This window comes from Adiantum capillus-veneris, chromosome 13 (genome assembly GCF_014529385.1).
Source record: "Adiantum capillus-veneris isolate H3 chromosome 13, ASM1452938v2, whole genome shotgun sequence".
NCBI lineage: Eukaryota > Viridiplantae > Streptophyta > Polypodiopsida > Polypodiales > Pteridaceae > Adiantum > Adiantum capillus-veneris.
Genome location: NC_140943.1, coordinates 143128064 through 143200152, shown reverse-complemented (window position 1 = coordinate 143200152; position 72089 = coordinate 143128064).

The window sequence follows — 72089 nt, the reverse complement described above, 5'->3', positions numbered from 1 at the left end:
TCAAGCGTATCTTCCGGAGAATCATGTGTTACGCGACGGCTTTTTGGGAAGAGAGCCACCAAGGATGTCTGCACAAGCATGGTTAGAGCAGAAGGAGATGTGCGATGACGGATTGCCTCCAGGGATGAAGAGACTATCTCTATGGTACGAGTTACCATACTGGCCTCGACTCGTGATCAATCACTTGCTCGATCCAATGCACATATTCAAGAATGTGGGTAATCTACTATGGGACCATTTGACCGGCAAGAAAGATACTTTGGGAGCCAGAGTTGACCTTAGAAATGTGGATCGTATGGAGCAATATTGGCCGCAAACAGCGTCTGATGGATCGATAAAACTTCCTAAAGCACCATGGATTTTCACAGGAGCCCAAGAACGCAAAGTAAAAGAGGCCATTCGATCTTTGCGGACCCCCACTGGCGTAATGCACTCGCTCCGAACGTGTTTTACTAAAGAAGGAAAGCTTACCGGTTTGAAGTCACACGATTGGCATAAAATGTGTCAGGTACGTTCATAGTGGACTTTAATATCATTGCATAAAATGTGGACTTTAATATCATTGCTGCACATACTTTACAGTTTATTTTACCGGTTGCCATTGAGGGATGTTTGTCTCTCGACATCCGTAACACAATCTACAAACTTGCAAAGCTGGTGCAATGGATCTCACAAAAGGAGATCGACGTAGACTCCATACCATTCGCCAAACTAAATGCTGCGGAGCTTGTGTGCATGTTTGAGAAACATTTTCCTACTACAATGCTAACCATTCAGGTGCATCTTCTTATTCACATAGTTGATGAGGTGGAAATAGCTGGCACAGTTCATTCCAGATGGATGTTCTTCTTAGAGCGTTTCATGAAAACGCTTAAGGGATATGTGCGTCAAAAGGCACGTCCGGAGGGTAGCATGGCAGAAGGTTGGTTGGTATCAGAGTCCCTAGTGTACATTGGAGAGTGGCTAGACGGATTTGATAAATCCCGGGACACGCTATGGCGAACCATAGATGATGAGCGCATATCTGGGATTGTCATGTGCAATCTCGGTGTTGAGAAGAAGATGACGGAAGATCTAGAGGCTAAAATCAACCGATTTTGCATGCTTCACAATCCAGTGATGCAAAAGTGGATTTCACAATATGAGGATGCAAAGCAAGAGCGACAAAGGGCACGAATCGAGTGGAGACGGGGAAGACGACCACCGATGCACTATCCAGCGGTTCTGGAGAGCCTACCAACCTTCATGAGCTTAAGATGGTTGCACAACCAATTGAAAAGCGCACAACAATGCGGTGACGAAGTGACTGAAGAAGAGTGGGAGTACTCTCGGGGTTGCGCGACCAAGGTAAGTTTGCAATGTACGACTAACAAGTGACTTTATTTATAAACGTTTGAACGGCCACTCATAATCTTTGTTCGTTGTAGTATAAGTCATACACAGCAGCATGGTGTAAAGGTCGACATTTTAGGGTGGAACGAATCGACAAAAAGCGTTTTACTCAAGATTGTGGAATCATGGCAAAATTTGAACAGTCTAGTCGACGACGTTCCTCTGATGCAGATCCCGTGGTGGCGGAACTCACTTACTTCGGCACGCTGCAAGAGATTTTGAGGATCGATTACAGAGGATTTTTTGTCGACTTGTTCGACGTGCAATGGTTCAAGATAATCATGGAGGGTCGAAACGCTACTGTGCGTAGAGGAGAGTCTGGTTTTCTTGAGGTGGATTCTACTAAGAAATGGACTGACCTAAGAGACACTTTCGTACTACCCGAGCATTGTGAACAAGTAAGTATATAAATAGTTAACATCCCCCTTTTACAAGTTATGTGCTTGAAAGCTCTCATGTAAGTTATGTGGCTTTGGCAGGTAGTATTTCATCCTACAAAGTCTACATCAAACTGGTGGTACGTCATAGAGTTAGCCCCTCGTAGTGCAAGGACGTATGAAGGCTACCATGTGCCAATCACAACGACATCAATGGAGGAGATCAGAGAAGATGCTCAATCAGAAGCCGCTGCGGTGGTGCCAGACGAGCATCAAGATGCTACTGCTCTATATGGGGTGCATGCAGAGGAGCTACAAAATGAAACAGAGGATATGTGTTTAAACGGAGAGCTCTATATAGATATAGGAAGTTATGCTGAGTTATGCGAGGATGAGAGAGAGATCTCTTAAAGCCACAAATATTGTATTTGAACAATTTTGCTCCATGCTGTAAAAGCTCTAGCTCTCTAAGTAGCTTCCATGGTGTGTAACGCTCTTTTCTACTCGCGCTCACATCTTTTGATTGAAAATTCTGAGTTTTCGACTTGCCTCTTCTACCACTCGATTCATTGCGTCATTGTATTTATATGCGTCATTACGTCATTGTATTTAATGGTCTTTGCGTCATTGTCTACTCTATTCATTCAATATTAAGTTTAAATATTCGTGTGTTTAATGCAGGTATGGATGATGAGGAGTTTCTTTCTTCTTTGTCACCGCAGCAGAGACAGTGGTACGTGGAGCGTCATCGCTCTGGCGCATCATCGCGCGTTCCTACACCATCCGCATCTCCCTCTCTTTCGGAGCATTCGGCGCGCTCCGAAGCTTCGGCGTCGACGAGACGAGCGTCACACTCTTCTAGACACCGGCGCTCTAGTGGTGGCGGTGGCGGTTGTTGTGGGGATTCCGCCACCGATGCCTCCACACCGCCTCGTGTTCGACGAGGCTCTTTACCCTCCCCTTCTTTGCCCGCCCCCACACCAGCCACAGCATCGCCGTCTACGCCAGGTTTTGCACGGCTGACTGTTCCTAGAAGCTACACACCTCTACCTACTCCGCCAGGAGCCACCCCACTCGACACTCCTCGCTTCGGGGCCCAGACGCCGGTGGAGACACCTGACGTCCGTACCCCCATCGACACGCCGCTAGAGACCCCTGCCGGGACACCCAGGTTCACGCGTCACCGGCCAGAGGGCTTGCCTTACTCCGTCGACATCAGCGGCGGCATCATCATGGATGATGACGGCAAGAAGGTGATCTCGCGCATGCGTGGTCTTTGCTCTCAGCTGTTTAGACACTATATACTAAACAAATGGAGTGAAGTACCAAGTGATTTAAAAAACAGAGTCATCAGCATACTTCATGATGAGTTTCCCGTTCCAACACGGGATCAGCGCTTCAATGAAGACCTGATGAAGATTCGAATGCGCGAATACTGCAAACACAAGCGTTCCGAAGTGCAAAAAGCAATCAAGAATGGGTGGAATAGGCCAGATTGGCTGGCCAAAGAAGATTGGAAGAATGCGAAGAAAGCAGCGCGCGAGAATCCCGACAAGTGGAAGCAACAAAAGGATGCAGCCAGAGCGCGAGTAGAGGCAGGGAGCTCGCACCACTTGGGGAGCGGTGGATGGGCATCATTTGAAGCCGATTTTGTAAGTCTTTTCACATTGCTCTTTATGCATGTTCGATAGTTTAGGGTTTATGAGTTTTTTAGTTCTAACATAATGAAATCTTTGTATGTTTTGACAGTGGTCGATGACAGGACGTGATCCCACACCGTACGAGCGCGAGCACGCAGGCAGGAAGGGCTTAAACGCCCTGATGGACATTCTCAGTTCTCGCAGCGGCATGGTTAGTATTAGGGTTTACTCTTTTTTATTTTTTGTATTGTTTTATAAATGTCGTTATATGTTTATACTTACTGAAAACTGTCTTATTGTCTTTTTTTGCAGAATCCGACAGATACGCCGCTTGGACGCGATGAGACGTCTGATTAAACGACGTCAGTTTAGCCGTATCTAGATAGCATTAGTTTAGGGTTTCTCATAGCTTATGTATCATGAGACGGATTTTATACGTCTTTTTGAACCATGTATATTATTACATTTGTCACCGCAATTCCTTTTGCCAATCAATTCTTTATGCCTATGATATTGTACAATTGTCATTATTACATTTGCCAATCAATTCAGTTTGTCTATGATGTGTACAATTGTCAATTTTGCAAACAATGCGTCTTGTGGGTGACTATTTTGGGTCTATTATTTACCTTTGCACTTTTTTTAAAAAGTGAATCAAGTACAATATGGTTGATGGGTGGCAGGCATTCAATGCCCTGCCACCAAAAAAATATTCTCTCAGGCGTCGCTATATGCGTCGCTATTTATGGCTCTGTAGCGTCGCTATATGCGTCGCTATACTCTTCTGTGAGAGCGTCGCTACAAGCGTCGCTATAGGCGTCGCTATGAGCGTCGCTATATAGCGACGCTCATAGCGACGCCTATAGCGACTCTTATAGCGACGCATATAGCGACGCTCTCGTAGCGACGCTTTTAGCGACGCTTATAGCGACGCCGGGGGTTATAAAAACCCAGTGTATTTCCGTCGCTAAGAGCGTCACAAGAGTACATAACCTCTTGTAGTGTATTGAGGCCCCTCCAGCTTCTGGTGAGCACGGTGGTCCTTGCCCCATATGTAGATCATTCTTTCATGAGTGGTGTGGTCACTTCAGCTTGCCATGCGGACATATGTATCATATATCATGCTTGGTGCAAAGCATGATGAATAACTTTCATTGTGCTATATGTGAGTTTGAGATATCCAAAAAGCTATATGCAATGTTCAAAATGTCTGAAGACTATAATAAGCTTAAAGGTCAGCATGAACAGGAGAATGAAGATATTCTCACAAATATTTCACTATCACTTGGATAGTTTTTGTAACATTTGAAAACATTTACTCGTTGTCTTGCGAGAATTTATTAGTGAATTGTGAATTGTCTTCACTTCAACTTCAATTATGATATGTAATAATGCAAAGATTTGTTAGGGCTTTGTATATTATGAAGCTTTAATAGTGATTTGTGGCCTTGTAAAGGTTTTTAAGGGCTTCGTTTATTATTAAGCAAATGTCTAAACCTTAAGCTAAATATTAAAAAAAGCTTATAAGATAAACACGTTCTGAACTTAAACAGAATTCACTCAGTGGATTCGATAATCTATTAATTAAACCACCGTCGCTTGCTGCGACGGGTCAAAGTTGGTTCAATTTCCAAATTCTCTTCAATCTCTTCTAAAGTACATGTAGTTTCTACTTAATGAGATTCCCCTTGCATCTCACTGTCTTCGTCCACCTCATCATTGGTTACATCATAAGTCCAGCGCGGCATCTCCTCTTTGTAGTTCTCAGCTTGCACTCTTGCCAATAGCCGATGGTTGCAGTACATATACACCAATTTTTCAGCTCTTGAATTTAGAAGGCGGTTTCTGATGTGAACTCCAGTTTCTCTCAGAACTTGAATTGGATGCACATTGGGCTAGGATTCTAACAGCTAGGCGTTTAAGGGTGGGTGCACTACCACCATTCATCATCCACCACTTCCACGCTGGTTGCTCCGTGGCAAGTTTCTGCACAAATTCTGTACCAAACTTACCCTCTTTGAGTTTAAACTTCGTAAGATCAGTAACAACTGATGCATGCTCATCAGGATCATCATAAAATCTGCCTATCACATCATAAAATTCTTCCAACACCTCCTCATCAAGTTTGTCTATTTCCATTTCCCAATACTCTGAATCCAATAAGAAAGCTACGTTGTGTAGTGGACTATGTGCTCCAACCCATCGACCATGTACATACTTTCTCAAAATTTCTCTCCTCTTTTGAGTGAATGGTGTCTTCCAAGGCTTCACAATTGGCTCCTGGGGCTCCTCTGGATTTGCAAGGATTTCTTGAACAGTCCACCAAGCCATCCACACCTTACCTATGCTAGGCAAGGCAGAATCCAGTTGGCGTAATGCGAGCATAATTGGCATCATGACATTGTGCACATCCACCACATCATCGCAAAAGTGGCGATCAGCTAGTAGATCTCTGATCCCCCCTATTTTTCTTTTTATCTTCTCCCTTTGACCAGCCTCCCATTCTGAAAAAGTGGCACAAACAAATGTCTCCATCACAGCATTCTTATTTTTTATTAGTGATTCTACCGTATAGTAGTTGGTGCAAAATCTAGTTTCGCACGGCAGTTTTAACGTAGTAGACATCCTCTGACGGTACATGTCAAGAACCCTCTGACGCTTCAAAACAAACTTGACTATTAAGCGAGCATTGTCTACTATCCATTTGAACCACTCTGTGTCCTACCTCTTGTACCAATCTTGCAATACGAAGTTCAAGCTGTGTGTACTGCAACCAGCACTATATAGGTGAGAGAAGCGACTTTCAAGTATCCTACCTGCAGCCCTGTAATTTTTGGCATTGTCCATGATTACTTGGACAACATTTTCTTTTCCAAGTTCCTCAACTGCGTCGCCAATGATGTCAGCTATAAAACTGCCAGACTTTATTTGACCCAAGCTATCCACAGCTTTGATAAAACATTCACCACGAGGACATACAAGCATGATGTTGATCAATGGCCTCCTTCGAACGTTGGACCAACCATCACTAACTATGGTGTATCCAGATTGTTTTGTTGCATTTAATATTACCCTTTGAATATCCTGTTGTGTGCTTGTGTAACATTTATCCAACAATTGGTTTCTCATATGGTGATATGTTGGAGGGGTAAATCCAGCACCATACTTCCCAATGCATTTCCAAGCTGACTTCCATGCATCACGGGTGACAATGGCCAATGATTTCCTAGTGAAATAGATGGCTTTAGGTAGTGCAAGTTGTGCTTCTTCTAAGGCAAGTGTTTTGAAGATCGTCTGTAAGCTAACCTGTCTACTTTTTGACGATCCTACCTGAAAGTCAGGAGATCCATGGTTTGGAGGTGTAGTTCCATCGATATGAGAAGTTGGTTCCCTGCTTTGAGTGCTTCCATTGGTGGGTGTTACACCCAATGATCCCTCATATTGGTTTGATCTTATCGATACCGGGGTGTGATGGTCGAAAGTAGAGAGTTTTGATCTTTTGCTCGTGGAAATTAGCTTACCAATTAAAGCTTTTAAGCGCATAGATGCTTCTTATGCACCTAAGCCCTTGCACTTTCCTCCTTGGATTTTGGTATTGCCACCTAGCAAATGATCGCTTATTCTTGGCGCTCCTCTAGATTTCTCTTCGCCACAAAAGTTACATTTCCAATCTTGATACTTATTTAAATTTGTGACAAAATTCCACTCGGGTCCTGGACTTTTTCCACCTGTCTTTCGCTTGCCCTGCGAAGCAGGACTTGGCGTCGAGGTAGGAGGTCTCCTCAAGGAAGCCAGGCTTGAGACACCAACATCACCGCTCACATTCCCGGTGGAATACATACTTATTGGATTCCTGCAATACCAATAAACATAGCTCAGTATGCTATCTCTTCTTTCAAGTATTATTCAAACCAAACATTAGTGTTATAATCAATATCACACACAAGCGTAGTAGTGAAGCCTGAAGGAAATAAACCTCAATCTACTCAAACATGAGCAAGCAAATACAACGGTGAATCAAATATGTGATCAGTCCATCCCAAAAGTAGAGATATCGACCCAAAGATTCACCTTCCTACCCTTTTCATGAATCAATCCAGTCCAAAAAAGAACTAATGACCCATGATTGGAGCTCTAATCGAAATAGCAAGCAAATACAGCGCTGAATCAAACATGTGATCAGTCCATCCCAAAAGTAGAGATATCGACCCAAAGATTCACCTTCCTACCTCCTTTCATGAATCAGTCCAGTCCAAAAAAGAACTAATGACCCATGATTGGATCTCTAATCGAATAGCAAGCAAATACAGCGGTGAATCAAATATGTGATCAGTCCATCCCAAAAGTAGAGATATCGACCCAAAGATTCACCTTCCTACCATTAGGAGATTTCGGAGGTCTTTTGGAGGGCCTTTTGGAAGAGAGAGGAAAATAAGCTCCTCCAATGAGAGAAGAGCCTACGTTACGTAGAAAAATAGATTGATATTAACAAAAATATAAAAGGTGTCCCTCTCCTCATTTAATAATCTAGTGGTCCTTGAAGACGATCACTCTCTTTCATTTAATGCGAGCACCTTTTTCAGAAGGTAGATGCGGTGCATTTGATATGGCTTACGTCATCACTAGAACTCAAAAAGTTACAAAACTATCAAGTGGTGGAAGATTTTGAAACTTTTGATACTGTCAATGCATCCAGAACGCGCAAATATCCTAGAAATGAATGTCCAATTGCCCGGCTCCGGCATCCAAAGAGGCAAAGAATGTCAAAAACCCCTAAAAGAACATTTTACTAACGGCGCGAGAGGGGGCATTCCAAAATTTTGGAATGCCTCATCGCGCGTCGTTAGCAAAAAGCCCCTTTTTTCCTCTTTTAAGGATCTTTTTGAGAGGAAAATGTCAAAAAATCTCTAAAAAGGCCTCCATCTATCACATAGGTTTTTTCTTCATCATCTTAGCCTTAGAGATCATAATTTCGGGTCTATAAGAGTAAGCACGCACACCCATTTTTACAATTCTACAAAGTGCATTTTGATTACACACACACACACACACACACACACTCACAAACACACAGACACAAAAATATAACATACACACACACACAGCCCCTCTCTCTCTCTCTCTCTCTCCTCTCTCTCTCTCTCTCTCTCTCTCTCTCTCTCTCTCTCTCTATACGAAAGGCGCGCGTAGAGAGGCACAACCGGTGTGCATGTCTCTATGCGCGCCTTTAGTACTATGCATCCACCAGTGTATGTGTTTATGTGTGTATGTGTGAGTGTTATAGAGAGAGGAAGTAAGGCGGGGAAAAGAGAGAGAGAGAGAGTCTTTCTGTTACCTTATACTAACGGCGCGACAAGGTGTTTTTTGAGGTCAAAACATGCTCCACGCGCGCTATTAGTAATGGGAGTCTCTCACTCTCTCTCTCTTTAAATATGCTAAGCTATAGAAAGAAGAGAGAGAGAGAGAGAGAGAGAGAGAGAGAGAGAGAGAGAGAGCATGGTGCAAAAGTGCAATAGAGAAACATGGATAGGATTTCTTGAAAGATAATTGTCCAAAAACCACTAAAAGGAGCTTTGTACTAACGGCGCGCAGAGGGGCATTCTAGCATTTTAGAATGCCTCCTCGCGCGCCTTAAGTAAAAAGCCCATTTTTTGGGGTTTTTTGACATTTTTTGCCCCTCCGGATGTCGGAATGAGACAAGTAGACATTCGTTTTTAGGGTATTTTGGCATTCCGGACGGATTGGTGGTGTCAAAAGCCTCAAAATCTATCACTATTTGATAGTTTGTGACTTTTTAACTTTCAGTGATGACGTAAGCTGCCTTGAATGCGCCGCACCTGCCTCCTAAAAAAGACGCTCACATTAAATAAAAAAGTGACCGTTTTCAAGGACGATTGGGAATATAAATCTACTTTTTAAAGTGTCTGGTTGTCCTTTGCACGTACTCACAAGGTGCAAGTGCATTTTAAAAAAAAGTTTCTAGAGAGAGAAATACAATTTCTTACAAGGCCCTCCAAATGACCTCCGAAATTTTCTAATGCTCCTTTCATAAATTAGTCCAGTCCAAAAAAGAACTAATGACCCATGATTGGAGCTCTAATCAGAATAGCAAGCAAATACAACGGTGAATCAAACATGTGATCAGTCCATCCCAAAAGTAGAGATATCGACCCAAAGATTCACCTTTCTATCTCTTTTCAAGAATCAGTTCAGTCCAAAAAAGAACTAATGACCCATGATAGAAGTTCTAATCAATATAGCAATCAATTTAGCAAATATAACGGTGAACCAAACATGAGATTAGTCCATCCCAAATGTAGAGATACCGACCCAAAGATTCACCTTTCTACCTCCTTTCAAGAATCAGTTCAGTCCAAAAAAGAACTAATGATCCATGATCAGAGTTTCATTAAGTTTTAATTTTTTTTGAAGACTATTCATTTTTTTACCTTTAGTTTTTCTTCTAAATTTTAAAGGATGACCAAATTTAGAGGAAGCGGTGATGTGATGTGATGTCTACTACAGGGTTATATAGAGCCTCCAAATATGGAAGGGGTACATGACGGGGCCGGCGGGATTCTTGCTTTGCCCGCCGGGCCTGCCGGGTTTCATAATAAGCTCGCCGGGCCTGCCGGGGTTTGTTGGTTGCCCCATCGGTTCTACATTTTCTACCGGTTTTCGTAGGTCATGACATTAGATATGTTATTAACATGAAAAAAATAGTGATAATAACAACAATAATTAACATTTAACAAAATGCGTCATCGCCTAATTAAAATCCATGTCCAAGTGTAATGGATTTTCCATTATCATGAGATTCTAAATACATCTACTACCTCCTGACCCAAAATTTTCCAACCCTAGTCCTTGATGCTCGCCACACTTCATCCCGTGATGGACCTTGTAAGGATCTCCAGCGTTCTGAGGAAAGAACATGGGCCAGTCGACGGGCTTCTTTTTCCAAGTGCGATGACCTTGCATGTTCAATCGACACTTTGCGTGTCCAAAGGTGGTGCAATAAAACCAGTTGAACTTTTTATGAAGATAGCATGAGCGCACTAACCCCCCTCCATGTCTTGTATTCTTGAAGTAGACACCCCTGGCATGATAGTGTGACTTCTCCATACCTTGTATACTCCAAAGATCCAATGAACCATACATTCTCATAAAGTATGCACCACGGGCATAGAGGATGTGCTGCCCATAAATCCACAACACATCAATGATCAAAACTAAAGCATAGTAAAGACCAAGTCAAAATAGCAAGCACTCACCATATAGTGTGTAATGTTCAATTCACCGCATGCAGTGACAACTACCTTTGTTAACTCCACCACCAAATGTCGATATTCTAGCTTGTCGTTAAAAGCATGAAGTATGCAAAAATACACATTTTTGAGAGGGAAGTTAATTATAGGCTTCCATTCACTGTCTTTTGTGGCACGATTGGGCTCCTCTAGCATAAGACATCGTAGAACCGAATGCTCCCACACACATGTAATTTGTGAATTGTCATCCTTCTCTGTTTTGTCGACCATTGCAATCTTGCATGAAATCTCCTCATAGCCCTTAATGAAAAATGGAAAAGGATACAGAGCTCATGCCCCTTGTTTGCACCTTAGAATGCACTTGATTGTTTTCAAATCGCCACCTAACTACCAGTTAACTTCAAACTCCCCTATGCCATCTACTTGGAGTTTTTCCCCAGCTACCTATGCTGTAATGACATGTGTTATCCACAGAATGAGTTCAAAACTCCAAGCAAGCACTCCATGGGTGTCCTTGGGAACCTCAATAGCATGAAGCCACCAAATTTCTTTCTTTGATTGCACACTGAAAGATGGTGCACAATCCTTGTTCATAGCTGTATGTCTTGCATGAAATAAGGCCTTGTTCATGAGAGTAATACTTATCCTTTCTAATCTTTGTTTCTTCACAATCTGACACTCGTCTAGCTTGAGCACAAACACCAACTTTGAACCTAGCACTGCAAAGTGTCCAAAATAACATAAGGAAAACCATAATTTGAAAAAAAAAGACTGCATTACTATAGCCTCACCATTATATGGTACACCATAAAAATGTATCATTGCCATTTGAATCCTTCTCAAATCAACAAAAATATTATTTGACATTGATTAAGGAAATCCCTTGTCCACCGTGTTTGCACCTACGCTTGCATTGGCACGTTTCTTAGCTCCTTTGGACCACTTGGTAAAGATAGATGAAGGCATTATCTCCGCTATGTGTAAATAGCCTCCTATTCAAAAGTACACGTCTTCTTTTGAGGCCTTCTTAGCAAGATTGACCTTTAGTGGTACAGGAAAAATATTCTCAATAATTCCTCTTTCCCTTAAAGCATCCTTAAGGAGACCATATAAGGAAATGTATCCCTTAGTACTAAATCCAACTTCATCACAAGGCTTCTGTAAATCAACATTGCTCACAAGATTTGAAAACTTTTGCATCACCTCCTTTGTGACAGTATTGTTTAAATGTTCTGCATTTGGTGCTCGTAAAAGGGCTATGACAGTCGATTTCTTGAGGCACAAACTTAAGAAATGGATGCGATCCTCCTAGCTGTGGCCACCGGACAACTCTAGAATAAAATTCCTACAAGAATAAACAAAAACATTACCACAGAATTCCTATAGTAATGGACAAAAACATCACCATAGAAGCACACATTGGAGCGTAGGAAAATGTACCTTGTATTCGTAACCCTTCTTTTTCTAGCACCACCTTCGAGGGCTAAAGTCTTTATTAAGTTGAAGCTCCTCTTACGTTCCCTTGCACCTAAGGGCGTGTTTTTAAGATGCAAGATCTTATCTTCAAGATTCACAATCTTAGCATCCTTCTCTTCCACCTGTAGCTTAAGAGTTTCCACTAACTCCTCTGCATGAAAGATCCTTTCGTGCATTCTGCTAGTGGTATGGGAAAGAAGTTGACATGGATGCAAAGACCATTCTGCGCTATCAGCTCCAATAGTAAGCAATTTCTTGTAGTATCCAAGAAGATCTTGCTTCCCTCTACCTACATATTTTAAGAATGAAGCAAGGCTATTGAATGTTGGATACACATTGATGGCTCCACCATGGAGTTGTTGTGTAGCTTGCAAGTTATGACGCTTTGAGGGTGGGAAGTCCTTTGGCAACCAAACATGTAGAGAAACCGTTTTCAAACTTGACAATCTTACTGTGGATGGGAGATTTGTAATGTCCCCTAGCTTCATGGCAAGGGGAATAAAGCTGGTCTCAAGCAAGAGTGGAGAGTTGTAGCAGTAGAGGCACAACGTGGAGAGGTGAGATATGGAATGAAGACTTTCAGGAGAGCTATGGAGTGTAGAGATGCAGGAAAGCTACAGAGTGGAGAGGAGGGCTATGGGGGGGGGGAGAGTTGTAGAAAATCTATGGAGTGGACCTGCAACAAAGAGAGGGAAGGAGGAAGATTGTGCTGAAAAGTAGGAGAGAGAAGAGAGAGGGAGGAGTGAGAGAGAGGGGATTGATTTTGGAGGGAAATAAAATAGGTGGGAAGTTTTGAATTAGGAAGATCTTCCTACTTCCTAATTCATGGATCTTCCTACCTTTTTGAGCTGCAAAAGAGTTTGAGGGTTTAGAATTGAGACTTTGAAGTAGGAAGATCCATGAATTGAAAGATCTTAAAAAGTAGGTTCTAAATCCTCAAACTCTATCAAATTTGGAGTTGATTTGCAAAATTTATGGCCTCCCACTGAAGCTAAAATGGGGGGAGAGAATCCATTTATAAAGACGGAGTTTTCACATAAAAAAATTAGAATCTTTTAGAATATAAGGAATCTAATGGCATGCTATAAATCAATGAATAGATCTTGATGAGTACATCCTAAATCCAAAAGGTCCAACAAGTTTTGATTTCATTTGTAAAAATTTTACCATGCACCCATTTTGGACAAGAGAGAGCAGTTCAAAGTCCTGATATGACAAAAATTGTCTCTTCCACTTTATCTTTGCCTTTTTCTCTAGTTTTTCTTTCCAGAGGAGTTTCCTCCTCCTCCTCCTCATCTTCTTTCTAGAGGAGTTTTCTCCTCCTCATCTTCTTTGTCGCTTTTTGTTGCCTTTGTTGCGACCGCAACTGCTATTGTTGCTTCTTGTTCCAATGCATTGACTAGTCTTGTTCGGAACCTTGTGGCTACTGGTGGTGCTTTGGTCTTCACTTCTTCTTCTTCTTCTCTTTTGCCTGCTAGCCATAGATTTTGTTTTGGTGCTGGCAATAGATGCTCCACATGGCCAATTGCATGATAAGTTGTTCTTGTAAGAAATTCCAGAGATCCCAAAAAGGTAATGTTCTCTAGCTTCTTTACAAGTGTGAGGGTGGTATGGATGTAGTCAACACAGTTTACTGCAATGGCTCCCTCTTTCTTGGATGCTTTATTAAATGTAGATGCCACTACATGGTTTGGAACAATGTATCTTGGTGGCATCTTTGCAGTGAAGTGAAAGTTGTATGGACGTAGTCAACACGCTCTACTACGATGGCTCTCTCTTTCTTGGATGCTTGTTTAAACGTAGAATCCACTGCATGGTTTGGAACAGTGTATCTTGGTGGCATCTTTGTAGTGAAGTAAAAGTGTTGGTGATAGAGTGGAAGTGCCCACTCTATCTCCTTCTTCTTGATAACCGAGAAGGAAGTGGATCTGCTAGTAAATATGTCTGAGCTAGCGGTCTCTCATCGGCTTTTCCCCCTTTGGAAATCTTAGAGCATTTGCTACCTAATCTTTTGTGATGTTGACCTAAGTCGGGGTGTCATTTAAGTCATAAATGGTGGCCCTACCTTCTTTAGTGATGATGTGTAGTAGTTTATAGGCTATCTTGTAACATTTAATGGCCTAGTAACTTGTGTGTAGCAGAAAATAGCATAGACATAGTGAGCATTTCATTAGAATAGATTCCTAATGAGCATCTCAAGAGTGCTTGGGTGGAGAGAACAACAAAAATCATAACACCTAGTTAGTTAGGCATGAACAATACTTCAAAAGAGAGAGAAATTAAGCTATTGAAAATATTTGAGGACCGGATTTTCATGGAGACGGTTGCCCCTCCAAAAGGCTGTCTATTATAGGCTCGCCCCATCAAGGGAGACATTTTACAATACAGCTCTTTGTGTTCCTTCAATAACTAGCTAGTGCATGAAGATGGAAGCTTCAAGCACTAAGAAAACACTTATAAAACACAACATCAATTCCCTCACGGTCTCAGACCCAAGACCTCTCACACCTTCGAAGATGGTGAGAGCTAGCGGGGTATGAGAGTAGATTGAGAGGAAGAAGGAGTAGTCTTACGAGAAAGATGTAAATCTCCTGACATAATCACTCATATTAGCATATCATAGCTTAGTAATTAGCATGGTAGAGGAGATGAGCATGCATTGAATCTTGGCTCTTGGTTGGAATTTCATCACAAAGCCAAGAGTTGTTGGTATGGTCCTCCCTTCTCACAAGCTTGGCATAGATGATGAGCTTTCCATTAAAGCTTGAGAAGGAGAGAGAGAGTCTTCTTGCTTAATGCATGAGCTTGTGTGAGTGTGTAAGTGGTAATTCCTTGACAAATTCAGCCCTCTGTCTCTCTTGGTCGACCCCTCTTCCATTTTACTCATGCAAGCACCCCATTGGCCCATGCTAGGCTTAGCCAGTAGGTATTAAGTAGCATAAGTGATAGCCTTCTGACATGTGTCCCCATTTCCCCTTCTGTGAGAGATTTAGGTAATTAAATAATGCAACGAAACTCTCATTGGACCCCTTTGTCTTCTGGCCAATAGGAATCAGGTAAGCCATGGGGCTGTTGAATTCTCATTGGACCCCTTGGGAGACTGTCCAATAGTCTTCTAGAGAGCCTAATTCTTATTGTTTACTTTATCAAGTGTTTTAAAATGAATTAAACTAAATTTTCTCTAGCCTAATTCTCATTGGTCCACCTCTATATCCATCCAGAGTGCACCTTGTGGGCAATTGGCCTAGGGAGCTGACATGTGTCACTCATTCCCTTTGTATAAAGGGAGCCTGTGTGTGTGTGCGTTTCTCTCTCATCCCCTATTTACAGGGCTCACCCCCTCCTATGTAGGAGCCTTGAAGACTTTTTAGCACACTCACTAAGCATCCAATTTTTATCAAGCTTGACCATTGGACACAACCTTTGTTTTTTGGAACCTTAGAATTTTGGAAGTCTTAATGGGCTGAACCTTAGGGTCTTTAAAGCCCATTGTTGCACATTTCTCTTTTGCAGATGGCCACCCCTTTGGATCCCTATTTCCCTTCCTTTGGATCCCTATTGTGGCCGGTCTGCCAGCTTAACCAATATTCTAGCTTTTTCTCCCCTTGCACCCCCCCATATTAAATGATCAGTTTAACATGAGAAAATCATTCAGGAGAATTAGATATTAGTTATTATGACATCTCTTGTAATCCACACCACATGGTTCCAGCTAAATGTAATCTTTTAGGCCAGTTTAACATGAGAAAATCATTCAGGAGAATTAGATATTAGTTATTATGACATCTCTTGTAATCCACACCACATGGTTCCAGCTAAATGTAATCTTTTAGGCCAGTTTTTTTCCCATAGTGGCCTGATTGCATCTTCCTTTGCCAGATCCTGAGCTTTTTTGGGCAGCATTTGCACTTCGACCCAAGATCCTTGTGAAATTTTGAATGTGCCATGGTACATTGTGACATGTTGGATTTCTAATTGCTCTGGTATGAGGGAAGTTCTGCTAGTTTTTCTTTCATTGTCTTCTTTTTTGGAGCTCCCAAAGTGGATGAGAGATAAACTTATAGAATTTATCAAGTTTTGTTGTCAGACCAGTTTCAAAAATTCCCAATAAGTAGCAAAGCTAACAAAGCAAATAAGAAGCACTAGAATCACAATTTCTAGCAATCTCTATCTTAGGGGCACTTAAGATACAAATGTTTGCATATGAATGCAAATTTTTACTAGAGTGGATGCACATGGAGTGTATGTGTTTTAGGTGACATGCATGAAGCGTGATGACTTTCTAACACCTGTGGTGAGAGTTATGGGCAGCTTTAGGTCCACCTTTTCTACTTCCAGAGCTTGTGACGATTGATGGATTTGTGCTTTTGCAAACTTGATGAAAATGGTCACGGTGCTTTGGATGAGCCATGTAAACATTTTTGTGCTGAATTTTGATGAGTCAGACCCCTCTAATTATAGTTCTATCTTAGGCATGCCGAAGATAGAATTGTCTTGTTTTTTGCCATTCTAGGCTCTTGTCAACTTGATTGGCTTCATAGAGTGGATACTTGGTGCTTGGTGAATTTTGGACTCAATTGACAAGTTGAAAGTCATTTATGTCCACTTTTAGTGTATTTTGGGTGGTAAAGTGACCATGGGATAATCTGTGCATAAGAAAAGTGTATCAGAGTGATGTAGGTTATGTCTCAGGTAAGGGGATCATGCTCATGTGAAAAAAAGTGCAAAAAATGCTTAAAATATGGCAGATAATCTTCCACATGCTTAAGATTAAAATTACATTTTATTGCTATTTATTCCCCTAACTTGCCTTTTCTAGCTTCTACTATGTTAGTTATGGTGAGTGGTGGCCTTGGTTGTGAATGTTGTAGTTGTTGTTGCCCCTGATGAAGTTGATGGTCCTCTTTGAGTTAAGCTTGATTTGAAGTCACTAGCCAATACTTGTGTGCCACTGAAGGTTAGTAAGGGTCAAGTGTAATGTATAGAGTGCCCCCCTTGAGTTTAAGGTCAAACGGATCAATATTTTGCACAAAAGTGTAAACTATTGCATTACGGTGGAGATTCTCCACAATTCCCCAACATGATGGTATCTGTGCATGGGTCAAATTTAGTCTAGAACTGAGCTCTTCATCTTCGACGCGCGGAAGATACATGTCAATTATTCTTACATTTTTTGCACTTTGGAACCTACTGATGTGTTCCCCCACTTGAGATGAATCTATGGTTCAAGTTTGGTATGATTTGGATATTTGGTGTGGCCGGTGTATTTATCTTTGTTCCCAAAAGTTTCCAGATTGCCCTGTGTTATCGTGCTCCCTACAGCGCTTGTGGTAAAACAAAGTGATAACCAAAATGCTTCTTGGTATAGTTAGGAGCTTACCCCTCATGGATGGAGCGAGTAAGAATCGACAGACCGTGCGTAGGAGTGCGTAGAAGGTCACCAAAATCCACTAGCTAGAGCTCTCTCTCAAAGGACTAGAATAAAAATGAGAGAAAAAATGGCGTAAAGGACTATACATACCTGGACTTTCCTGACACCCCCCATCCTATACCTACCTATTAAGCCTACTAGAATTCCCCATGTACTCTCAAATTGAAAATTTCTAAAAATCAACGTCCGAGGACCTTTCTATAGCAATTTGTCCCAGATGGTTAGTGAGTCAGAGTCGCCGTCGAAATTTATGATCGGAATTGCCCCAAAAAAAATTGGCCTTTCCATTGAGCTTCAAGATTTTGCATTTGAAAGCTAAATCCAATTATGGAATTCTTGCTTATTTATTTATTTGGATTTTTATTAGCTTTTATTAGTACAAATTGAAAGAATTTAACCAACCTACTCCAAAAAATCCATTCCACACTCAAAAATATTAAAACACTTCCAATGTTATTATTTGCCCATATTTTTGTGGATTGCTCCATTTTGATCATGATTTTGGCTTGAAAACACACAACACGAGTAAAACTTTCACTAAGAAGAAAATCAAAATATAGGTACAAAGAATCCATGAGGAGATAAGAACCTTCAAGTGTTGATTTGGGGCAAGAATGATTAACTTATGACCAAATTGAGATAAGTTACGGAGATCATTTTTTAAGCTGAAAAGGATTGGTTTGGTAAAATGGATGGATCTTGGTATGGTGCATTTGTACATTTGTGAGTGAGAGAAAGAGAGAGAGCTAGGTTTTGCATGAGCTTTGAGCATGCCCTATGACCTTCACAACTTGCTTCTCATCACCAGACATGAGAGTTGAGATCTACACACCTTAGAATTCCTTTTCCATTTTGGTGCATGTTAGAATGAGTGCATAATCATGATAGTAAAACCTTAACCCCACAAGATAAGCATGCCCAAAAGACTACACACTCATCACCATCTGAGGAAAAAAACATGTTTGTTTTCTATAGAGTCTAACCAAGAGCCAAACTTGGTTTTCACCTTGAAAAACATGTTTAGTGACTTGTAGACCAATTTTTTGAGGTCAAAGCCCCAAGTAGCCCCAGCTTATGGGAAAGAAGCTTAAAGTTCCTTTAGTCAAGATTGAAATCTTGGTCTCTAGCCAAACCACTTCTCCCCTTCTAACCAAAGTCTGTTCTCATCACACATATCAAGCCCTTGAAGTCCCAGTCCATTTTATTCTGCTTTCCATCACTACTAGAAAGAAGACCTATTTATTTTCTTACCTTCCATGAAAGGAATGATTTTTTTAGTTTTTGAAAACTTTGCACGATTCATATAAGTGTTCTAATCAAGTCTAACAATTTCTTGGGATCAAGGAAATGTCAAATTGATCTCTGACACAACTGACAAGTCCAACAAATTCCTAGGATCAAGGAAATACCAAATTGAGCTCTCGCAATTCTTTGAATTGCAGTAAAATGTTTACAAGATCTATGAATCCTGAAGCCAAGGGAAATCTAAAGAAGTAGAGCCACAAAAAGAACTTGGAGAAGATTCCAAAATTCAAAATTCTTAAAGACTCCCTTTGCAAAGCATCAACACATACCGAGAAGGAGAGATTGATGAGAGACTTGGAGAGAGATATCCGTGTACAAAAATGCATGCAACAAGATGCCACAACAATAGCACTAACTTGCAAAGATGATCTCCAAAACGAGAATGAAGATTTTTTTTAAAATGCCGATATGCAAGATTTGTTTGATGCATTACAAGCAAAGATAAACTTCAAGCAACTAGATTTCACTCAAACACATGATCATGTGGATCATGGTGACTATGAAGATACACAGATAGAATCTAAAAGACAATGAGAAGAGCCATAATGCGATATAACAATATCATCATTCAAAGTGACCTACACATCAAAGCCACAAGAAAGCCAAGCCACAATTAATCAGCAAATTTCCATAAAAACGACTCAAGAAGCACTGAAGACAAGTATTTCCCTAGGGACCAAAACAAGAAACACAAGAGAGTCTACAATGCTAGAGACTATTGCTGAAAAGACACACAAATTAATAAATATAGAAATTAATGAAATGAATGAAATAATTACAACATAAGGACACTTGAAGAGAGTGATGGAGTGATAATTTAAAAATTACATTTGGTTAATTTATAACTACTCATACCTACTAGGATCAACAAAGATGGGTATACCCGAGCCCCTCACTTCCATTGATCCGGTATGAATGTGAACTGCCAAAATGTCTCTATCAAATAATAAATGTTTGAAGCTCAATCCATTGAGTGGATGACAACCAAAGTGGAGGAAGGAATGGCTCAAGAAACATCCCAAATGGAGGACTCACATGATGCAAACACCCACTCCACTTGAGCAAGCATGAAATAGTGCAAAAGAGACACTGCAACAACTAGCCCTAATTTTGCCAAGCCCCAAAATCAATGAAAGGTTAGATGAGAAATACATGCTATGATCCCTCACCATAATGGTAAAGTAGTATGGAGGTCTACCAGATCTTTCATTTCAAATGCTCAGAAAGATATGCAGATTGATAGCTAGGTGCATCACCATGTATCATAAACCATGGCTTTTCAAAACACCATGGATATCTTTCTTGGAGGGAAAGAAGGGCTTAGTTTATGATCTTAGCAACAAACAACTAAATGAGCATATTCTACATGGATTCTTTGCACGATTGATGTTCATGCCCTCATACATCATGAGCACATTTAAGGAGACATTCTATACAAGGTTTTTCACAATGGATACAACCATTTTTAGACCAAAAGGCAACAATATTGAGGCAAGGTTTGTGAGTTACCATGCCATGGAACTCCATCAGATTGACACCATTATGCCATTTTCCCTTGAAGATGCCTAGTTAGCACTCAAAATATAGAGAAGGTCTTTGATGGACAAAAATTACTACATGCAATGTCAATCGACAGTTCAAATACCAACACGAATTGACTCATGTCCAAGAGGACATGAAAAAGGAGGAGGGGAGTGTTGGAAAGTTCCAACAACAATGAAGACCAACTATGTAAAGAAGTGGTGGAGAAGGCTTTTTTTCCTTGTAATGAATATTGGTTGTAGTATTTTTCCCAAAATCCTTATCCATATGATCATATTGTAACATGAAGAAGTTCAGATTATGAGCTCCAAGTTGTAATTCCTGCTATTATTAAAGCAAATTCAACCTTTGCACATGAAACTCGGAGCCTAGGTATAAAAGGCAACACTGTATAATTTTAAACAAAGAATTGTTATTAATAAAATGAGCACATAAGGTTTTGTTCTATATGGCATGTGCTTCTCTCTTTCTACTATGATCTTATCTCCTTATAGTGCATTGCATGGTTGTAACATCAAAACTCAAAGGGAACCATTATGTTAGTCACCTTGATCTCTGCGGGTGGATATCTACATTGTAGGAGCTTTGTGAGATATGAGCATCAACTTCCTTAACTTTCCAAGTGACTTCTTTCACCATCTGAGTATTTTATTGATATTCTATCAAATATATGAGATCCCAATTCTTATGAGTACTTAGTAGTCGTGTTTGATACTTGATTTGATGATTTGCGAGTAAACCAAACTCCAAATGCAGCGAAACTTAATGCCTAGCATGAGCAGAGTATCCACACTCTCATGTGCTCAAAAGTCATTTCAGACACTCGAACAAAATCGCGCATAAGATGAACATCCTATTTTAGGTCAATTTGTTTTGGCCTCCAAAGAATTGTGTGGCTTCCTCTAGACGCGCTCTATCTATTCCTAAGGTCAAGAACTAGTTTTGGTGTGTATATTGTGCATAGGAAGCAAAAATAGCTCATAGATGGGCTCGACTAAAAACACATTTTCATCTCAAGAAACTTTCATTAAATGGAAGAGCTTTCACTTGCAAATATGTGAGGTCCCCACCCGTCATCTCAAATGTTGGTTCTGATGCTAAACATGGTGGCGACTAGATCTATAGCGGAAGAAAACAAAGTGGTTTAAGGGATCAACTAGCGGACGAGCTCTCATCACCAAGTGAATTGAGTCGAGCCTACTAGCAACGAGATCTAGTTCCACCCCGCAGGGGAAAGCGTGTCTAACCAATTATCGGTCCTAAGACTCACCTTCCAGAAGGAGAGAAGTCTCGAGTGCCTTTTTCCCCATTCCTTTCAGAGGCACGTACACTTGGGACTTCACTGCTTTTGGTGCAATAAGCAATTCTAGCGTCATTTACCGTACTATGGGGACAGAGAGTTCCCGACCAATCGGGACCACCCTTCTCATGCGCATTGGCAACCCGAGCCAAGCCCCCACTTTCCACCCCCACACTCACACTTCTTTGTGTGTCCTAATTACTACCACAATGGTTGTTCAACATATAAGTTCATTGATTAAGTTTTGATTCACAAGATTCATTAGGACAGCCCTTCAGACAGTATTACAAGCGGCACCAAAACAATCTTTTCTAGTAAAAATTCACTCAAAACTCATTTCATTAAAAATTCCAATGTTCTAGAGGCATGAAATCCCCCAGCGAGTGTTAACTCCACCCGTTGTCACCTAGTTGCCCATACAACTAGACTTGTCCACCGCATAAAGGCCATGACATGGACATCCCACCGCAAAGAACGCAAGTCGTGGGTATCCACCGCAAAGAACACAAGTCGTGGATAGAGGCCCTAGGCTAGTAACTCTAGCTCTACTGCGAAATCTTCGTGAGCCGCCCCCTTTGAGATCAAGAGGGGGATCAGGACTAAATCAACATTGGAATTGAAAATGAACTGGCCGAGCTAAATTTTCCCTAGAAAACAATCTTTCCTACTTCAGACAGTATATTCCAAAATCATTCTTTCCTACTTGAATAAAAATACACTTAATTTAAATGCCGTGGTCTCCGTTGGATTTCCAACATGTTTGGGGATATGTTTTCTTCCTACCTTATCAAATGCAATGTTAATTAAACGATACTTGAATTGAATTTTGACCTACCTCAACAATCTCCTCGTCGTTACATCGTGAGATGGCCGATGCTTGCTCGACCATGGGAGCTTTCCCCTTCCCGTTAGAGTTGCTCGTGCCAGCCTCACGGTCGTGAGATCCACCGAAACGAGTCCTCTTTGTTGGGGCCATTTTATACTCACTACTTTAAATTGAGCAGTCCTTGGGGTCCGGAAATGCATATTTTCAAATTCGGGGTACGGGTGCAGTTTGTCGAGACAGTAAAAAAAAGACGGGTCGGGTGACCAAAAACTTACTATTTTAAGAAATTTTTCACAAAAATTGTTTTTATCATCTTTGAAAGCTCTATAACATTCTAAACATCTTGGCACCGACAGATTTAGAAAAACTATCAAAATTAGTAAATTTTTGCAGTATGATTATTTTGTAGTACAGGGTGCTCTTTAGCTCGGGGTCAGAGATCTTACAACCTCCCCAACGTGAAAAATTTGAGATGTACTCATCTCAAGAATTTATTAGGATAATCCTTTATGAGCGTTGGTTTGTCCTCCCAAGTAGCGTCTTCTTCAGGATAATTTGTCCACTTCACAAGGTGCTCGGTAATTGTCCTGTTTCGTAGCTTTCTTCTCTTGATTCAAGGACGTAATTAGGTTTGCTACAACCGGAGGCGTGGAGTTCCCAAAAAAATACCCAAAATAGCATACTACAAACCATAAAACAGACTAATCGACATACCTGGCAACCACATAGACGCATAATCGCGAGATACATGAACAGAGAGGGACAGAGAGCGAGATAGAGCGAGAGAGAACGTGTAGGCGCACCTCCTAGAGCGGAGTGCTACGCCGGCACGGCGAGAGAGAGAAGGGAGGACAGGAGAATAACATAGACACAAGGTGCAATCTCCCCCCGTGCAAGAGTGACCATTTCCCTCTTGCACGTATTTGTTATATAGATTTCTTGAATGGTCAAATTGGTTACAAACTGGCCGGTCGGACATAATTGGCCAAAGCTCATAAAGAGCACTTGAATAATCAAATATACATAAAATGTAACATCCTTTTGCATATTCCATTATCTGGTGATTCTTTTGCCACCTGTTAGTTGCAATAGATAATAAAATATTAATTCTATAACAAGGTTGAAGTTCGAGAACTTCTTGTGCTGGCATAACTATCTGATCTAACTCCAAGAGTTGATCGGGGTTAGGAATGTAGGGTTTGAGTAGGCTGACGTGAAATACATCATGAACCTAAGTTACGTTTGCGGGTAACTTGATCTTGTTGGCCTGGTCACTCACAACCTTAGTGATTTCAAAGGGTCCACAATATCTCGTGCTTAGTTTCTTGTACCTTCCTAATGATAAGTTGCTTTTCTTTGGTCAGACTCGTAGAAAAACTTTTTCTCCTTCCTTGAAGGTCCGTTCTGATCGATTCTTATCTGCGTAATGCTTTTTTCTATCTTTAGCGTCTTGGATATCTTGGCGAATGGATTTAGTCTGAGCTTCCATGTCTTCTAGCATCTTCTTAGAGGCTTCTACCCTGATGGTTGGGTATGAAAAGCTAAGCAGTGCTCAAAAATCTTGTCCATAAAGAGCTTTGAAGGGTGACATTCCAATGCTTCTGTGTTCGGAAGAATTGTAAGCATATTCTACCAAAGGAAGATATTGTAACCACTTCTTTGGATCTTGCGAACAATAGGCCCTGAGAATGTCCTCAATGACTTGATTTACTCTTTCAGTCTGCCCATCTGTCTGCAGATGATACGATGTGCTGAAGGTTAATTTTGATCCAATAGATTGGAAAAGAGAAGTCCAAAACTTTGATGTAAACTTGGCATCTCTATCACTGACGATACGCTTGGGTAAACCATGTAACCTAAAAATTTCCTTGATGAATACTCGGCTAATATCCAAAGCAGTAAAGGTTGTCTTTACGGGTATTAGATGAGCCACTTTTGTGAGCATATCAACAACCACAAATACATAGTCATAACCTCCTGTAGAAGGCAACCATGTAACAAATTCCATATTGATGCATTCCCATTTCATATGGGGTATGTCAAGAGGTTGAAGTTGCCCTGGTAACTTGATTCTTTCAGCTTTTATCTGCTGACAAGAAAGACACTGCCTCACATAGCGAAGTATGTCTCCATTCATTCCGGACCAAAAATAACTCCTCCTGATAGCATGAAGAGTTTTAGCATAAACTGGATGTCCTAATGTAGGGATATCATGTGCTTCATACAGAATAGTCTTCTTTAAAGCTGGGTCTCTTGGAACACAGAGTCTATGTCTGAAGTAAAGACATCCTCCCATAAGAGAGTAATCTTTAGCTTCAGGAATCTTATTGTACTGGACTAATGATAATATACGTTGGTATTCTGGATCTACCAAAGATGCTTCTTTAATTCTATCCCAGATAGGGTTATTTGGAATAGAGATAGCTTCGAGAAAATATTTTTGGCTAAGTCCATCTGCAATGGCATTTTCCTTCCCTGGTCTATAGTTTATGTCAAGATCATATTCTTGTAAGAGTTCCATCCATCACCGTTGTCGCATATTGAGAATAGGTTGAGTAAAAATCCATTTTAAGCTCTTGTGGTCTGTAACTAGCTGAAACTTGCGTCCGAGATGATAATGTCTCCATAACTTCAGCGCATGTATAACCGCTAAAAGTTCCAAATCGTGAGTAGGATAATTCTTCTCATGATCCCTCAGCTTTCGTGAAGTATACGCCACCGGTCTTCCTTCTTGAGTAAGAACTCCGCCTAAAGCAAATTTGCTAGCATCGGTTGCTACTTCAAATTCCTTACTGAAATCTGGAAGCTTTAAGATAGGAGCTAAGACCAAGAATTCTTTTAGCTTAGCAAAACTAGACTCGTGCTCGGTCTTCCATTCGATCCTCATTCCTTTCTTCAGGAGCTTCGTCAAAGGTGCAGCAATACGTGCATAGTCATTGACAAAAATCTTATACCATCTTGTTATCCCAAGAAATCCTCTCACTTCACTGACGATGGATGGTTGAGGCCAATCAACAATATCCTTGACTTTATCTGGGTCCATTGAAATCCCTTCGGCTGATATGATAAATCCAAGATAATTGACCTTTGGTGAGCAAAAGGTACACTTGCTCGCTTTAGCGTAAAGTTGGTGTTCTCGAAGAAGATCAAGTACTTTGCAAACATGTTCTTCATGATCTGCCTCGTTCTTAGAATAGATCAGAATGTAGTCAAAGAAAACTAGGACAAAATTGTCAAGATAAGGTCTGAAATATCCTGCATAAGTCCATTGAAGCTCGCAGGAGCATTTGTTAGACCAAAGGACATTACTTTGAATTCGTAGTGTCCATACCTAGTGTTGAAAGCTGTCTTGGAATGTCTGATTCCTTGATCCTGATTTGGTTATATCCTGACCTTAGATCAATCTTTGTAAACATTTTGGCACCATGGAGTCTGTCCAAGAGGTCATCAATCCTTGGAATCGGATACTTGTTTTTGACAGTTACCTGGTTCAGTCCACGGTAATCTATGCATAGCCTTAAGGTCCCATCCTTATTCTTCTGAAAAAGAACTGGTGCACCCCAAGGAGAAGTACTGGGTCGAATGAATCCTTGCTCAATGAGTTTCCTAAGTTGTTCCTTGAGTTCTATGGCCTCTAGAAGTGACATTTTATAAGGTCGCTTTGAGATAGGTTCACATCCAGGGATAGTCTCAGTCTCATGATCTACCTCTCTATGTGGTGGAAGATTCATAACGTCTTCAGGGAATACATCATCATACTCCTTCAACCAGTTTGGTCGAAGTTTTGTGTTATATTGGTCCACCTTGTTGAGCTTTACCGCATAAATTTGTTGCCCCTTTCTCCGTCCCTTCAAAAGTTTGTTGGCCTTAACTAGAGTAGACCTAGGTCTCCCATTTTCCCCCTGGATTACGACTTCATTACCCAAGTTATTGTAAACGTAAAGTTCCCTTGTGCACAATGGATGTGGGCCTGATTTTGCTTTAGCTATTCCATCCCTAGTATCCCATCAAAGAATCCTAAAGGTAGGGTTCGAAATTGGGTGTCCCCCTAGATCAAAGTCGATTATACCTGCAGAGTGTTGAGATACTACTTCCTTGCCGTTTGCTAACTCTACAACTAGTTTGCTTGTTGGATACTTATCTAGCTTTAACTTCCTCATGCATCTTGGTGAAAGAAATGAAAGAGTACTACCACAATCTATAAGGAAGTTAACTTGTTCACCTCTGAGAGATCCTGGCACATGAATGACTGCGTATTTCTCGCAGCCATTGGGGTTGTCAATTGCAGCATGCAAGGTTTCTCTCTCCTCTGCTTCATCTCCCACAGTTCGTTGTACCACTGCGACATTCACTCTGGTGGTAGCTCCACGCCCTCGCCCTCTGTTTACCCTTCAACGTCCTCCTCTTCCATTAGGTTGACCTCGCCCATAGACATTTAGAGGTATGGCATTGGCGCTGGTTGCTTGAGTCTTCTTGGGGCATTTAGATCGGTAATGCATGAATTCGTTGCACTCATAACAACGTACATTTGGAAATTCCATAACTACGGTAGTGGCTAGTATTGGGTGATGTTCGTATGCTTGGTTGGTTGGTCTATTATTCCAAAAATTTGTCCTTTCCCATTTTGCCAAATGATTCCTCCTATTCTGATTGACCTTCTGAATTTCCATAGCTAAGGGTTTAGCTCTTAGCAAGGCATCTTGAAGAGTTGTTGGCCTGAGAGATTCTAGCCGATTGTTCAAGGGGTCAATGAGCCCTTGTCAGAACTATGCTACTTGCTGATCCAAGGTCAATCTAGGAGCATATCTTTGAAGAGTAACAAACTTTGAGTAATACTCCTCGATCGAAGAAGTCAACTAACGAAGGGAAAAGAACTCGTTCATCTTCAAGGTTTTGTAAGCGGGTGGTAAGTAACGCCCCATCAATGCACCTTTGATGTCTTCCCACGACTGGGAAGATCCCTTGATGTTCAGATCTCTACAATGCTGTTTCCACCAAATCTTGGCATCACTAGAGAGGCAGAACATTGCAAGCATGGTCTGGTTCTCGGGTTGAGTCCCTGCATCCTCGAAATAGTCATCCATCGCTTCCATCCACACTTCCTCATCTCTCTCCACATTAGCTCCCTCGCCCTTAAAAGTCAGAGGTTGGGCTTGTTTAAGGAGGAGCTTCTTTTCTTGTGCTGTCGAATAGAGAGTGACAGGTGGTGCCTACATGGTTTACACTGAATTTGATACAATTGCTAGAGTTCAAGATTTAAATAAACACGGGACTTTAATAAAATCCAAGTTTCAAATCACCGAGAGACAAAAAACTCAGAGACAAAAACTCCTCTATTATTGATGGAAATTTTATTACAATTGTAACCTTTTGAGGCTTAGGATAACTTTTGATCAATTTATTACATAGCATTCTGGGATATCTATATGATATGTCTGGCAGGCTGTCCTGGGATATAATGATACAAACGATGTTTATGTGTTGTCACATTCTCACAATCCTCTATTTTGCTTAAAAAATAGTCCCTATACTTAAACTTAAGCGGGTAGTAATTATGGTGTTCACACTCTTGGATAAGTGTCTTGGAGCACCAAAATTTCTAACTCTATTTGCTAGAATTTCATCAGTGACCTTGTCCCAAAGCCACTCATTGAGAGTTTGCTCGGTGCCGCCAGAAGTAGCAACAATGATGCTGAATGTGTAGGCAACAAGTAGTATAACTGCACTACTCTCAATTCTTCTCCCCAACGGATTTTCTTTAAGTCGGTAGCCAGGCATGTTAACTTCCGAGTCTTGATGTAGTAAATCTCGCCTTCAGGGGTCCAGTCGATCTCCCATCCTTAATCAATGCGAGTGGAGTGCAGTGTATTGACCTTTAGCAACATCTCCATCACGTCTCGCCAAAAACAATAATTTGGGGAACGACGTGCTTGCTCATAAATAATCTTAAAGACTTGAAACTTTTGGTATTCAAGTGTGGGATCTTCCTGCAACACCAATGCAAGGAGTTCAGATTAGCTACCTACATTTCCTTAGTTCTAAAATTTTCAAGTAGTACGAATCTTAGTTCCGAGTCTATCCTAACCTAGCTTTGATACCAGGTGTGAGGTCCCCACCCCGTCCTCTCAAACGACGGTTCTGATGGTAAACTTGGTGGCCACTAGATCTATAGCGGAAGCAAACAAAGTGGTTTAAGGGATCAACTAGAGGACGAGCTCTCATCACCAAGTGAATTGAGTCGAGCCTACTAGCAACGAGATCTAGTTCCACCCCGCAGGGGAAAGCGTGTCTAACCAATTATCGGTCCTAAGACTCACCTTCCAGAAGGAGAGAAGTCTCGAGTGCCTTTTTCCCCATTTCTTTCAGAGGCACGTACACTTGGGACATCACTGCTTTTGGTGCAATAAGAAATTCTAGCGTAATTTACCGTACTATGGGGACAAAGATTTCCCATAGTACACTTGGGACATCACTGCTTTTGGTGCAATAAGCAATTCTAGCGTCATTTACCGTACTATGGGGACAGAGAGTTCCTGACCAATCGGGACCACCCTTCTCATAGGCATTGGCAACCCGAGCCAAGCCCCCACTTTCCACCCCCACACTCACACTTTTTTGTGTGTCCTAATTACTGCCACAATGGTTGTTCAACATATAAGTTCATTGATTAAGTTCCAATTTACAAGATTCATTAGGACAGCCCTTCAGACAGTATTACAAGCGGCACCAAAACAATCTTTTCTAGTAAAAATTCACCCAAAACTCATTTCATTAAAAATTCCAATGTTCTAGAGGCATGAAATCCCCCAACGAGTGTTAACTCCACCCGTTGTCACCTAGTTGCCCATACAACTAGACTTGTCCACCACATAAAAAGCACAACATGGAAATCCCACCGCAAAGAACGCAAGTAGTGGGTATCCACCGCAAAGAACGCAAGTCGTGGATAGAGGCCCTAAGCTAGTAACTCTAGCTACTGCGAAATCTTCGCGAGCCGCCCCCTGTGATCAAGAGGGGATCAGGACTAAATCAACATTGGAATTGAAAATGAACTGGCCGAGCTAAATTTTCCCTAGCAAACAATCTTTCCTATTTCAGACAGTATATTCCAAAATCATTCTTTCCTACTTGAATAAAAATACACTTAATTCAAATACCGTGGTCTCCGTTGGATTTCCAACATGTTTGGGGATATGTTTTCTTCCTACCTTATCGAATGCAATGTTAATTAAACAATAATTGAATTGAATTTTGACCTACCTCAACAATCTCCTCGTCGTTACATCATGAGATGGCCAATGCTTGCTCGACCATGGGAGCTTACCCCTTCCCGTTAGAGTTGCTCGTGCCAGCCTCACGGTCGTGAGATCCACCGAAACGAGTCCTCTTTGTTGGGGCCATTTTATACTCACTACTTTAAATTGATAAATTTGGCCGATGCTTGCTCGACCATGGGAGCTTTCCCCTTCCCGTTAGTGTTGATCGTACCAGCCTCACGGTTGTGAGATCCACTGAAACGATTCCTCTTTGTTTGGTCCATTTTATACTCACTACTTTAAATTGATAAATTCGGGAACAAAAGAACTAGTGTTCGAGAATATCATGACAACCAAAATGACAAGATTAGTCTCAACGAGCAATTCCTCTTATGTGAGAGGATTAGATTTACTTCAAGACATGGTAATTGTTCATAGCTACATCAATTTAGGATAGCATCTCACTTGTTCTTATGGGAATTGACCCTAGAGTTAATTACTCGGCCTAGATAATTAGTTCTTGCTTCATTAGAGTACTAGAGATGAATTAGGTATAATAATTGCTTCACTAATGCAATGCAGAATTACCATGTGCATAGGTGAGAGAGTTTCCTTTCTAGAGATAAGCATAGGGAATTAATTTTACTAATTACACCTTAATCATATGCAATTTGAATTTTTAACTTAGCTAATTGATCATTGTGAAATGATAGATTGAATTTGATCATTTAACCACATTGCTAGAGGTTGGTTTAATTCTATCATTCATTCTCTATGATGGCTAGCGGTTAATTCCTTCTTGCTAATCATGCATCAATTTATTATTAGGAGAGTTTAATTACTTGCATAATTGACAATTGAGATTAAGATTATGCAATAGGCTAATCATATAGTGAATTAGAGAGTAGATTAGTTAGGATTATGCTTAATACAAGAGACATTAAGAGAATGATAGAGAGAATTGTAGCATAAGCATGAAAATTAACTTTGATTACTGTAGGTTGGGCTGAATTCGACTTGATTTGCTAATTCCATGGAGTTCTTGTGGCGAGATTTGGGCAACACTTCCTTCCTTTGACCCTTCTCTAGAAGTTGTGTGTGTCGGCAGCACCTCTCCAATGTGTGTGTGTGTGTGTGTGTGTGTGTGTGTGTGTGTACTGAGTATGTGTTAAGTATGGAGCCTGATTTACCCTTGTAATTTTCTGTGGTAAAATCGCACATTTGTAAGGCCCCCATTATGAGGAGAATCCATCGTGCGTGAAGGAAAATCACTCACCGGAAACCAAAATTTTCACGGACAAGAATCAGGGGCAATTTTAGAGGCCTCGGGGGCGGAGGCCCCCGAGACTTTTTATCGCCGGAATATTCCTTTTCGCCGGAATATTATGGCCGGACGGCGGCCGGAAAGTGGTCGGAAAACAGCCGGTTGGTTGGCCGGTGGCCGGTAGTCAATGGCCGATGGCCGGTGGTCGGAAGTCAATGGCCGGTGGCCGAATTCAAAAGCGGACTTGTCTTCTCAAGGGCGGCCACACATGGGCAGATTGGAGGGTCCGATTTGGACTTATTCGCACAAGGGCGGCTACACATGGTTGTCTCTCATTAGAGAAGGCAGCCCTTTTGGCCTATAAAAGGAGGCCATTTCTACACACATTTCATAGTGTGAAGTTGATGCAACAGGGTGAGTGTGAGGTGGTGAGAGTGAAGCAAGGCGGGAGCTCCATTAAGGGTATAATCCCTTTGTAAACTACTTCTTGTTTTGAAGTACTAAAGCCATTGAGTGGCTGCTTTCCCGTGGACGTAGCCCACATTGGGTGAACCACGTATATCGTGTATACTCTCTCTCTCTCTCTACTCTATAATCTCGTGTATATAAATCTGTCTCTCTCCATTAAGTAATCTACTCAATTATCTATTTAGCTACGTCTTATTTTCTAACAACTGGTATCAGAGCAAGGTTTGCTCGTAGCTAAATTATCTCAAGGAAAGGATTCCTTGAATTGAGTGGGAGTTATGGCGGAGGAAGGGAAGCTCAAGATTGAGAAGTTCAACGGAAAACACTACCAACATTGGAAGATGCAGATTAAAGAGTATCTCTACCAGAAGGACCTCTATTTGCCACTAGGCGGTCTTGCAAAGAAGCCCGCAACGATGGCAGATGAAGCATGGATTGTCCTTGATCTAAAGGCCCTGGGAACAATCCGGTTAAGCTTGGCGTCAACGGTGGCCTTCAATGTTTCGGAGATGAAGACCACGGAGGACTTGATGAAGTCACTTGACGACTTCTACGAGAAACCATCGGCATCCAATAAGATATTTCTTATGAAGCGCTTGTTCAATCTAAAGATGGCAGAGAATGGTTCAGTTGCAGAACACCTAGATGACTTTAACACAAACATAAGTCAACTTCGATCAGAGAAAATCAATTTCGATGACGAAGTGCGAGCTCTCCTTATACTATCATCTCTACCGGATAGTTGGGACAGCCTTGTGATGGCTGTAAGTAATTCTATCTCTGGTACAAATACTCTTAAGTTTGATGATGTTGTGGGTGTTCTCCTAAGCGAGGAAATGCGAAGGAGAAGCACTGGATAATCATCAAGTGCTGCACTATCAGTGGAAACAAGAGGAAGGCCTAAGGAGAGGTTCAAAAACCAAAAGGGTCGTGATCGCTCAAGGCGGAGCAAGTCACGCACAAAGTCAGTTCTTGAATGTTGGAACTGCGGCAAGAAGGGCCACGTCAAGAAGGATTGCTGGTCCAAGAAGAAGAAGAAGACAGAGTCTCAAGACAACAAGCCAACATCGGAGGCCAATGTGGCAGGTAAAGTAGAGCAAGATGCTCTATTTCTCTCATTAGACAATGTGTCTAATTCTTGGATAGTAGATTCCGGGGCTTCATTCCATGCGACACCACACAAGCAAAATTTCCAAGACTACACCAAAGGTAATTTTGGGTATGTATACTTGGGAGATGATGAAGCTTGTGAGATTGTTGGCAAAGGTACAGTTTCTGTCAAAACTGCTAATGGAAATGAATGGAAGCTTAAAGATGTTAGGCATGTTTCTTCTCTTCGCAAAAATTTGATCTCTACAGGACAATTGGACGATGAAGGTCACAACATTGCATTCAGAAACAAACGGTGGAAGATCTCAAAGGGATCTTTGGTGGTTGCCAAGGGAGAAAAAGTCGGTACACTTTACTTGTGTACTGTTAGCACGCAACCTTCAGCTTGTGCAGCAACTACAGAAGTTGAGAGTGCGGTGTGGCACTACCGACTTGGGCATATAAGTGCCAAAGGAATACAAATCCTTCAAACAAAGAAGCTTCTACCACGTTTGAAAGAAGTGGACTTAGAGTTCTGTGAAGATTGTGTTTATGGTAAACAAAAGAGTTTAAAATTTCAAAAATCAGGAAATGAAAGAAAAAATAAAAAACTTGAGTTGGTTCATTCTGATGTTTGGGGTCCTGCAAGTACACCATCACTTGGTGGCTCATTGTACTATGTAACATTCATAGACGATGCGACTAGAAAAACATGGGTTTATGTCATGAAGAATAAATCCGATGTATTTTCCATATTTCAAAGGTGGAAAGCCTTTGTGGAGAATGAAACAGGTACCAAGGTTAAATGCCTCAGATCCGACAATGGAGGCGAATATTGCAGCCAAGCTTTTGAAAGCTTTTGTGCTAGCAATGGCATTCGGAGGCAAAGGACAACCCCAAGGACACCTCAACAAAATGGGATTTCGGAAAGGATGAACAGGACAATCATGGAACGAGCACGAAGCATGCGGCTACATGCAGGCCTACCGCTTAAGCTTTGGGCGGAAGCTGTAAGTACGTCTGTGTACTTAATCAATCGGTCACCCTCAACGGCATTGGATGGGGGAGTTCCAGAAGAGGCATGGACAGGTAAACCGATGAATTATGAATTTCTCAAAGTGTTTGGGTGTGAGGCTTTCATGCACATAGATAGAAGCCTAAGATCAAAGCTAGATGCAAAGTCCAAAAAGTGTTTCTTCATTGGCTATGGAGAAGGAGACTTTGGGTATCGCCTATGGAATCCTGAAGATGGTACATGGAGTACATGGAGCTTGAGGACGGTGAAGACTCAAGGACTGCAAACGGTTACAATGTGCAACAACGTCAACCAAATGAGGAGCCTCAACCTATTCCTCGAAGATCTACAAGAGCAAGTAGACCTCCAGAAAGGTTTGTTCCTTCCTTCGACCATCTCTTGATCTCAGATTCTGGAGAGCCAGAATCATACAAAGAAGCTATGCAACATGAATCCAAAGAAGAATGGACGAAGAGCATGCAAGTGGAGATGGACTCACTACATCGCAACCAAACATGGGAGTTGGTTGAGTTGCCTAAAGGTAAGCGGGCACTTCAAAACAAATGGGTGTACAAGCTGAAGGAAGAAGAAGGTGGGAAGAAAAGGTACAAGTCTAGGCTTGTGGTAAAAGGGTTTTCTCAAAAGAAAGGTATTGACTTCAATGAAATATTTTCTCCTGTTGTAAAAATGAACTCAATTAGGCTTGTCTTAAGCCTTGTGGATGCTCATGATCTAAATCTCGAGCAAATGGATGTAAATACGGCATTCCCTCACGGTGACTTAGAGGAGGAAATCTACATGCTTCAACCAAAGGGGTATGAAGTAAAAGGTAAGGAGAAAATGGTTTGCAGATTAAAGAAGAGCTTGTATGGTTTAAAGCAAGCATCAAGACAATGGTACTTGAAGTTTGATCGATGGATGTTGGATCATGGATTCACAAGATGCAACTCAGATCACTGCGTCTACACGAAGAATTTGGGAGATGGGAAATTCATCATCCTAATGTTGTATGTTGATGACATGTTGATTGCAAGTGCTAACATGCAGGACATCAAAGACATAAAAGAGGAGCTATCCAAATCTTTTTCAATGAAAGATTTAGGTGCTACAAAGAGGATACTTGGTATGAAAATATCAAGGGACAGGACGAAGAAGACAATAAAGCTATCTCAAGAAGATTACATCAAGAAGGTACTAGAAAGGTTTGCAATGCAAAATGCAAAACCAGTTTCTACACCTTTGGCTGGTCATTTTAAACTAACGAAGGATATGTGTCCGAAGACACAAGAAGAGATAGCCTATATGTCTAAAGTTCCATATGCTGCAGTGGTAGGTTCTCTAATGTATGCTATGGTCTGGACAAGGCCAGACATTGCACATGCAGTGGGAGTTGTGAGTAGGTTCATGGAAAACCCAAGTAAAGAGCATTGGCAAGCTGTGAAGTGGATACTTAGGTATCTAAAAGGGACAACAACAAATGCTTTGTATTTTGGAGGAACTGATATTTTTCTAGAAGGGTATGCTGATGTAGATATGGCAGGTGACAAAGATACTCGAAGGAGCACTACTAGCTATGTGTTCACGGTTGGAGGCACAACAATAAGCTGGGCTTCAAAGCTACAGAAAGTGGTTTCACTTTCTACCACGGAAGCAGAGTATGTAGCAATGACGGAGGCAAGCAAAGAAATTCTGTGGCTTCACAGATTCTTAGAAGAGCTTGGATTCAAACAAGACAATTGTGTCTTGTACAGTGATAGCCAAAGCGCTATCCATCTTGCGAAGAACTCAGCCTTTCATTCAAGGACAAAGCACATTGAGGTGAGATATCACTTCATACGCACTCTTTTGGAAGAGGGACAGCTCAAGCTAGGAAAGGTGCATACAAGTGAAAATCCTGCAGACATGTTTACAAAGGTGGTCAACAAGGAGAAGTTGAGCTTTTGCTCATCTTCAATCGGCATTCAAGGGTAAGAAGCCAGAATGGAAAGCAGTCACAGGTTTGGTTTGGAGATCAGTCTCCAAGTGGGAGATTGTTAAGTATGGATCCTGATTTACCCTTGTAATTTTCTGTGGTAAAAGCGCACATTTGTAAGGCCCCCATTATGAGGAGAAGCCATCGTGCGTGAAGGAAAATCACTCACCGGAAACCAAAATTTTCACGGACAAGAATCAGGGGCAACTTTAGAGGCCTCGGGGGTGGAGGCCCCCGAGACTTTTTTTCACCGGAATATTCCTTTTCGCCGGAATATTATGGCCGGACGGCGGCCGGAAAGTGGTCGGAAAACAACCGGTCGGTTGGCCGGTGGCCGATAGTCAATGGCCGATGGCCGGTGGTCGGAAGTCAATGGCCGGTGGCCTGTGGTCGGAAGTCAATGGCCGGTGGCCGATGGCCGAATTCAAAAGCGGACTTGTCTTCTCAAGGGCGGCCACACATGGGCGGATTGGAGGGTCCGATTTGGACTTATTCGCACAAGGGCGGCTACACATGGCTGTCTCTCATTAGAGAGGGCAGCCCTTTTGGTCTATAAAAGGAGGCCATTTCTACACACATTTCATAGTGTGAAGTTGATGCAACAAGGTGAGTGTGAGGTGGTGAGAGTGAAGCAAGGCGGGAGCTCCATTAAGGGTATAATCCCTTTGTAAACTACTTCTTGTTTTGAAGTACTAAAGCCATTGAGTGGCTGCTTTCCCATGGACGTAGCCCACATTGGGTGAACCACGTATATCGTGTGTACTCTCTCTCTCTCTCTCTCTCTCTCTACTCTATAATCTCGTGTATATAAATCTGTCTCTCTCCATTAAGTAATCTACTCAATTATCTATTTAGCTACGTCTTATTTTCTAACAGTATGTGTGTGTGAGCATATATGTGTTTTTGTGTGTGTAAGCATGCCCTTAAATAGTTTTCTCAAGCTAGAGAGGTCGACCTCTGCTGCTAAATGCATCTGGAGGAGCACTAAGTTCATGCAAGGCATTTCTAGTTACATTGCTAGCAAGTGTCCAAACTGCTTTTCTAACTCACTCACTCACTCTCTCGGATGCTGGGAAAGTATCCCACGAGCCTCATCTATGTGTGAGTGCGCCCACTCCTGCTATCTCAAGCCTGCAGTGGCCTGGGGCTTGTTCCGACCCAGTCCCCGAGCCCTGGTGCTCCCCGCACAAACCTTCGGAAAATTAATTTTAACCTAAGATGGGCAATTCAAATCAGATTTTAATCCTGAAACTTGTTGTACTAAGCTGGAGCTAAGGTGCATAATCCCGAGTACCTGCCATATTTAGCACCCCCGGTGTTCGAAAATGCATATTTTCAAATTCGGGGTACGGGTGTAGTTTGTCGAGACGGTCAAAACTAGATAGGTCAGGTGACCAAAAACTTACTATTTTAGGAAATTTTGCACAAAAATTGTTTTTATTCATCTTTGAAATCTCTATAACATTCTAAACATCTTGGCACCAACAAATTTAGAAAAACTGCCAAAATTAGTAACTTTTTGCAGTATGATTATTTTATAGTACAGGGTGCTCTTTAGCTCGGGGTCAGAGATCTTACAAAATATGCTGGTATGCTTGAAATAGAAATGCAACATTGTACAATAGAGACATGAAGGGCTAAAGAAAATAGTAGACTCGAGGTAAGCTTCTACAGCATACACTCCCTTTTATTATCCAAAAACTTAGGTCAATAGTTACAAGAATTGGCTTTTATACCTTATCCAAGGTTCAAGAATGGATCCCTAGCTAATTGGGCTCAATAGAAGGCTTAAGAACTGCATAAAGTTACAAATTTGGCAGCCCTTGGACCCTTTACACTCATTGGGAATCAATATTATTACAATGTCTTTAGATTTATGGGATTTATCATTAATACAAAGGGGTTTAATACAATCAATTGAGATAAAAAATAAGAGTGGTTTCCCTTTGCTTCTCTTTTTTTGGCTTTGTTAGTTGAGTAGCTAACATTCCCCCCCTCCTTGCATGTGTTGTCTGCGACACAACTGCTTAGGGTGCTAAGGCTTTGTCAATTCAGTCCTCCTGGCCTGCTACTTGAGAGCTTGTTGGTACTTGAGACGAAGCTCTTTTTCATTTGTTGACATAAACTGCATGGATATTCTGTTCCTTTGCTCGCCTACTAAGTGGCTAGCAAACCTGGCTCTTAAATTGGTGATGACGGGGCTAAAGATTTTGGATCTATAAGTGAAGAAGCCCTATGGAATTCCTCTTCAAAGGTTTTCATGAAATATGATGGCAAAAACATGACTCGAGCATAAAATCCCTGGAGCAATTCCTCCAAAGATTGGCCTGATAGATCATAGCACAATCCCTTATTACCTTCAAGGAAGGACATCCACGCTACATGCATTTGCTCCACGTGGTGAAAAGTTAGAAGCATTTTCAATATCTTGACCAACATGATGCAGGCCATGTCAAGTATCCCTCTGAACAGCTGGATAGTAGAAGAGAGTGTGTCCACCATATAGTTTTCAATGGGTGGCCATTATGCGATGGTGGGAACCTTGGGTAATTGAGCTAGGTTGGCCTCCTTTGTTGGATGATTGAGTGTGATTTCCAGCTTCGGACTCTTGGTACCAGACACTGCGCATGATCTTTCTTGATATTTGACGGTGCATTTGTATACAAGATGAGATATCTAGGGTGCTGATTTAGCCAAATCTCTTTCCATTTTGGATATGTCATTGCTAGGTTGACTTAGAAGTCCTTTAGCACTCTTTCTTTGATCTATAGAACTTCAAACTTTATGAGTGGGAAGGGGAGATCCTGCTAATGCCATGCTTCATTGATATCATCCGGTGTGAGAAGGTTGACATTCATTGAGTGTAGGATGCACTTTTCCCATTGCACCACCTCTTTCTAGATGTTCTCTATATCCTCTTCTACTTGCTTCTTTAATGCATCTTCTTCCTCTGAAGTAAAGGAGTTTTGGTTGAGCTAAGGGTCCAGCTTCTTCTTGAGGAACCTCTAGCTCTAGGAGATTTCCCTCAAGTGGTGTCCGCTTCAAAGTCCATGAACTGTAAGGCATCTTTATCTCCCATTGCCGAGTTTACTTGTTCTTCCCCCGACGTTGATACATGTGCTTTGGCAGCCTCTTGAGCTTTGTTGAGATTGACTTTGAGTTGCTCAATATTTTTTTGATACCCTTACTCTCGTTGCATGAATTTGATGGACAATTCTCTCCTTTGCATCTGTTCTAGCTTTAGCTCCATTTCTAGGTCTTGAACCTTCTATTACAAAGCTTTTTAGGCCTCATTTTTTCCCTACAGTGTGGCCATTATTGGGTTGTCCTTGATCTAATTCAGCAATGTTTTTTGCTCTTTGCATCAAGACTCTGATTGTCCAAGATGAGTATTTGCAGTATTTAGCTGGAGCTGCAGCCTTTGTACTGTGGAAGTTGATTCTTGTAAAGCGATGGTGGCCTCTTTAAAATATTTATCTTGCTACTATTGATTCTTTGTTTTGAGATCTTCCAAGTCCACTTTGGACTTTGCAATTAGCTCTATTAGTTCCTTGTATTTGATTTCCATTTCTTCTTTGTATGCTTCATTGAAGGTGTTGGCAATGTTGAGTGTGTCATTTGAGTACTCTAGTCACTGATACAAATTGTGAAGTTGTTGGTGGCGAGCATAGATCTCTTCTTTCATTTGGTTCACCGCTTCATGAGCAAATTGGGCGTACTCATTGATGTCATCTAGAACTTCTAGTTTCCTAGAGTGGCTTGCTTCAGGCTGATTCGTTCATGTGTCCAGAGCCTCTATTGGGAGGGCTCATATGGCAATTCATCTTGTTTGTTTTCAAGCTCCTTAGGTGCATGTGCTTCTACATTTTCAGAATTTGGAGCAGTTTCCTCCGGTTGTGGTTGCTTTCATGGAGAAGAAAATTGTAGAGCTTCTTCAGTGTGTACTTGTTTTGGTGCAGCGCGAGTTCTCTCTAGGCAATGTTTGCTCTTTTTCTTGTGCCTTTTTCTATTCACGTTGACGTTCTTCTTGTCAATATAGATGTTATAACCCTTCCAGAGGATCATCATTCAAATTGTACATGGAGTTTATGGATTGCAAATTGAAAGTTTTGGGCGATGGTTGCCATTTCTTTGCAAAGTCACCTTTGAGACCTCTTTCAAGCTCAAAAGTCGTAGCTTCGCTCTCAACCCTTGCCCCTTTCTAGAATGGTTCCTCTATTGGTGCTATAGGTCTTGGCCTCTTCTTGGGTTCTTCATCATCTACCTTAGCTTTTTCTTTATCTCTTTTCCTCCTTTCAAGAGGAGTTTCCTCCTCCTCCTCTTCTTCTTTGTTGTATTTAGTGGCTTTGTTGCGGCCATAACTGCAGTGGTCTTTACTTGTTCTGCGGCATTGACTAGTCTTGTTTGTAATCTTGTGGCTATTGGAGGTGATTGGTTTTCACTTCTTCTTCATCATCATTTTTTCATAGTAGCCATAAGTTTTTCTTCGAGGCAAGTGGTAGATAATTTTCCTGGCCTGTAGTATGATAGGCTATCCATGTTAGTACTTTTAGAGCCCCTATGAATGAAATATGCTATGGCATCTTTACATGTGTGAGGGTTGTAAAGACATACTGGGCATAGTTCACATTAGTTACTCCCTCTTTCTTTGATGCTTGAGTAAATCTAGAAGCCACGACATGATTTGGCGTCGTTTATCTCGAAGATCGCTTTGCACTGAAATGGAAATGTTGGTGATAGAGACGAAGTGCCTGCTCTATCTCTTTTTTTTAAAAATCAAAGAATGAAGTAGATCTAGTGGTGAAAATGCAGACTGTGGGTAACTGACAATCTCTCATCGGTTTTCATCCTTTTTGTATCTGTAGGGCATGTGAAACTTGATCCTCTATGTTTTTTTAAAATATTAGGGAGTCCTTCAATTATTAAATGGTTGCCCTAACTTCTTTTGTGATGCTATGTAGGAGCTCATAGGCCCTCTTGTAATCCACACCAAAGGGCCCCAGCTATAAGTAGTCCATCTTCTCCCAAAGTGGCATGACTAAATCTTCTTTGGCAAGGTCTTGAGATTCCTTTGGCATTATTTGGACTTCTACTCTAGATCCTTGTGCACTTTTGAATGCTCCATGGTAGCCAACAATGATGTTGAGGTGTCAAGCTCAACATGTACGAATCGTGGATGACTGCCACCATTAGTCATCATCACTATCGTGCCTTGGTGCATACACATATCATCGCCAGTGATACTACAATTGTACTACGCCAAGCTGGTCTACCTACCAAAGTGATGGGATTTCACTTATCTACTCACCTCACTCACTAGTGGTTTATACTAGACCATTGTACTAGTGTCCCTTTTATGTTTTCCTAGACCTCTTATCTTGAGTTTGTGAATAAAAAAAAGTACAATTGTTTGCCTCCATCTTTGTGTTTGTGTGTGCTTGAAAGAGCTCAATCTTCTCCTTCTCTATGTCTTGACATGGTATCAGAGCTTGGTTGTGTCGGAGGAGCTTGGAGCAACAAGACGGAGCAGTTGAGGAAGCGGCTTTGGTATTCTCGGGAGCCATCATGAATGATCTTCGATTGAGGTGATTTCTTTTGGAGAACATGCATCTCAAGGTTCTATGTAGTCCTTTGGATTGGTTCTTTGGACTGAAATTGTGTAGCCATATTTCCATTTTGATCACATTTTGACCCTTGTTTTGGAGTTAGAGTGCGTTCATATATAGAAACACTAAGTTTCGAGATTCTGCAGATCTACATAAAGGTAGTGCAAAAATCTTTGCTTTGGCTACCATGTGCAGATATAACATTTAGTACAATGAAACATGTGTATGTACACAGATTGTGGTTACGGGTGGTGTAACATTTAATGGCCTAGTAACTTGTGTGTAGTGGAAAATAGCATGAACATAGTGAGCATTTCATTAGAATAGATTCCTAATGATAATAACAAGAGTGCTTGGGTGGAGATAGCAACAAAAATCATAACACCTAGTTAGATAGCATGAGAAATACTTCAAAAGAGAGAGAAATAAAGCTATTGACAACAGTTGAGGACCGGATTTACATGGAGCCGGTCCCCCCTCCAAAAGGCTTTGTATTATGGTTTCTCCCATCAAGTGAGACATTTTACAATACAATTCTTTGTGTTCCTTCAATAATACCTAGTGCAATGAAGATGGAAACTTCAAGCACTTAGCAAAACACTTATTAAACACAACATCAATACCCTCACGGTCTCGGAACCAAGACCTCACACACCTTCGAAGATGGTGAAAGCTAGCGGGGTATGAGAGTAGATTGAGAGGAAGAAGGAGTAGTCTTACAAGAAAGATGTACATCTCCTCACATAATCACTCATATTAGCATAGCTTAGCTTAGTAATTAGCATGATAGAGGAGATGAGCATGCATTGAAGCTTGGCTCTTGGTTGGATTTGCATCACAAAGCCAAGAGTTGTTGGTGTAGGCCTCCCTTCTCACAAGCTTGGAGTAGGTGATAAGCTTTCTATTAAATTTTGATAAGGAGAGAGAGTCTTCTTACTCCACACATAGACTAGTGTGAGTGTGTATGCCATAATTACTTGTAAAATTCAGCCCCCTGTCTCTCTTGGTCGCCCCCTCTTGCTATTTGCTCATGTTGCAACCCTAATGGACTTCTCCAGGCTTAGCCAATGGAATTTCAAGAGCATAAGTGATAGCTTTCTAACATGTGTCCTTCTTTTCCCTTTTGTGAGAGATTTAGGTAATTAATTAATGCTACTAAACTCTCATTGGACCCCTTTGTCGTTGGCCAATAGGAATCATGCAAGCCATTGGGCTATTGAATGCTCATTGGACGCCTTGGGAGACTGCCCAATAGTCTTCTAGAGAGGTTAATTCTTACTGGTTCTTTTATTAAGTATTTTTAAATTAGTTAAATAGATTCTGGAACTTTAGCATTTTGGAAGTCTTAATGGGCTAAACCTTAGGGTCTTTTAAGCCCATTGTTGCACCGTGCTCTTTTGAAGATGGACCCCCCTTTTACCCTATTTTCCCTCCTTTGGATACCTTGCTCTTTTACCAAGTTGTCAGCAGTGAGAAGCTGACCAAGAATATTTTCTATGCTTGGAAGTTCAAATGACCAATTTCCTTATGGGAAAATGTTATTGGGACTACTTTTATGGAGAGAATGAGATAGCACCACCATTGTTAGAGGAAGGTGCAAGTGCTACACAAATTAAGACATTTAAAGTGGAGCCAGTGATGTCGAAAGTTCATGTATTGGATTTTTGTCAATGTACAAGACACTACAATTGGGAATATACTGGATTCTCAATCTCATTAGGAGGCTTGGGACACTTTGTTGTCATTGGTTGTGACCAAACACAAAAGTCATGGAAGCTGCATTTGAAGATTGAGCTGAATACTGTGTAGAAGAAAAACCTGTCCATTAATGACTATTCGCTAAAGAAAAAGAACATGTGTGACTCATTTGCATTGATTGGTGTTAAAGTCAATGATGATGATAAAGTAGAAGTCTCTTTGTGAGGTTTGGGTCTTGAGTACAAACAAGTAAAAATTGGCATCCATATTCAAGAGACCATTCCCTCGTTTACAGATTTGGTGTCCTTATTTATTATGGAAGAGAAGGAACTTGAGGAAGAATCCTTTACATAGGGTGGAAACAATTTTGAACATGTCATTTTCAACAATAGAGGAAGAGGAAGAGGACCGTGATACATGTTGTGGATGAGGCCCAGGAAGATGTAACCGGCAAGCACAATAGCAGAACAATAATCATGGTCAAAACACAAGTGTTTATGTCAGTTCTAGCCAACAACAACAGCAACAGTGTCCTTCAAAGACGAGCATTTTTTAGTTTGCCTCTACAAGTGCAGCAGATGAAGAAAGCCTAACAATTGCAGGATACTGCTAGGAGACCACTTTGAATATTTCACAAAGCAAGGGGCTCATTGCATTCTTGTCATGTCAAGTGATTGCATAAGGTTGAAACATTGTGAAAGTCACAAAGAAGCTTTGTCTATGTGTGTGTGTGTGTGTGTGTGTGTGTGTGTGTGTGTGTGTGTGTGTGTGAGAGAGAGAGAGAGAGAGAGAGAGAGAGGAGAGAGAGAGGTAGTGCACCTGCCCATGTTCAAGGCTAGAGCTTCAACCGCCTACTCAACACACAACAAACAAACACACACACATACACACACACACACATAGAGGCTCAAAGATCTCAACTCCCCTCAACATCCCTCTGCTATGCAGTGCACTCTTCCCTCAGCTCGCAAATACCACTACACCCGATGAGAATGTGAACTTGAAGAGGAATTCCAATAAGAAGTCAAAGACAGCGACAAAGAGGCCGTTGCTTGCTCCACCAGCCGAAACAAAAATGATAGCAAATTTCTCCTCGGCTTCAAACTGGAGCAAGGCTAGCAATTTAAATGCAAAATTAATTCCTCTTTATGTAATCTGTAGGGATAATTTCTATAAGCTTCCTAAAATCTTTTGGTTTATAAGGATGCAATGACAAATTTTAGAGGTGGAATTGTAACTTGTTTAGCATTGGATGTTGATTTACTACAATTTTATCTGTCATATTTGGGAATGTGCTCACTCCGTCCATCATTCACTCCATTCTCATAGGCACTTCAACCGTTTTCAGTTGATGGACTCATCAAGTGGCCTATATCAAAGATTTGATTTGACTCGTGTCCCAGTTAATGTCATAGTTACAAGAATGAAACTCCGGTTAAGTGCCTGTCAGATCCGCAACTCCGTTTCCAAAGTCACCTATTTCGCATTTTCTTTGTGCCGTTTCTTTGGGGAGTTTCAATGTATAAAACTTCTTGTATGTCCTCATAAGCTATTCTACGGAATGTGTCTAAATAGAAATTGGTAGCAAAAGTTGTTTTGCTTTATCACTCTACTCCAATTGCTTGTTTGTGAAACCCTGACAAGAAGATGCATTGTGTGAAACACTTTAAACTCCAACCAATACACGGGCATTTGAACTGGCAACAATACTTAGCATGCCTATAGAAGAAAGGTGGACTCTTGAAAGGTGCAGTACAGAGGCTTAAGGGGCCATATCTTGGTGTACATATAATGCACTTAGGGAGATTATGGAGGAGTGTTGGGTAGAATGAACACAAAACACATGCAAGGAAGTGCAAGGAGTGTGAAAGTTTTTCAAGGACAACATGGTTATGGAATTTGGTGCAAGCATTGGCTACACTTTGTTGTTCTACTAGGTGGAGAATGTGCAAGCACTTGAAGTAACCGTTCTTGCATTAGACGTCACTAACTTAGGAGATAGAGCGATAAGGGACACATGTGGGGTCCATGGGTCCTCCCATTTTTAACACAAGAAAAGATGAATCCTTTAGTAACCCAATTCTATTTTTGAAAATGGCTCACATTGGATACATTGCACTAAGGCATAGCAACCTTGGGTAGGTAAAAGTCCCCATTTTCACAAATGATACTATCAAAAATTTGAAATTAGTGTTAATGCAGAAAGAAAACTATCAAAATCTCTAAAAATGACAATATTTACAACCCGTACACATATTAGAGAAGGGGTCAAGCTGACTATAGAAGCACCATAGAACGGGGGGTATATGGGTTGTTTACAATTTGTACATAGGGGGTTGGGCAAGTGTCATGGGGTCCATAGATAGAGGGGTTTTCCCACATGGTTGCACGCATGCGACATCTCCCCCTAAGTATAAGTGAATCCCCTGGGGTGAAAAATGAGGTCGAGAGTGATGATGAGTGTATGGATGGTCTTGATATGCGAATCCCCGAGTTCCTTTGAAGATGTGGCTCGACAAAGACGGCGGTCTAGACGATTGCCCACTTCTCCCAATAGGAAAAGGTCAACACATGGTCCTCCTTCACGTCATTCTGAAAGGGTAGAGAGGAAACAAAGGAAGAAAAGGGCTAGAAAGAGGTCACCCTCTTCTCCTTCTTCTTCACCTTCCTCCTCTTCTGATGAGATTTATGGCTATTCTCCTAGAGAATACAAGAGGGGAGGACATCGCAAATCATTCCTTGCATGGCAAAGGTTACAAAAGCTAAAGAAGTTCAAGGAGGGAGGAAAGAGTATCTCTTTTCTCACCTATGATGGCACCTTTGGTACTACCGACAAAGTGATGTCCTTCATCCAGCAATTTGATGCGGCCTTTGGAGACAAGGGATTTAAAGAGTCCTCCAAGCTACACCATGTATCTATACACTTTCAAAAATCAGCTCGTCAATGGTGGGCTAGCCTTTGTGGCAACGGCAAAGCCCCAAAGACATGGAAAACTCTACGAGTTTCCATCATGAAGCAATTCCTTGCAAGCAATGCAAAGGACAAAGTGCTTACCAAATGGTGCAGCTTGAAGCTTCTCTCTCATGAGTCTATCCACAAGTATGTAGACAAATTTTGGGATTTACATCTCAAGGCTACTGTTTTTCAAAAGATAGACTTTGCCAAGAAAAGAAATTCTGTGCGGGATTACCTGAAGAGATGTCCGAATACATCAACTCTCAATGGCCTGGTACTATTAGCGAAGTAATCCATCACACCACGGTTGCTTCACGCATCAACTTCCATCAAGGGGCTAGACGAAATGTCAAGCCCATGGAAAACAAGGACAAAAATGATGCGAAGGGCAAAACCAATGTTCAAAACTCTTTCCAAGGCACTTCCAACAACAACAACAACAATACGTCCATGAAGAAGGGAGTTTACAAAGGCAAAAACAAACTCTCTCCTGAAGAGCTTGAAGCTTTCGCAAGGACCATAATTGTTCCAAGTGTGGGGAGCAAGGACATGGCTATCGTTCCTACCCCAAGAAGGTGGGCAAGTTTTCTTTTGCAATTTGATTTCCATATTGCTCACATAGCTAGTAAGCACAATCAAATGGCCGATGCACTTTCACGAGACGAGCAAAAGTTAATGTGGTGTCTATAGATACTCACAATGATCTATCCTCTATGATAGATGAGTATGCTACTGACCTTGATTTTAGAGACATAACGTCAACCCTTGCTTTGGGGAAGAAAGAGGAACCATTCACCCTGTAGGATGGTTATCTTCTCCATGGAAGTAGGCTATGTGTTACGCATTCCCTTTGTGAGAAAGTTATGTATGAATCCCATGCTCCTCCCTACGCGAGGCATGGAGGTTCAACCTACTCTTTGAGGAGTAGAGACGTATTTCTATTGGCATACCATAAAAGTGGACATTCAAGAGTATGTTTCAAAATGTGAAGTATGCCAAAAGACCAAATATGATAGAGGGAAGCAACGTGGATTACTCTAGCCCTTGACTGTCCCAAATTCACCATGGGAGAGTATATCCATGGATTTCATCTTTGGATTTCCCAAGTCTATCCATGGGAATACGGGAATATGGAAAATAGTCAACAAGTTTAGCAAGCAAGTACACTGTATTCCTCTCAAAAAGATTAAGGCACATCAAATGGCAACTCTCTTCATATCACAGATTTTCAAACACCATGGATTACCAACATCCATCATGTCAGATAGAGATCCTACAATGACCAATAATTTCTAGAAAGGTCTCTTTGAAAATCTAGGAACAAAATTGAATTTCTCTTTGGCCTATCACCCACAAACGGATGGCCAAAGTGAGATAGCCAATCTTACAATACTCGATCTACTCAAGACTTATGTGACCAAAGTAGATCAACGCTCACAATGGGAAAACTACTTACCTCTTGTAGAGTATGCCTAGAATAATACTGTACATACTTCTACGAGAAAAGCACCTTTCTAGATCATTGAGGGAAGACCTAAAAGTCCCTTGCTACTCAAAGTACATGGGAAGATCTTCACTGCTGATGAGTATAGCCATGACCTACAAGAAACTTTTCAAAAGATTAAGGAGGCCATATCCATCTCTCAACAAAGGCAAAAATCTGATGTTGACAAGCACAAAAGGGCCTTAACATTCAAAAAAATTGATTGGGTCTTTCTTAAGTTTCCTAAGGCTCAATTAAGGCAAACCACGGGTAAAAATCCTACGGGGGCCATCAAAAGTTTTATGCTAAGCTAGCCAAAAGATACTATGGCCCTTTACAAATTTTGAAGCCCATCAATGAGATGGCTTGCCAACTCAAGTTGCCCAACCACTGGCTCATACACAATGCTTTTCATGTGAGCCTACTTAATCCCTACAAAGGAGAGCCACCAAGTGAACCAATTATTGAAGACCCTCCCAAAGTTGAAGACCAAGAAGAGGTGCCACAACCCAAAGCTATCCTTCGGCATGAAGACAAGGTACTACAACATGGTAAGATTATCTGACAATATCTTATTAAGTTCAAAAATTATCCTTTTGAAGATGCTAGATGGATGCAAGGAATACATCGTAAGGATAGTATGAACCTTGTCAATGCTTACAATGCTACATTAGAGTAAGCAAATTTACAAATTTCTTTGAAATGACCCATGTTTTTGTCTTATCAGACTAGTTCTCTTTTTAATCATGCAAAAATTTAAATAGTATGCATGCTTAGAATCATGTTTGTGATGACGAAGTCTCTCAAACACCAAGTAGAATTTGTCACTCTACTTTGGGAGAATGAAATGGACTAAAGAGCAGACATGCTTGTGGAAGCTATGTCTCCCAAGCACCACATGAATTAGTCATCCATCTTGGAAAGATGTCATAGGGTAAATAGGGATCCTCTACCCGCTAAGTAAAATTGACTAATCACTAAGTCTTTATCTCTTCTACCTCATAGTCAAGGACGACTATGATTTCAAGAGAGAGGTAATGTCATAAAATCTAATATCTAACCAACCCAAATGATTTTCTCATATTCAATTGATCACTTGATGTGGGAGAATAAACGGGAACAAGGGTTAAGATATAGACATGTGCTTATAGATCTATCTCAACTCAGGGACAATGGTAAAGGGGCCCGAACAAGAGATGGTTTATCGAAGAGCAAGGCTAACCAATGGAGCATAAGACCTTATGGTTAGCTTCATTGAAGACCTCCAATAATGAGTGTAAAAGTACTTTGACCTTAGGTACGCTAGGGTTGTGCTTGAGGTGAGAACCCGGCCCAAGATTAAGGTGCTTGAGGTGCTTGGCATGCTTGAGATGCTAGGGTTTAACGTGAGGTGAGAACCCAGTCCAAGCTTGAATTGCTTAAGGGCCAAGCGTTTGGTGGGAACTGGGCCTAAGCTTGAGTGGCTTGAGGTGTTAAAAGTCAAAGATCTAATCCCTATAAGGAGGGGGCGAGACCTACATTAGGGGGAATGAGAGAGAACACCCACACACTCACACAAGGCCTACTTGGTACAAAGAAAGCAAAGGGGACACTTGTCAAGTTCCTCCTCATGGTGTGCCTGAAGCTTATTGGTTGGCCACCCAAGGGATCCAATGATAATTTAGGATATTTAACTAATTGTCTTTGCATTTATCAAGTCCTCTCTCTCAAAGGGGAAAGGGGGACACTTGTCCCAAGGCTAACCTTGTTTCTTGTAATGCCTCATGTTTGTGATTGGATAGGCCTGGAAGGTTAAATGAACTTCAAAACATGAGTGAAAATGGGGGGGGGGGGGGGGGGTCAACCAAAGAAATCTAGGGGATTTCTTAGGGGGTAGAATCTCCCGCACACACTCACACACACTCTCATTATGCAATGTGCAAAGTGAAAGAGCTCCCTCTCCTTCTCCAAGCAAGTAGAGGTTGAGAGCCCACACCAACACTCTTGGCTATGGAATCCAAATCCAACCAAGATTCATGCTTCAATGCTTAAGCTTGCCATCTTCTCCTTCTTCATTAATATGCTATTATGTATGCTAGCAAGAAGAGTTATGATAAGTGAGGAGCTAATTCTTTTTCCTATGAAATGTTTCTTCTTCCTCTTCCCTACCCTCATCCCCGGCTAGATATCTCCACCTTCGAAGGTGTTTGAGGTCTTGGGATAATTAAAGCTTTCTTCAAAGTTTATGTTATGCTTGTGATGCATGAAGCTGTCCATCTTCATTGCATCACCTAGGTCACAAGGAACACAAAGATTGTATTGTAACAAGTCTCTCTTAATGGGAGAAATCATAATACAAGTGCCCATTGGAGGGGGGACTGGCTCTACATAAATCCGGTCCTCAACTATTGTCATGTTCTCTAAATTATCTCTCTTGCAAAAGTATTGTTCATGCCAAGTTAACTAATTGCTATGCCTATGTTGTTATCTTCAATTTTGTTCACCCGCTATGCTCACAAAGTAATTTCTCAAAAGTACTCTCATTAATTTCCACTACTCTCAAGTTAATATGCCAATTCCATTACACTCCATTTTTGTGGCTATACCATTTTTTGACACATTATTTCAAACAACTTTGCCTTGTCTAAATATTAAAACGCATTGTTCATGATTTAAGAAAATGCTATATAGAGACACATCGTAAATGTTCAAAGCGACTATCTTGTTTTGTGGAGTGCACACAAAGATCATCCATGTATACTTCCAAGAAATTCTATAGATATTCCTTAAAAGTGTGGCTCATTAGCCTTTGGAATGTTGTTGATGCATAGGTCAAACCAAAAGGCATGACTTGATAAGAAAAAAAATGTTATTCCATGGTGAAGGACATTCTACGTTCATCTTTGGGATCTATAGTCAATTGGTTGTATCTCGCAAAGCCATCCAAAAATCTAGAAGCCTCTTTACTAGCTACTCCTTGTAGCACATGATCCGTGATAGGAAGAGGATAGTTATCTCGTATAGTGGCGGCGTTCACCTTCTTGAGATTTACACACACACTGAGTTTGTCATTCTTTTTAGGCACCACAATAGTTGGTGATACCCAATCAATGTGTTCTATCTCCTAGATGAACTCAGCCTCTTTGAGTTTCTTGATCTCTTCCTTGATATTTTTGATGAGTGTCTCATTATAGGTATTTGTGTTGAGATGTCGAGCTCTACATCTTGAGCTGGCATCCACTATGGGTCTTGGCCGCTTACGGAATTTACTCACTGGCATGTTAGGTGACCAACACAGAGGATCTCTGCCAGTGATTCTACAGCTGGACTACACTTATAGTGCCAGCCTAGTACGGTTCTAGCGAGTTCACATTTAGTGACCGCATGTACATATGTACTACTTTTCAGCTTTAGCACTTAGTCATTTTGTACTCTCTTTTCTCAGCGAAGAAGAAGAAGAAGCTTTCAATATCTGTGTGTTTTGTGCTTGTCTTGTGTTGCTCTCTTGCATCCTCATTCTTTACATGGTATCAGAGCCCGGTGCAGGCAAGAGAGGCTAAGAGAGCAAGAGCATCACAATCTCTTTGTTCACAATCCACTGATGAGCTAATGATAGCGAAACGCATTTGGTGTAAACCTGTCTTTCTTCCTTCCCCCCCCCCCCCCCCCCCCCCCCCTTCCCTTTTTTTCCCTCTTCCAACAAGTTTGCCTAAGTAAGATTTCGCTCGTCGCTAAGTCGGTTTTACTTTTTAAAATTTTTTGGGGTTTTTTGTACAAGTTTTTGAATAAGTCTCCAAAGTGCAGTATACAAATATTTACTATACAAGTACAGTGGTTGTATGTACGCTTGATTATGGACACTCGTTGAGTGTAGAAAGTGTTACAGGTACCACGATAGCAGGTTCAGCAAATTTGTAGGTTTTTGCAAATTGCAACTATTTTGTCTTAGTGCTTCAAGATGTATGTCGGTTTCATTTAGATTGTCACTGAGAAGCTTGAGAAAAATAACTACCCTGCATGGAAGTTCAGAATAACTAATTTCCTAAAAGGAAAAGGTTATTGGGACTATGTAGAAGGAGACAATGAAAAGGAACCAGAGATTCCTGAGGCAAATGCTACAGCAGAGCAAAGAAAAGCTTTGAGGGACTGGCAACAAGGCCAGAGCAAAGTGATGTATTGGCTTTCTATGAGCATCACAGATGGCATGATGGGCTATCTACACGATGTTGAAACCCCCACCATTGCATGGAAAAACTTAGGCAGAGTGTTCGAGGTGAACACCAAGTCCAGGAAGCTTCAACTAAAGTCGGAGCTAAATCAGGATAAGAGGAACAACCTCTCCATCAATGATTATGCCTTGAAGATCAAGAGCATCATTGAGGCTCTTGGATCTATTAAAGTCTCAGTGGAAGATGATGACATTGTTCGTGTAGCTTGGATAGTCTAGGAGATGAGTATGTACATTTGAGGTCTTCCATGAATACAAGAGACGACATCCCCGTGTTCCAAGATTTGATTTCTATGCTTATTCTTGAGAAGAAGAACCTTGGTCTTGACACGTCTTCTCTCGTGGTGGAAAAAATAGGCCTTCTATTCTAACTCCAACAGAGGTAGAGGTCGTGGTCAAGGCCCAAGTGGTTGCAGGGGAAAATCTCGAGAAGGTCAATAAAATCAAAACAATACAGGTGGTAGGGGAAACCAGTCTCAAGGCAGGGGGAGTCAAAGAGGTCGTGGTGCAGGATCAAGCAAGCAGCAACATATTGCAGATAGCAGAGAATGTTGGACTTGTGGTGAAAAAGGTCACATGTCACGTGACTGTCCAAAGGGAAAAGCAAGTGGAAAGAGAGAATGGGGCAACTATGCATCTACTAGCAGAGATGCAGATGATAGTAGAAGCAAGCGCATGTTTGTTATGCAGCATGTAATGAATACAATGACTACAGAGAATTCCACCCAAGATGATGTTTGGTATGTGGATTCATGTGCCTCTAATCACATGACATCTCATGGAGAGTGGTTTAGAGATATGCGCAAACCAGATGTGTCAGGCTATGTGTAGACAGGAGATGACACAGCTCACCCCATTGCTCATGTAGGGGACATACCTCTAAATACAAACAATGGGAAATCAAAGTACTTAGCAGATGTACTTCATGTCCCAAACATTACAAAGAATCTTATTTCTGTTGGACAAATGGTTGAGCAGGGTTTACAGGTTCGCTTCAATCCGAATGGCTGTTATGTAGAAGATTTCCAGAATGGCTGTAAGCTGATCACAGAGGGCAAATGTGTGGGCGGAATGTTTACGCTGAATGTAGACATGCCTGAGGTAAAAGCTGTATTATTTGCACAGGGCACATGTGTTGTGGATGATGTTGACATTTGTCACAAACGCATTGGCCATGTCAATGAGTAGCGATTGCGCAGCATGCAATCAAAACATATTGTAAAAGGTTTGCCCAAATTCAAGGTGGATGGTATGCATAAAGTGTGTGTAGCATGCCAGTTTGGAAAACAGTCAAAGGGCTCATTTCCACATGAGCTCAATGTATGTAAAAAGCCACTTGAGGTGGTGCACACAGATGTTTGTGGTCCAGCCGATACTGCAAGTATACATGGTTGTAGGTATTATGTCTCTTTCATTTATGACCATACAAGGAAAGTATGGGTCTACTTCATGCGTAACAAAAGTGAAGTGTTTGGTCACTTTCAGGACTTCAAAGTCATGATTGAGAAGGAGACATATATGCAAATCAAGACATTGAGGTCAGATGGAGGGGGAGAGTACTTCTCCAATGATTTTTCAAATTTTCTATGAATGCATGGTTTACGCAGGCAGTTTACATGCAGATTTTCTACGAATGCATGGTTTATGCAGGCAGTTTACATGCAGATATACTCCACAGCAGAATGGGGTCGCAGAAAGGAAAAACAGGCACATTGTAGAGGTTGCACGTGCATTGATGAATGAGAAGAACATGCCTCATCATCTCTAGGCTGAAGCTGTAAATATAGATGTGTACATTATGAACAGGACACCTACAGCTGCGGTGCATGATGTAACACCTGAGGAAAAGTTTACAGGTACAAAGCCTGATTTGGCACACTTGAAAGTGTTTGGTTGCATAGCTTACATGCATGCACCAGATGAGTTGCGTAGGAAATTGGATCTTAAAGCAGAGAAATGTATTCTTGTGCGATATTCCCTTGAACAAAAGGGGTACAGGTGCTACAATCCTACTACACGAGAATTATGAGTGAGCAGAGATGTAGTCTTTGATGAGATGAGCAGCTGGTACAGTAATGCACATGGCACTATTGGGGCTGATGTAAAAGATGATGTGGTTGTACAAAATGTGAGGCCACAGTCACAGGTTTTTAGTGGACCACAAGAGTCCTCTACTCGTGGCTCTGTTGAGAAGCCATGGAATGGTAGACTACGTACGCAGGTCACTCCACCAACAGGTACAGGGAATGTATCACGAAAAGAAAAGGAAAAGGTTGATGAACCTCCCTTTATGGATGATGCATCATCATGTTTTTCACATATAGACATGGATTCAAATGGTTCTGAACAAAGTCTTGATGAGGAATTTGGAATTCCGGCTGTCAAGACACTTGGTGTAAGGAAAGTACAAGAAGATGCTAGAGGGAAAAGGAGTGACCCAGGACCGCGCAGATCTAACAGAGTCAGAAATCCAGTTCAAAAATTGACTTATGATGGGTATCTAGCGCATCACCAAGCCTACATGGCTAAGGGGATACAGAATGTTGAGCCCACATGTTTTGAGGATGCAGTTGGAAATGTGCATTGGGATGATGCAATGAATGAAGAGATGGCTGCATTGGAAGCAAACGACACATGGGAGTTGGTGCCATTGCCAAGTGGAAAGAAAGCTATTGGCTGTAAATGGGTGTATAAAACCAAGCATAAGGCTGATGGTAACATTGAGCGTCACAAGGCAAGGCTGGTCGCAAAGGGTTATGTACAGACGTATGGCATAGACTATGAGGAGACCTTTTCTCCAGTGGGAAAGATGACGACTGTGAGAGCTGTCATAGCAGTGGCTGCATCTAGAGGATGGATTATGCATCAAATGGATGTAAATAATTTCTTCTTGAATGGTGAGTTGCAAGAGGAAGTGTATATGGATCAGCCACCTGGTTATGTCGATCCAGGTTACCCAGATTATGTATGCAGGCTTCTCAAAGCTTTGTATGGTTTAAAGCAGGGCTCTAGAGCATGGTATGACAGGATTGCCAAGTATCTTGTCAGTATTGGTTTTAGGAGAGCTCATGATGATCATTCACTCTATGTACGTTGTCGGGGGATATGTGCTCCCTACGTGAGCCGGGCAACGCCGGGCCTCTGGCTGTGGGAGGTGTGAAAGAGAGAGAACAAGAACAACAGATGCGGCTGAATTTGGAAATCACCATAATCATCAATTTTTTGATTAACACGTGAGTACAACTTAATCCTTAGCCAAGGCGGGCTGTTAATCGCACTGTCACTTGGATCATCTGCTATCTAGGAGTTTAAGCTCCCGCTTTACAGAATTAACCGGGTCGTTAATGACACCGAGATTAACAGAATGATTAATCAAACATTAGCTGATGACGGTGATGGAACTCCCTCATGTCGCTTTATCTGGTTTGAGTTCCCTTAGATTCAGCAAGCTTCAATTCTGTTCAATGCCTCAGTTTTCATGCTTCAGTTACTGTCGATTATTATGCATCTTTCTGCTTCTTCTGCTTTGCACTGGCTTAATTGCCTCTCACAGGCTTTAACCTTCTCCTGCTCTTCAATTGCTAGCCGGAACTTTATCCCTTGCTTGGTTGATACCCTTGTAAGAGAGATTATCCTCTCTCCTTGCTTAATTCCTTGCTCAATTTCTTCCCAACACACATGCAAAATAAGCAACTCCCCCTTGCTTCAGTTTCCCACTCTACTTTCATTCGATGAGCGTATTCTGCGTAACTTAAATTCCTTAGTTTGGTTGCCCTAATTCTTTCTCCTTTCTTAACTCACTTGAGAGAGAGAAATAGCCTTGCTCGGTCATCAGAGCTCTACTTCGAGAGCCTTCCTTTGAGTCTTTCTTTGAGCCTTGCTTCAGTCCTCGCCAAGCTTTTCTTCGCCCTTCAATACGAGAGAGAGAACGAGAGGGATGGCAAGCCCCCCCTTGACGTCGAGAGCCTTCCCCTCTCTTGATTCATTCACCTCCTTGCCTTTGTCGTCAGGTATCTTCACCTTAACCTCAATATCCTTTTTCCTCAACCACAATCTTATTATGACATATCTACCAAGGCATTGCCAAGCTTCCTTCATTGGTCGGGCATTGGCGTACATGCCGTCCAAAGCTATGCAGTATGCATTAAATTTTGCGTACATATTGATTAAAGCATCGCCAAGCACATCAACTCCAAATCCTCTTTGTCAGATTTATTCCATTGCTTTGGGCACCACATTTGATACATATGCCAGCCAAAGCAATGCCAAGCACGACATTCTTCTCCAACAAGCGTTGACTAACAATATCTTCGTGCATCTTATTGCCCATAACAGCATCCCAACTAATGCCAAAATTACCCAGCTCAACAACGCCGACAAAACTGACACCAGACTCTGCCTGCCAAGCCGTATGTAAGGTCTCTGACCCCGATCAAAAAGAGCACCCTTGTACCATGAATTGAATATAATGGAATAAGTTACTATTTTTAGCAGTTTTCCAAATTCTGTCAGTGCCATGATGTTTAGAATTTTTTAAAGCTTCGAAATGTGAACTAAAATAATTTTTGTAAAAAAAATCCAAAAATAGTAAGTTTTTGGTCACCCAACGCGTCCAGTTTTGATCGTCTCGAAAAACTGCACCAGTACCCCAAATTTGAAAAAATGCATTTTCCGACCCTGGGGGCTGCTAAATATGGCAGGTACTCGGTCCAGTACGCCTTACTTAGAGCTCAGTATAGCAATTTACGGCATCAAAATCCGATTCGTATGACCCGTTTTAGCCTAAAACCAATTTTTCATAAAATTGTCCTAGGAGGCACCGGGGGTCCGGGGCTGTGTGGGAACAGGTTCCAGGCCACTCCAGATCAGCTTTAGCAGCTAGGAGGCACCTTTTGTCTTTGTGGGAATCCTGGGAAAGCTGCCAAGCCAGTAACTAAGTCTCAGAGCCAGTTAACCAAGCCAACCTGACACTTGGTGGGTAGGGGAACTGGACTTGCCAATGCAGAGACTGAATGCTCCTGCAGATGCATTTAGCAAGGCTGGTCGATTTTCAGCTTGTAGGATCCTATTTAAAGGCCTACTCACACACACACACACACACACACACACATGCTCACACACACACAGTGCACACACACACACACACCTACACACACCTTGGGAAGGTGCTGCCGATACACACATCCTTTGAAGGAGAAGCAAGGAGGGAGGTGCTGTCGAATTCTCACCTCAAGAAGCTCGATTAAATCAGGGAATCGAGAGGATTACCAGCCTTTAATCACGGTAACCACGGTTTAATTAATTCTTTCTGCAAATCCTTTTCATTACCATCTAAATTCCTCGTCTATATGCTTATTCCTAGTCGTAATTCTCTATAATTACTCTCTAATTTCTCTTTAACCATATTCTATTATGTAATCATCACACCATAGCTGAATTATCAGCCATTCATCATCCTTAATTAGTGATTAGTGCATGATTAATAGAATTTTCTCTCTCTAGGTAGCATAGTGATTAATCAATAAGCCGATAACTGGTATCTGTGTAGATTGATGAAAATCACTTTTTTATTAACAATGTAGCTAAATTATATCCATTCTCTTATGCATTAAGATGTAATTAAGGTAAAAGTAAAGCCGTCATTGAGTCTCTAAGAGTTAATTTTTCTCACAGCTATGCATGAGGTGAACCTGCATCCTCTAATTGCTAGGAAGAGATTAATTATGCTTGATTCATCTTTCTGGTAAATCTATTAATGAGACCTTATTATTATTAATCATCTAAGTGGAGTAATTATCCTTAGGGCCGGTTCCCATAGAAATATGCATCATCCATAATGATTTCTCATGTAGCAGGCATTGTTTGATGTTGCTAATCTATCATTTGGCTTCTTATGACGCTTGCGGACATTAGCTCTTTTCTCCAAGTTAACTATTTAAAGTAGTGTGTTTAAAATGGCCCCGGTTAAGAGGACTCGCTTTGGTGGAGCCCACAGCCACGAGGCAGGAACGAGCAAGGTGAACGGAAATGGACGAACAAATACCGGCCATCTCACGGGCCATTGACGAAGAAATGGGAGAGGTAGGTCATATTTTCTTTTCAATTCGTTTGAATTAACATTGCACACGTCTAGTTAGGAATGAACATATCCCCAAAAACACGTTGGAGAAATCCGACAGAAACCTCGGCACTGAACTCATTTGTACATTAAAGTCTAAAGTAAGAAAGAAATGATTGATAGGTATGCTGTTTGCAATAGGAAAGAATGTCTGCTAGGGAAAATTTAGATCGACATGTTCATTTTATTTCCAATGTTGAATCAGTCCTGACCCCCCTACTGATTACAGGGGGCAGAGTTCCTCGTTAAGGGCTCTTGAATCCACGACTTGCTTTTTATGCGGTGGATACCCACGACTTGCTTTCTATGCGGTGGGAACCCACGTCTTGCTTTCTATGCGGTGGGAGTGTCCATGACGTGCTTTCTATGCGGTGGACATACTTAGTTGTATGGGCAGCTAGGCGACAACGGGAGGAGTGAAATCTCGCTAGAGGGGGGATGTTGTACCTCCAGAACATTGGAATTTTAATGAATAAGTTTGAGTAGAATTTTTACTAGAATACTGTCTTGGTGTTGTTTGCAATATTGGTTGAAGGGTTGTCTTAACGAACAATGTAATTTGGAATTAAAACAAGGAATGTTGATATTGAACAACCTTTGTCGTAGTAATTAAGTCACACAAGGAAGTGTGAGTATGGGGGTGGAAAGTGGGGGCTTGGCTCAGGTTGCCAACGCCTACGAGATGGGTGGTCCCGATTGGTCGGGAACTCTCTGTCCCCATAGTGCTTACTTCGATATTAGTAATACTCATTGCCCCTAGAGCGGTGAAATCTCGAGAGTACGTGCCTCTGAAACATGGGAAAAAAGGCGCTCGGGGTTTCTCTCCTCTTGGAAGTTGGGTCTTAGGATCGCTAGATAGTTTAAGTACGCTTCCCCTGCGAGGTGGAGCTAGATCTCCCTGCTAGTAGGTTCGAACTCGACTCACCTTGTGATGAGAGATCGTCCGCTAGTCGAACCCTGAACCATTTTGTTTGCTTCCGCAATAGATCTAGTGGCCACCAGGTTCACCATCAAATCCGTTGGTTGATACGGCGGGGTAGGGACCTCACACCTGGTATCAGAGCCTAGGTTAGGCTGGGAAATAAAGTCGTATTGTTTGAATATTTAAATAAGGAACTGGAAGTATATAGGTAGTTGATCCGAATTCCTTGCATTGGTGTTGCAGGAAGACCCCGTGCTCGAATATCGGAAGTTCCAAGTGTTTGAGCTTATTTATGAGCAAGCTCGAAGATCCCCAGTTTACCAGTTCAGGCGAGATTTCATGGAGATACTAATGAAGGCTCATACGCCACACTCCACTCGCATTGATAGAGAATGGGAACTTGATTGGACATTTCCAGGAGGGGTTTACTACATCAACACTCGAAAGCTAGGATGCCTGGCTACTGATTTGAAGAAGATACGTTGGAGAGAAGAGTTGAGGGTAGTAGAGATATTCTACTTGGTGCCTACACGATTGGACCAGACTGTCTCAGACGACACCAATCAAACCCTCAACGACTGGCTCTTGCAGAAGGTCACCAATGTGATCCCAGCAAACAGAGTCAAAACCTTTGGAGTACCAAAAGAGGAATTCCGGCTTGATATCTTAGTTTATTATCCACTCAAGAATGAGTACAGGAACTATTTCACGAACGAAGTAGTGCATCATGTGAATACCATCTCCTACGCGTATGTCATACGCAATCCATGAAGCCATGTAATAAGCTGATCATCAGTTATCCTAAACCTTGAGGGATTTCGATTGTAATAAATTTTTATCAATAAAGTGTTTTTTTGTCTTTGAATCTTGTCTCTTGATAAAGTGGAATTTTGAAATTTTATTAAAGTCTCGTGTCTATTTTGAAATCCAAGTAATGGTATCAAGAATTTCGTATAACCCATGTAGGCACCGCCTGTTGCTCTATACTTGGCAGCACAAGAGAAGAAGCTTCTCCTTAAGCAAGCCCAACCTCCGATCTTTAAGGGCGAGGGGGAAAATGTGGAGAGAGATGCGGAAGTGTGGATGGAATCCATGGACGACTACTTTGAAGCTGTAGGAATCGAACCCGTAAATCAGACCATGCTTGCGATGTTCGGCTTGACTGGTGATGCCAAGATATGGTGGAAGAAACATTGCAGGGACCTGGATATTAAGGGATCTTCCCAATCCTGGGAAGACATCAAAGATGCAATAATGCGAGGTTATTTACCGCCTGCCTATAGAACCTTGAGGATCAATGAATTCTTTTCACTTCGGCAGCTGAATTCATCTTTTGAAGAATATTATTCAAATTTTGTCACTCTTCGGAGATATGCTCCTAAGATGACCTTGGAACAACAGGTGGCGAGGTTCTGCCAAGGACTAATCGATCCCTTGAATACTCGGTTGGAAGCTCTCAGGCCGACAACACTATAGGATGTCTTGTTGAGGGCCAAACCTCTAGATCTCGAAGTACAAAAGGTTAATCAGAACAGGAGGAATCATTGGGCAAAGAGGGCAAGGACAACTGCTTGGAATAACAGACCAGCCAACCAAGCATATGACCAGCGCCCTATTGTGGCTACCACCACAACCATGGAGTTCCCTGATGTTTGATGCTATGGTTGCGGTGAGCATGGACATTACAGATCCAATTGCCCTAGGAACATTCAGGCAACCAATTCCAATGCCATACCCTTGAATACCCGTGGGCGTGGCCAAGCTAATGGAAGAGGAGGACGAGGAAGGATAAACAAAGGGCGATGGCGTGGAGCTACCGCCAGAGTGAATGCCATAGTGGTACAACCAACTGTGGGTGACGAAGCAGTGGAGAGAGCAACCCTACATGCTGCAATTGACAATCCCAATGGTTGCGAGCAATACACAGTCATTCATACGCCAGGATCTTTCAGAGGTGAACAAGTTAACTTCCTTATAGATTGTGGTAGTACTCTTTCATTTCTTTCACCCAGATACATGAGGAAGCTAAAGCTAGATAAGTACCCAACAAGCAAGATAGTTGTAGAGTTAGCAAAAAGCAAGGAAGTAGTATCTCAACATTCTGCAAGAAAAATCCAACTTCTTCCCAATTTCGAACCCTACCCTTAGGATTCTTTGATGGGATACTAGGGATGGACTGGCTAAAGCAAAAAAGGGCCCACATACATTGTGCACAAGGAAACTTTACCTTTACAGATAACTTGGGTAATGAAGCCTTAATCCAGGGGGAAAATGGGAGACCTAGGGCTACTCTAGTTAAGGCCAGCAGACTTTTGAAGGGACTAAGGAAGGGTTAGCAAATTTATGCAGTAAAACTCAACAAGGTGGACCAATCAGATACCTCACTTCGACCAAACTGGTTAAGAGAGTATGATGATGTATTCCCTGAAGACCTTACGAATCTTCCGCCACATAGAGAGGAAGATCATGAGATTGAGACTATCCCTGGATGTGAACCTATCTCAAAAAGACCTTATAAGATGTCACTTCCAGAGGCCATCGAACTCAAGGAACAACTTAGGTAACTCATTGAGCAAGGATTCATTCGACCCAGTACTTCTCCTTGGGGTGCTCCAGTTCTTTTTCAGAAGAAGAAGGATGGAACCTTAAGGCTATGCATAGACTATCGTGGACTGAACCAGGTAACTGTCAAGAACAAGTATCCAATTCCAAGGATTGAAGAACTCTTGGACAGGCTCCACGGTGCCAAAATGTTTACAAAGATTGATCTAAGGTCAGGATATTACCAAATCAGGATCAAGGAATCAGATATTCCAAAGACAGCTTTCAATACTAGGTAGGGGCACTACGAGTTCACAGTAATGTCTTTTGGTCTAACAAATGCTCCTGCAAGCTTCAATCGACTTATGCAGGATATTTTCAGACCTTACCTGGATGATTTTGTCTTGGTTTTCTTTAATGACATTTTGATCTATTCTAAGAACGAGGCAGACCATGAAGAACATGTTCGCAAAGTACTTGATCTTCTTCGGGAACACTAACTTTACGCTAAAGAGAGCAAGTGCACTTTTTGCTCACCAAAGGTCAACTATCTTGGATTTGTCATATCGGCTGAAGGGATTTCAGTGGACCCAGACAAAGTCAAGGATATCGTTGATTGGCCTCAACCATCCACTGTCAGCGAAGTAAGAGGATTTCTTGGAATAACGGGATGGTACAGGATTTTTGTCAAGGATTATGCACGTATTGCTGCGCCTTTGACGCAACTCCTAAAGAAAGGAATGAGGATCGAATGGAAGGCCGAGCACGAATCTAGCTTTGCTAAGCTAAAAGAGTTCTTGGTCTCAGCTCCTATTTTAAAGCTTCCAGACTTCAGTAAGGAATTTGAAGTAGCGACCGATGCCATCAAATTTGCTCTAGGTGGAGTTCTTACTCAAGAAGGAAGACCAGTGGCTTATACTTCACGAAATCTGAGGGATCACGAGAAGAATTATCCTACTCATGATTTGGAGATTTTAGTGGTTATTCATGCGCTGAAGCTATGGAGACATTATCTTCTCAGATGCAAGTTTCAGCTGGTTATAGACCACAAGAGCTTAAAATGGATTTTTACTCAACCTATTCTCAATATGCGACAACAACGATGGATAGAGCTATTACACGAATATGACCTTGACATAAAGTATAGACCAGGAAAGGAAAATGTAGTTGCAGATGGTCTTAGCCGAAAATCCTTTTTGGGAGCTATCTCTATTCCAAATAACCCTATCTGGGATAGAATCAAAGACGCATCCTTGGTAGATCCAGAGTACCAGCATATAGTATCTCTAGTCCAACAGAATAAGATGCCTGAAGCTAAAGATTACTCTCTTATGGGAGGATGTCTTTACTACAGACATAGACTCTGTGTACCCAGAGATTCAGCCTTAAAGAAGGCCATTTTGTATGAAGCACACGATAGCCCTACATCCGGACATCCAGGCTATGCTAAGACTCTTCATGCTGTCAGGAGGAGTTATTTTTGGACTGGAATGAAAGGAGACATACTTCGCTATGTGAGCCAGTGTCTTTCTTGTCAGCGGATAAAGGCCGAAAGGATAAAGTTACCAAGGCAACTTCAACCTCTTGACATACCCTAGATGAAATGGGAATGCATTAGTATGGATTTTGTTACAGGATTACCTTCTACAGGAGGGTATGATTCTGTTTTCGTGGTTGTTGATATGCTCACAAAAGTGGCTCATCTAATACCCGTAAAGACAACCTTTACTGCTTCAGATATTATTCGGGTATTCATCAAGGAGATTTTTAGGCTACATGGTCTACCCAAGCGTATCGTCAGTGATAGAGATGCCGAGTTTACATCAAAATTTTGGACTTCTCTTTTCCAATCTATTGGGTCACAATTAGCTTTCAGTACAGCGTATCATCCCAGACAGATGGGCAAACTGAAAGAGTTAATCAAGTCATCGAGGACATTCTCAGAGCCTATTGTTCGCAAGAGCCAAAGAAGTGGTTACAGTATCTACATTTGGTGGAGTATGCTTACAACTCTTCCGAACACAGAAGCATTGGAATGTCACCTTTCAAAGCTCTTTATGGACAGGACTGTTTAGCACTGCTGAAATTCTCAGATCCAACCATCAGGGTAGAAGCATCTAGGAAGATGTTAGAAGATATGGAAGCACAGACTAGAGCTATTCGCCAGGACATTCAGGCCGCTCAGGATAGACAAAAGCACTATGCACATAAGAACCGTTCAGAAAGAACCTTCAAAGAAGGGGATAAGGTTTTTCTGAGAGTCCGACCAAAGAAAAGCAACTTATCACTAGGCAGATATAAAAAACTTAGCCCAAGGTATTGTGGACCATTCGAGATCGTTAAGGTTGTGAGTGACCAAGCCTACAAGCTAAAGTTACCTGCAAACTTGAAGGTTCATGATGTGTTCCACGTCAGCTTACTCAAACCCTATATTCCTAACCCTGATCAATTCTTGGACTCAGATCAGATATTCATGCCAGCACAAGGAGTTCTCGAGCTTCAACCTGACTACGTACTGGAAACAAGGGAAAGGAAGTTACGCAACAGAACTATCACGGAACATCTGGTAAAGTGGAAGGATTACCCTGAAGAAGATGCAACTTGGGAGGACGAACCAACGCTCATTAAAGATTACCCAAACACATTCTTGAGATGAGGACATCTCAAAATTTTCACGTTGGGGAGGTCGTAAGGTCTCTGACCCCGATCAAAAAGAGCACCCTTGTACCATGAATTGAATATAATGGAATAAGTTATTATTTTAAGCAGTTTTTCAAATTCTGTCAGTGCCATGATTTTTAGAATGTTTTAAAGCTTTGAAATGTGAACTAAAATAATTTTTGTAAAAAAATTTCCAAAATAGTAAGTTTTTGGTCACCCGACCCGTCCAGTTTTGATCGTCTCGAAAAACTGCACCCGTAGCCGGAATTTGAAAAAATGCATTTTCGGACCCCGGGGGCTGCTAAATATGGCAGGTACTCAGTCCATTATGCCTTAGTTAGAGCTCAGTATAGCAATTTATGGTATCAAAATCCGACTCATATGACCCGTTTTAGCCTAAAACCAATTTTTCATAAAATTGTCCTAGGAGGCACCGGGGGTCCGGGGCTGTGTGGGAACAGGTTCCAGGCCACTCCAGATCAGCTTTAGCGGCTAGGGGGTGCCTTTTGTCTTTGTGGGAATCCTGGGAAAGCTGCCAAGCCAGTAACTAAGTCTCAGAGCCAGTTAACCAAGCCAACCTGACACTTGGTGGGTAGGGGAACTGGACTTGCCAATGCAGAGACTGAGTGCTCCTCCAGATGCATTTAGCAAGGCTGGTTGATTTTCAGCTTGTAGGAGCCTATTTAAAGGCCTACTCACACACACACACACACACACACACACACATGCTCACACACACACACACAGTGCACACACACACACACCTACACACACCTTGGGAAGGTGCTGCCGATACACACATCCTTTGAAGGAGAAGCAAGGAGGGAGGTGCTGTCGAATTCTCACCTCAAGAAGCTCGATTAAATCAGAGAATCGAGAGGATTACCAGCCCTTAATCACGGTAACCACGGTTTAATTAATTCTTTCTGCAAATCCTTTTCATTACCATCTAAATTCCTCGTCTATATGCTTATTCCTAGTCTTAATTCTCTATAATTACTCTCTAATTTCTCTTTAACCATATTCTATTATGTAATCATCACACCATAGCTGAATTATCAGCCATTCCTCATCCTTAATTAGTGATTAGTGCATGATTAATAGAATTTTCTCTCTCTAGGTAGCATAGTGATTAATCGATAAGCCGATAACTGGTATCTGTGTAGATTGATGAAAATCACTTTTTTATTAACAATGTAGTTAAATTAGATCCATTCTCTTATGCATTTAGATGTAATTCAGGTAAAATTAAAGCCGTCATTGAGTCTCTAAGAGTTATTTTTTCTCACAGCTATGCATGAGGTGAACCTGCATCCTCTAATTGCTATGAAGAGATTAATTATGCTTGATTCATCTTTCTGGTAAATCTATTAATGAGACCTTATTATTCTTAATCATCTAAGTCGAGTAATTATCCTTAGGGCCGGTTCCCATAGGAATATGCATAATCCATAATGATTGCTATATGGAAAAATCTAAACCTCTCATGTAGCAGGCATTGTTTGATGTTGCTAATCTATCATTTGGCTTGTTATGACGCTTGCGGACATTAGCTCTTTTCTCCAAGTTAATTATTTAAAGTAGTGAGTTTAAAATGGCCCCGGTTAAGAGGACTCGCTTTGGCGGAGCCCACAACCACGAGGCACGAACGAGCAAGGTGAACGGAAAGGGAAAAGCTCCCATGGACGAACAAATACCGGCCATCTCACTGGCCATTGACGAAGAAATGGGAGAGGTAGGTCATATTTTCTTTTCAAGTAGTTTGAATTAACATTGCACACGTCTAGTTAGGAATGAACATATCCCCAAAAACACGTTGGAGAAATCCGACAAAAACTTCGGCACTGAACTCATTTGTACATTAAAGTTTAAAGTAAGAAAGAAATGATTGATGGGTATGCTGTTTGCAATAGAAAAGAATGTCTACTAGGAAAAATTTAGCTCGACATGTTCATTTTATTTTCAATGTTGAATCAGTCCTGACCCCCCTACTGATCAGAGGGGGCAGAGTTCCTCGTTAAGGGCTCTTGAATCCACGACTTGCTTTTTATGCGGTGGATACACACGACTTGCTTTCTATGAGGTGGGAACCCACGTCTTGCTTTCTATGCGGTGGGAGTGTCCATGACGTGCTTTCTATGTGGTGGACATACCTCGTTGTATGGGCAGCTAGGCGACAACGGGAGGAGTGAACTCTCGCTGGAGGGGGGATGTTGTACCTCCAGAACATTGGAATTTTAATGAATAAGTTTGAGTAGAATTTTTACTAGAATACTGTCTTGGTGTTGTTTGCAATACTGGTTGAAGGGCTATCTTAATGAACAATGTGATTCGGAATTAAAACAAGAAATGTTTATGTTGAACAACCTTTGTGGTAGTAATTAGGTCACACACGGAAGTGTGAGTATGGGGGTGGAAAGTGGGGGCTTGGCTCAGGTTGCCAATACCTACGAGATGGGTGGTCCCGATTGGTCGGGAATTCTCTGTCCCCATAGTGCTTACTTCGATATTAGTAATACTCATTGCCCCTAGAGCGGTGAAATCTCGAGAGTACGTGCCTCTGAAACATGGGGAAAAAGGCGCTCGGGGTTTCTCTCCTCTTGGAAGGTGGGTCTTAGGATCGCTAGATAGTTTAAGTACGCTTCCCCTGCGAGGTGGAGCTAGATCTCCCTGCTAGTAGGTTCGAACTCGACTCACCTTGTGATGAGAGATCGTCCGCTAGTCGAACCCTGAACCATTTTGTTTGCTTCTGCAATAGATCTAGTGGCCACCAGGTTCACCATCAAATCCGCTGGTTGATACGGCGGGGTGGGGACCTCACAAGCAAAACACCAATGCCCCTTTGCTATATTAGAGTATAGCTTGGACAAGTGGTGGACCTAGTTTGAATGTCAATACTCAAGGTTGACAACTAGAGGACCTTGCTTCTTAATTTCTAGTCGTTGCTTCTCAATAGAAGCAAGGTTAAACAAGTGGTGGATCTTTAAACCAAAACACATTCCTACCAATGTACAAGTAGCCCTTGCTTCTTATATTGTAAGTGAGGTTTAACAAGTGGTGGACCTTTCAACCAATAGTTTGTCCTTATATTAGATTGTAGCTTAGACAAAGTTGTGGACGTAGTTTCAAGGGCCAAGGCCTAAGGAAAACTATTGGAAATAGTGTTGAAGAAGGGGTTGGATTTGTGATGGATATTAAAATCAAAAGCCCCTTGGTATATTAGAATGTATCTTGAACAAGTGGTGGACCTTGAAACCAATAGCTCTTTCCTATATTAGATTGTATCTTAGACAAAGTTGTGGACTTAGTTTTAAGGGCCAATGCCTAACAAACTATTGGAAATAGTGTTCAAGAAGGGGTTGGACCTGTGATGGATATTGAAATAAAAATCCCCTTGATATATTAAAATGTAGCTTGGACAAGTGGTGGACCTTGAAACCAATAGCCCATCGCTATATCAGACATTAGCTTAGACAAAGTGGTGGACTTGGTTTTAAGGACCAATGCCTAAGGAAAAGTATTGGAAAGAGTGTTGAAGAATATTTTAGCCCTGTGATGGATATTTAAACCCCTTGGTATATTGGAATGTAGCTTGGACAAGCGGTGGACCTTGAAGCCAATATCCCTTTGCTATATCAGATTGTAGCTTAGACAAAGTTGTGGACTTAGTTGTAAGGGCCAATGCCTAAGGCAAACTATTGGAAATAGTGTTCAAGAAGGGGTTGTATCTGTGATGGATATTGAAATTAAAATCCCCGTGGTATATTAAAATGTAGCTTTGACAAGTGGTGAACCTTGAAACCAATAACCCTTTGCTATATTAGACTGTAACTTATATAAAATTGTGGACTTAGTTTTAATGGACAATGCCTAAGCCAAACTATTGGAAATAGTGTTGAAAAAGGGGTTTGTACCCCTTGGTATATTGGAATGTAGCTTTTGACAAGTGGTGGATCTTGAAATCAATAGCCCTTCACTATATTAGACTGTGACTTAGACAAAGTTGTGGACTTAGTTTAAATGGCCAATGCCAAAGGAAGACTACTAGAAATAGTGTTGAAGATGGGTTTGTAGCTCTGATGGATATTAAAATCAAAAGCCCCTTTGTATATTAGGATGTATTTTGGACAATGGTGGAGCAAGTGGTGGACCTTGAAACCAATAGCCCTTCTCTATATTAGACAATAACTTAGCCAAAGTTGTGGACTTAGTTTTAATGGCCAATGCCAAAGGAAAACTATCGGAAAAAGTGTTGAGGAATGGGTTGGACCTGTGATGGATATTGAGATAAAAAGCGGCTTGGTATATTAGAATGTAGCGTGGATAAGTGATGGATCTAAACTCCCCATGACAACCCCTTGCTTGGAGAGTCCCCCCCCCCCCAAAAAAAAAACAAGGAAAAATATCATAGAATTAGTGGACTTTCAGGAGAATGTCCAGTTTTAAGCTTGTTCATGTTCGAAATGATTGAATGGGTCAATGATCGATATAAAAAATAGAAATTGGTGGAACACATGGTGGTTCTTCAAATTATATACCCTTGCTATATTTGAGGGTAGCTGCAATAAGTGGTGAACCTAGTTTTACTCGCAAATTCCCAAGGTGAGCTGTTGTAGGACCTTTCTTACCAATGTCAAGGAAGCCCTTATTTCTTTCAAGGGAAGCAAGGGTGGTTAAATGGTGGAGGGTAAAACCAATGCCCCTTTTCTATATTAGAGTATAGCTTGGACAAGCGGTGAACCTAGTTTTAATGTCAATACTCAGGGTACATAACTAGAGGACCTTGCTTCTTAATGTCCAACCCTTGCTTCTTAATGGAGCAAGGTTGGGCAACTGGTGGATCTTGAAACCAAAACACCTTCCCACCAATGTACAAGTAGCCCTTTCTTCTTAATATGTAAGCAAGGCTGAACAAGTGGTGGACCTTGCAACCAATAGTCCATCCTTATATTAGACAAAGTTGTGGACTTAGTTTTAAGGGCCAATGCCTAAGGCAAACAATTGGAAATAGTGTTGAAGAAGGGGTTGGATCTTTGTTGGATATCAAAATTAAAATCCCACTGGTATATTAGAATGTAGCTTTGACAAGTGGTGAACCTTGAAACCAATAGCCCTTTGCTATATTAGACAGTAGCTTATATAAAGTTGTGGACTTAGTTTTAATGGACAATGACTAAGGCAAACTAATAGGAATAGTGTTGAAGAAGGGGTTGGTGGAAATTGAAATCTAAAGCCCCTTGGTATATTAGAATGTATCTTGGACAAGTGGTGGATCTTGAAACCAATAGCCCTTTGCTATATTAGACTGTGACTTAGACAGAGTTGTGGAGTTAGCTTTAATGGCCAATGCCTAAGGAAGATTACCGGAAATAGTGTTGAAAAAGGGTTTGTACCTCTGATGGATATTAAAATCAAAAGCCCCTTTGTATATTAGGATGTATCTTGGACAAGTGGGGAAGCAAGTGGTGGACCCTAAAACCAATAGTCCTTCTCTATATTAGACAATCACTTAGACAAAGTTGTGGACTTGTTTTTAATGGCCAATGCGAAAGGAAAACTATCGGAAAAAGTGTTGAGGAAGGGGTTGGACCTGTGATGGATATTGAAATCAAAAGCCGCTTGGTATATTAGAATGTAGGTTGGACAAGTGATGGACCTAAACTCCCCAAGACAATCCCTTGATTGGAGAGTCCCCCGTGCCCACGTGCCCCCCCCCCCCCCCCCCCCCCCCCCCCCCCCCCCCAACCCCGGCAAAAAAAAAGAAGAAGGAAAAATACCATGGAATTAGTGGACTTTGATAAGAATGTATAGGTTTAAGCTTGTTCATGTTCTAAATGACTGAATGGATCAATGATCGATATTAAAAAGATAAATTGGTGGACCACATGGTGGTTCTTGAAACTATATATTATATCTAAGGGTAGCTTGCATTAGTGGTGAGCCTAGTTTTACACGCAAATTTTGCAAGGTGAGTTGTTGTACAACCTTTCTTACCAATGTCCAAGTAGCCCTTCTTTCTTTCAATGGAAGAAAGGTTGGATGAATGGTGGATAAAAAAACCAATGCCCCTTTGCTATATTAGAGTATAGCTTGGACAAGTGGTGGACCTAGTTTTAATGTCAATACTCAAGGTAGACAACTAAAGGACCTTGCTTCTTAAGTCCAACCCTTGCTTCTCAATGGTTGCTTCTCAATGGAAGCAATGTTGGGCAAGTGGTGGATCTTCAAATCAAAACACCTTCCCACCAATGTACAAGTAGCCCTTGCTTCTTAAATTGTATTGAAAAAGTGGTGGACATTGCAACCAATAGTCCATCCATATATTAGACAGAGTTGTGGACTTAGTTTTAAGGGCCAATGCCTAACGAAAACTATTGGAAATAGGATGAAAGAAGGGTTTGGATTTGTGATGGATATTGTAATTAAAATTCCACTAGTATATTAGAATGTAGCTTTGACAAGTGGTGAACATTGAAACCAATAGCCCTTTGCTATATTAAACAGTAGATTATATAAAGTTGTGGACTTAGTTTTAATGGAAAATGACTAAGGCAAACTATTGGAAATAGTGTTGAAGAAGGGGTTGGCGGAAATTGAAATCAAAAGCCCCTTGGTATATTAGAATGTATCTTGGAAAAGTGGAACCAATAGCCCTTCGCTATATTAGACTGTGACTTAGACAAAGTTGTGGACTTTGCTTTAATGGCCAATACCTAAGGAAGACTACCGGAAATAGTGTTGAAGAAGGGTTTGTACCTCTGATGGATATTAAAATCAAAAGCCCCTTTGTATATTAGGATGTATCTTGGACAAGTGGTGAAGCAAGTGGTGGACCTTGTAACCAATATCCCTTCTCTATATTAGACAATAACTAAGACAAAGTTGTGGATTTAGTTTTAATGGCCAATGCCAAAGGAAAACTATCAGAAAAAGTGTTGAGGAAAGGGCTGGACCTGTGATAGATATTCAAATCAAAATCCGCTTGGTATATTCAAATGTAGCTTGGACAATTGGTGGACCTGAACTCCCCATGACAATCCCTTGCTTGAAGAGTCCCCTGTGCCCCCCTCCACCCCTAGAAAAAAAGAAGAAGAAAAAAAAATACCATAGAATTAGTGGACTTTGAGGAGAATGTCCAGTTTGAAGCTTTCTCATATTCTAAATGATTGAATGGATCGATGATAGATATTAAAAAGAAAAATTGGTGGACCACATGGTGGTTCTTGAAACTATATACCCTTGCTATATCTGAGGGTGGCTTGCATAAGTGGTTAACCTAGTTTTATTGCAAATTCCCAAGGTGAGCTGTTGTAGGACCTTTCTTACCAACATTGTCCAAGTAGTCCTTCTTTATTTCAATGGAAGAAAGGTTGGATAAATGTTGGATCCTAAAACCAATGCCCCTTAGCTATATTAGAGTATAGCTTGGACAAGTGGTGGACCTAGTTTTAACATCAATATTCAAGGTAGACAACTAGAGGACCTTGCTTCTTAATGTCCAACCCTTGTTTCTCAATGGTTGCTTCTCAATGGGAGCAAGGATGGGCAAGTGGTGGATCTTCAAACCAAAACACCTACCCACGAATGGACAAGTAGCCACTGATTCTTAAATTGTAAGCAAGGTTGAACAAGTGGTGGACCTTGCAACCATCCTTATATTAGACAAAGTTGTGGACCTAGTTTTAATGGCCAAGGCCTAAGGCAAACTAGTGGAAATAGTGTTGAACAAGGGGTTGGATCTGTGATGGATATTGAAATCAAAATCCCCCTAGTATATTCGAATGTATCTTTGACAAGTGGTGAACCTTGAAACCAGTTTTCTATATTACATTGTAGCTTATATAAAGTTGTGGACTTAGTTTTAATGGAGAATGCCTAAGGCAAACTATTGGAAATAGTGTTGAAGAAGGGGTTGGTGAAAATTGAAATCAAAATCCCCTTGGTATATTAGAATGTATCATGGACAAGTGGTGGATTTTAAAACAAATAGCCCTTTGCTATAATAGACTGTGACTTAGACAAAGTTGTGGACTTTGTTTCAATGGCCAATGCCTAACGAAGACTACCGGAAATAGTGTTAAAAAAGGGTTTGTACCTCTAATGGATATTAACATCAAAATCCCCTTTGTATATTAGGATGTATCTTGGACAAGTGGGGAAGCAAGTGGTGGACCCTGAAACCAATAGCCCTTCTCTATATTAGACAATCACTTAGACAAAGTTGTGGACTTGTTTTTAATGGCCAATGCGAAAGGAAAACTATCGGAAAAAGTGTT